The 72,089-nt window shown below is 31.8% G+C and overlaps 4 protein-coding genes across 6 annotated transcripts; 2 read left to right on the top strand and 2 right to left on the bottom strand.

The window, feature by feature from the left end:
* Positions 1–31,288: 31,288 nt before the first annotated feature.
* Positions 31,289–33,004, bottom strand: LOC126729004 (transcription factor MYB24-like). The gene is made up of 3 exons (XM_050434771.1): positions 32,872–33,004; positions 32,587–32,716; positions 31,289–32,073 (listed from the first exon to the last, which is right to left on the bottom strand). Exons 1-3 carry the CDS (start codon positions 33,002–33,004, stop codon positions 31,317–31,319), a joined length of 1,020 nt encoding a protein of 339 aa, XP_050290728.1. The 3' UTR covers positions 31,289–31,316.
* A 7,012-nt stretch (positions 33,005–40,016) lies between these two features.
* On the top strand, positions 40,017–42,166 carry LOC126725080 (uncharacterized). Of its 3 annotated transcripts, none has more exons than XM_050429584.1 (2): positions 40,017–40,360; positions 41,163–41,362. In XM_050429584.1, the coding sequence occupies exons 1-2, from the start codon at positions 40,084–40,086 to the stop codon at positions 41,222–41,224; spliced, it is 339 nt and encodes a 112-aa protein (XP_050285541.1). In that variant the 5' UTR covers positions 40,017–40,083; the 3' UTR covers positions 41,225–41,362. The 3 variants fall into 3 exon arrangements, with proteins under 3 accessions (XP_050285541.1, XP_050285542.1, XP_050285543.1); XM_050429585.1 differs by lacking the exon at positions 41,163–41,362 and adding an exon at positions 40,851–41,076 and having other exon boundaries at positions 40,019–40,360; XM_050429586.1 differs by lacking the exon at positions 41,163–41,362 and adding an exon at positions 42,012–42,166 and having other exon boundaries at positions 40,020–40,360.
* A 13,697-nt stretch (positions 42,167–55,863) lies between these two features.
* LOC126727760 (transcription factor MYB26-like) lies at positions 55,864–57,773 on the bottom strand. Its single transcript, XM_050433679.1, has 4 exons — positions 57,629–57,773; positions 57,459–57,492; positions 56,546–56,641; positions 55,864–56,263 (listed from the first exon to the last, which is right to left on the bottom strand). Exons 1-4 carry the CDS (start codon positions 57,759–57,761, stop codon positions 55,864–55,866), a joined length of 663 nt encoding a protein of 220 aa, XP_050289636.1. The 5' UTR covers positions 57,762–57,773.
* Positions 57,774–66,319: 8,546 nt separating this feature from the next.
* On the top strand, positions 66,320–67,321 carry LOC126727759 (uncharacterized). Its single transcript, XM_050433678.1, has one exon. The coding sequence runs from the start codon at positions 66,320–66,322 to the stop codon at positions 67,319–67,321; it is 1,002 nt and encodes a 333-aa protein (XP_050289635.1).
* The last annotated feature ends 4,768 nt before the right edge of the window (positions 67,322–72,089 follow it).

Below are 72,089 nucleotides of genomic sequence, written 5' to 3'. Positions count from 1 at the left end.
TATTTCTTGGGTGGTAGGGTTTTAGTATCTGTTAAAATATTCAAGATTATAAAAAATAAAAAAAAATAAAAAATCTGTTAAAATATTTAAATAGGATGTTTTATAATGGCCTAAATTAATACGTGTTGGTCTTAAAATGTTGAAGATGATTACTTTTCTTTTATGGAAGTATTAGATATACTTTGCTTCATATCTTTTTCAATATTATTATTAGCTTCTTTGGTTGCGGATTTGTGTCTCATTTGGAACAACAGGTTGCAATAATTATGTTTGAACTAAAATTAATTTTAGTCTTTTACTGTTGCTTGTAGGTTATATAAGATAAACCTTGAATAGTTGATCTTATCTCGAAGTGATTATTTGACTTTGTGGATTAGGATTTAGGGTTCAAAAACACCTAATTTAATAGGACTTTTGAAATATGCATAAGTTAACAACTAAGAATTAAAAATCCTAAGTGAATAAATTGACCTTCTTGACTAAGATACAATGCTTACTTGAGATTCACTAAATCAACATAAAGAATTTCTAAGTAAACTATCGTGATATTAGCCATCTCGATATAAAGCATATTTGAACAATTAATTTTAGGGCTGTGCAAAAAAACCACATGACTAGCCCGACCTGACTTGCACTGACGAAACCCGACCCATGCAGGTTAATTAAGTGAGGCGTGTCAGGTTGGGTGGGTTAGATAGATAATTTAGAGGGTCAGGTTGAATGACGAGTTGATATATGTTTAACCTGCCACAAAACAACCCACCCGCCTACATATATATATATATATATATATATATATATATACTTTGTCATGCTACAAAAATCTACCTCACATATACTCCCACTTTGTTTCTCTCATTGCTTTCTCTTTCTTTTCATTTTTCAATTTTCACATCTCTCTTCCCTAATAAACTCTAGCCACCCTCTCTAAGATTTTGTTATTATTCTTCTCTATATTCATGAAAATTTTCATATTCTGAGATATTTTTCTTTTCAGTCATTCTCACAAAAAATAATATATTATTTGCAATTTTTTTTTAATAAAAATTACAAATTTTCTTTCCTTTTTTTATTTGAGGGAGCAACTAATTATCCAATTTAATTGACCAAATATCATTTAGTATCTCTAATTTTTTTTAAAAAAAATCAATTGAATTTGCCAACCTGCCCAACCTACTCAACTAGCCGAATTGAAACCGTTAAGATTTTTAACCTATTCGCTAGTTTTCCCAACTCACCATTGGCAAGTTGGTTAAAAATATTATCCTCCACTTACCCAACTTGGCCTGTGCACACCCCTATTTTATCTCATTTAAAGCTAATTCACTAGAAATTAAGGGATCCAAGCATACTGAATTGCACACCCCTATATGATTGAAGTCACAAGTACTAGCTAGGAAGATCTTCATAAATATAAGTTTATATACATGATTACACTTAAAAATAAGTTTATACACTAGGAAATATAAACTTACAAGTATAAGACAATGAAGATCTTCGTACAAGTCTAAGGAATTAATTGAGCTTACGTTACAAACTACTTCCTAAAAATTTAACTAATTATCTCTGAAAGTTTTTTGTTTGTGCTCTAAATAAATTTTTAAGTGTGTTTGATCGTTGTTAATAGCATTAAAAAAATTGGTCAACGGAAAACTTTAACAGAAATAAGGCTTAGTTTCTATAGGTTGTTTTCCCAAAAAAAAAAAAAAAAAAATTGGAAAACAATCTCTCTCTTGCGTGATGCATAACTCTTATAGTTCTCTCACTTCTTCTCTTCCCTTTACTTTTTCTCTCCTCTCATACCCTCATTGTCACTCCCTCTGGTCTCTTCTCTTCCCACATATTTCTCCCTATTTGTCTCTCTTCTCTCTTTTCTCTCGGTTAGGGCCAGCCCCTCCACTAGGCAAATTAGGCAATTGCCTAAGGCCCCCAAGTGGAAGGGAGGCCCCAAAATTTTAGAAAAGAAGGGGTAGTAGGAAAAAGAAAAAATATTTGGTTTCAGATGAATCTAAAAAAATCCGGCACATCCTTTTGACCAAAAAACAGCATTTCTGTTATACCCAGTAAAACATTGGTAGCATAAAAAAAAAAATTTGGTCCAAATAAATCAATTGTCCCAAAAATAACATCATTATCCTCTAGACAAACCAAAATTCAACAAGATAAACTACAAATCCGGTCTAAGAAATTAACCACAAAACAATCATTAATCAAAACAAATAAAAAACCTCAAATCCCTAAAATTTTTACCTTCTCTTTCTCATTTTTGCTCTACTCTCTTGCTCTCCGCCTCGCTCATTCTTTCTCTTCACTGTTGCTGGGTCTAACAGCCCGGCTCAAGCTTCCTTTCCTCCAATCTAATCTAAATTATTCGACTGCCCTTTTTTTTTTTTTTCGGCTGTTGCCGTCAGTGCCGTGTTGCGTTTTGATTCTGGCTGGATAATGGTTTTTGATTTTTGAGTTTCAGGTATAACTAATAAGGCTTGCTTCCTATTCTACTTTAGAATTGTTAAGAGGGCTAGGTCATGTTTTATGTTTTTTGTGGGTTAGTGGGTACTGGGTGGGTCTTGGAAGGTTTTTTATTTTGTTAAGCCTATGTTTTGTTTTGTTTTTTTTTTTTTTTTGGGTGTAAATGTAATAGGATTTGTTTTATGTTTTTTGTGGGTGGGTCTTGGCAAGTTCTTGGCTGGGCTAGGCTTGTTTTTTACTTTTTGTTATGGCTGTGATTAATTTTTATTTTTTATTTTAATCTTGTGTTTTTTATATATATATATTTTAGTTATTGGTATTATAATGAATAAATATTTATTTATGTAGGTTGAAATTGCTAAAAACTTGTTATTATTTGGTGAAACTACAACAAGACTTTTTATATAAATCAAGTTCTATTTCTCATTTGCTTTACACTTGAAAGTTATTTTTTATTTTAGCCTTTATAAATATATTTTTTTGATTAGAAATGTCTACTAGAAAATATGCATCAGGATATGAAAAACTTAAAAAAAAGAAACAAATAAGAAAAATTAATTAAGTCTCAAAAAGGATATTCAATGGATAAATTAGTTATTAGTAATAAACAAAATATAACACAAAATTTAGATGAAAGTATCACAAATGAACAAGAATTTGAATAAAAAAAGTATCGATTGAAAAGGAGATGTTAGAAGAACTTGAATAAAAAAATTTAATTAGTCAATTTAGCATCTCAAAAGGCAAGAAAAATAGATTTTAGATAAAATATATTATAATATAAAAATATTAAATAAATATTAATTTAATTAATACATAAGTATAAAAAATGCCCCATTTTAGTTCTCACCCTAGGCCCCGAAATGTCTAAGGCCAGCCCTGCTCCCGATTTCTCTTCCCCTCTATAACACAATTCTCTGAATTTTGAGCTATATTTTCTTTATTCTCTAAACAATTTTTTGCTTGATGGATTCCCATATGGACAATTTCAAAAGTTCATTCTTTTTCACACATAAAAGCACAACAAAAAAGAAAAGAAAAATCAAATAGAAAGAATGAACGAAGTAAAAAACGAAAATTTGCCCAACATAGTGCTATATGGCTAATTGCTTTTACATAGGGCAATCCATACAATAAATTAATAATATTGTTACAAATAATAGTATAATAAATGATAATATTTTTAGGGGAATTGCATTTTGTTGCTTATCGTATTAATATTATAGAGTGGATTGCAATGTTTTCCTCAAACTTCAACGCTAAGCCATTGATATCTTTAAACTATTGTATCAATTATGACTTGTACCCTAGTCCTGTGTATGGGCTAGCATTGTAGATATATTATGCGGAATTGTTTTTGATTTATTTCTTTTTTTTGTTTTTAGTCCTACAAAGTGATCAATATATATTTCTTATGTACGTTATTGCCCATATATATATATATATATATAGACACATACACATACAAGCAAGATGAATGGTAAAGATCATGAAAATTGACACTTAGTTTTAATTATATCTAATTTTGATGGTATTTGTTGTCAAAATTTTAGTTTGAAAACCAAATTCATTCTTGGTTTTTTCTTATTTATATTGATTACATTAGTTGGGTTTACAACAAATCACTTGTTATACATGTTTTAAATTATAACAAAAATGTTATAAATTTTTGTGCATAACAAACACTAAAAAATGTTTTCGAGCTCATTTTCAAAATTGTTACCAAACACACCAAAAAAAAAAAAAAAAAAGGAAAAAGAAGAAGAAGAAGAATATAGTTTTCTAGAAAATTATGTTAATGCTAAAACAACAGAGTATAAAACTCTATTTCTTTCAACATTAACATTTTCTTATTGGAGTCTTTCAGCATTAATGTATTACTAGTCGCTAACCCATGCGATGCACAAGAAAGCTATTGAAAATAATATTTTAAAAAGAATAATTTTGTAAATTTTGTTTATATTGCATATTTATTTATGATAATTTAAAATATTATTTCAAATCCTATAACATTAGATCTTTCACAAACTATAAACAAAAATGTAATAAAAAGAAATTAAGATACCATCACTTATATGTGAAGAAATATTTAAAAATATGTTTTCTTCTGGTTAAATGATGAGAAATGAAACTCAGCTTCAACTGTTATTCTTTTATGACTACCAAGCCTTATATAAATGTTCCTTCTAAATTATTCCAAAGATTAATATAATAGTTTCCCCTTAGTTAGATACCCTACCCATATGCTTAGCTTAAATTTAGAAATACCCTATATCTTATATTAAAATAACTATCTTGAAACGCAGTTGTCATATATAGTAAGAATTTTCATTTCATTGCATTATTTGAACATGTTAGGAGAGAGTTAACTATTCTAATATGTTTTCATATTTGTAACATGGTAGTACCCAGTAGTTGATCTTTTGTCTCAATGAGTATTATGTAAAGGTCTGAATTTTGAAGAAAGGACACCAAACAATTCAGCATGATCCAAAACCTATTAATTAAAAGGGCCATTGATGATATAAACTAAACAATATTTTTTGAGTCAATCAAAGCAATGAACATACATGTATCAAACTCATAACACAGATAGGAACATAAAAATCCAATGCATCCAATAATCTACATCTAACCGCATCAATTTGTGAATTCATGATCAATTTATAATTCACCCATGATCCAATTCTACGCATCAATATGAAAATAATAATAATAACAAAGTAATGCAAATCCAGAACCAATAACCAAAAACAAAAGAAAAATATGGAAGAATCTTCAACCTCTAAAGGAAGAAGCCCAAGTCTAGAAACCACGTTAAAGTATTCAACTTTTACTACAATAAGACACATAAACAATAAAAATATATTAGTACATATCTGAAAAATTGACAATTGCAATCAAATTCAAAAATCAAAGGGAAGAACATGTTAGTCTCACTATTCATTGGACTGCTTCTATAAAGAAAAATAGAGAGGAAATAAAAAAAAAAAAAAAAAAATCTTTCAAAAAATCACAATCATATTTAACTACATAATAATCTAGATAAAAAATAAAAAATAAAAAAATACTGCCACAACTACAGGGAAAGCACTCAAGTGCTTTTAGTCATCAACTATTCTTGCTTTATAGATTCACACAAAAGACATAAGCAAAGGGAAGCAAAAGTAGGTAGTAGAGAAAACATAAGAATGAAAGTGCTCGACTTGTCCTTGAAAAAAATTGCATACGCTTGGATAAAAATTACAGATAACAGGGTGAACCACAAGATGGAGGGAGACCAATTGAAGTGGAGAGAGAGAGAGAGCAATATATAGAAAATAATAACAAGTAGATAGGTTTTCAATTGAAAGCGAATCAGAATACTTACCTCGGGTTTGGAATTTGCTTTTCAAAGAAAGCTGGCCTCAGTTGCAGATTCTTTGATTTTGATGGTGGGATTCAGATTTTGCTCTACTCGGAGACTGGCTTCAGCTGCAGACTGTTTGTATTTGTCAATGGAGAGCATGGGAAACAGAAGACAGAGATCTAGTGAATTGGTAAGATTAGAGAGTGGAGACGGAGTCAAAGAGAAGAGAATGAGTTGCATAATAAGTCTAGACTGTAGGGTATGAATTCTTCCTTTTAAGTGTCAGTCGAATATATATATATATATATTGAGAATCTGTGTCAATTGAATATAAAATTGAAAGAATAAAAAATACTAATGTGGCAGAATATAAAATCAGAATTTTTGTATTTTTTTTTTAATAATACTTACGTGGAAAATTGTAGTGCTAGCAAAGGTTTCGGTTTTATATAGATATATAGATTATTGGAGTGTTTTTCTTATGATATAGTGTTTTGGGTTTTACTTAAGTTTAGGCCAATCTTTACAATTTAAGAATTTATTTTCTATTGGCCCAACAAACTCCTCTTTCTCTTTCACCACAGATTGTTGAGACAAACATTCAAAAGATTGGATCTCTACTGCACTTCCTGGAGAACAATAAAGCTTCCTCAAACCAGCATGATTTAGTTTACATTTGAAGTTCTAATATATATAATTTTCATGTGTTTGCAATTATGATATTCTACAAGAATTGTTTTTTAAGTACAAAAATTGCGGAGTTGCTTGTAGTTGTAATGGATAGGTTCTTTGGTCTAATTTCCATAGTTCTCAGAACCGAACCGGACCGGACCGAACCGGGAGGTCGGACCGTGAAAACCGAGAATCGAGATGAAAACTGGTTTTGTAAGCATAAAGAACCGGGCATATGTGGCAATTCCGTAAACGCCTAAAACCGAGGTTGGACCGCACAAACCAGTGGCAAGAACCGTGTGGTCCAACCCCTTATAATTTTTTTTTTTTATATAAAAACAACTTAACACAATTTTATTCTACTTAATTAAATTATCCATCTCTTACAAGAAATAAAAGAAATTATAATTAAAATTCTTCAAAGATATTCAACTTTACTTCAAAAATTAATCATAAATTTTAATGTTTTCATGGTTATTATTTTATTTTATTAACTTTCTTATTTAATTATTAAATATATGCTTGAAAATCATTAAATTTCCCTCACATATATAGATATATTAGTCAATTTTGCTAGTTTTATAAATTTAATATATATATTTAGGCTTTAATTAATTATTAAATTAATTATGACGTCATCACAGTTTGACCCCGGTTCGACCTCAAAAACCTTGAACCTCTCCATTTTAAAGTTCAATGAATGGTTCGGGTTTGAAAAACTTGCTAATTTCTACTGGGTCCAGTTAACGGGTGCCCATGGGGTATTTATTAATGGGTCATTTTAAGAATGTTATGATCTTACTATTATGAAAAATATAAAAATTTGTTTGAAAAATCAGTCAATTTTTTATTTCTCCTTAAAAGGTTTTTGAAAATATTTTCTAAACCAATGTCCTTATTGCGTTCCTTAACTTTTCCCATTTATAATTAATCACATATGGATTTTTTCAAAGTGATTTATCCAAAAAAAAAAGGAGCATTTTTAGTGTGTTTGTGTTTTCCTATTCACCAATTTCATTACTTTGTTGGTTTATTAAAACTAGCAATGACATTAAATGAACGAAAGCATCCAGTGTTCTAATTGAATAAAAATTATATCTCAAATGTTTCACTTTATACTTCATTAATTATAATTTGTTATTTCTTTTTTTCTTCTTTAAAAAGTAACTTAGGTTTAAAATGAACCAAAAAAAAAAAAAAAAAAAAAAAAAAGAAAAGAAAGAAGAAGAAGAAGAGCAAAGACATGATATACATGAATGTTGTAGATGGAGTAGGAAGTGTTACACAAGAGTGTGGCGTGATTTTTGTTCGAATTTAGAATTCGAGTGACTGGTGAAAGTCTTGAGTTTGGACTGACGAATAGAACTTGAACAAATGGGGGGTAGAATGTAATTGGATATGAACTTTGCTAAAACATGTAAAGTTTATGGTAATTTTCTATTGTTGGCGGTGTTGTAGGACAGTAATTCAAGCTTTACATGCAAGGTAGACCCAATCAGCCAAGAGTTCAGTACTTGGTGACATTTCATTTGTATTAATTTGTTGTCGCATTAGCCCAATGACAATAGATATGTGGCCCAAAACATAGAGTCTCTCATCTCGTCTTCCTGAACCCTCTATATCAAACATCAAGAACGTATTTGCAAATTGTAGAGCAAGACATGCTATTTGAATCAAGAGCCCGTTATCATTTGCTCCAGTCCACGCATGGAAAGCTGGAAAGGGCTTATTTGCTTCTTTTTTTAGGATGTATTATTTTGTGTAATGGTTATATGCAATATCCATCTTACACGAAAGTGGATCAAGCAAATGTGTGCTCCACCTCATATATGAGAGATGTTATATATAACTGTTACACAAAATACCATCACGTCTTTCAAATGGTACTACTCTTCACAAACAAGCTTGGTTTTTTGTTTCAGCAGTTTTTTTTTTTTTTTTTTTTCCTATTATTATTTAGATATAATATAAAACTGAAGTGTTTGAATATTTGTTAACCTTATAATATCTTGACACATAAACTTTGTAACTCTCATAATTTTTCACATCATCATTATTTTTTTATTTTGATCTATCCTATTTTAAAAGGAAGTATAACCTAAGAGAAGTCCAACTCTAACCTAAGGGAAAGAACGGAGAATTATGAAACAGGGGTTGGAGGACTTTTTTTTTTTTTTTCCTCTTATTTTCTTTTTATTGGTGTTGATTTATGCTTTGTTTTTTCTCTTGCGCTTCATGGATAGGAGATTCTAGCCTATGCATATATCTCCATTGGTGTTGAATTTGGAGTATCCATAGTCACCAACGAAGACCTTCTCATTAAGGTACACATTTGGGACATTGTAAGTCCTAATAAAGATACCTATTATATATGTCCTTGCATGATTTATATCTATTTTATAGAATTATGTATAGCTATGAATCATTAGGATTAATTTTCTCATGCTCATCCTGCAAAATATTTATTAAGAAAAAAAAATTATTAATTTCTCTCCAACATAAAGAATTATATGCTACAAACTTGACCATTAAAATTGCTTTCATTTTTTTCCTAGTATGGAATCAAATGACTTTTACTTTTGGTATTATATATTTTTCAAATGGACATGGTCAAACTCCCCCTTGGAGAAAAATATATGTTTTTAATATCAAGAAGTTATATGATTGAATCTCATATAATTATTTTTTACTGCCAGTGATACAAATTTATTTTAAATACAAATTTTTACGTCAGCTTTTTTTTTTCTTTTTTCTTTCTTTAAAATAATGGGAAAAAAACCCCAACCCTAAGTAAGTGACTATCTCTCCAAAGCTATCCACAAACCCTAATGTAGCAAGGCTTCTATTCTAACACTACTCCCATTCAACTTTCAAGCCCCTCTTCCTTCACTCTCTTCCCCCACGATAATGTTTACCTAGATTCTCTCCCCATTTGTACGCCACTTCACTTTCCCTTCAAAATTTGATCATGAATAGTGATATATGATTTAAAACACCCACCTCTATTTGGTCCACTTCAGTCCTATTTGGTCCACTTTGGTTTTATTTTGTCCACTTTGGTCTTGTTTGATCTACTTTCATCCTATCAGGTCCATTCAATCCTATTTGGTCCACTTCTATCCATTCTTTCCACTTTAGTCTTTTTTGGTCAACTTTGATTGTATTAGGTTCATTCAATCCCATTCGATGCACTTTGGTCTTATTCGGTCCTGTTTGGTCCTATTTAGTCCACATTGCTCCTACTAGGTCCACTTTGTTCCTATTTAGTCCACTCCAGTCCTAGTCAGTCCATTCTGTCCACTTAGGTTCTATTTGTTCCTATTCGGTCTACCTTGGTCCTGTTTAGTCCATTCAGTCCTATTCGGTCCACATTGGTCCTTTCTGTCCACCTTGGTCCATTCGGTCATATTCAGTCAACTTTATTCCTATTTAGTCCACTTCGGTCCTATTCGGTAAACTTTGTTCCTATTTAGTTCACTTCGGTCCTATTCAGTCCACTTTAGTCATATTTGGTCCTATTTGCTTCATTCGATCATATTCTATCCACTTCGGTCCTTTTTTCTGCACTTACATAATGGGAAAATATAGGTTTGGGTTGAGAGCACATATTCTAAATCCAAATTAATTATATATATATATAAGATCTTAAACTCGTAATATCTAAAATTTTAAGCGTAACATTTATTATTGCTATGCTTCTATTGAGCCACATTAACATAGCATTTAGAACTATTTTGGTCCAGTTAAATTCAAGTGAAGTCTTTCTAAACAAGAAGGTTGTGAATAAACAAATGTTATCTTTAGGGTGGTTTCTTATTCGTTTTAACATCATTGAAATTGAAATTGAAATATTAAAATTTTAAAGAAATTTAAATGAAATGCCATTATTTATTTTTAAATTAATTCAATCATTTACTATAATTTCTATTGTGAAAGTTTAATTCAGAAAGTCTAAAAAACTACTTCAATTTAAAATTATTATCAAAATTTTATTGTTGATTCAAGATTATTCTAATAATTTACTATAATTTTTTTTTTTTTTTTTTTTTTTTTTTTTTTTTTTTTTTTTGTTGAGAAAAAGTACTTTCCTCTCTATATTTAGGATAATTCACAATTTCCCATTCTATCTATGAAATATTGGTATAACCAACTATTGCTGCCTCTCCAGAAACAAGTTTTTTAACTGATTATTTCTACCTCCATAGTTAGAGTACTTCTTTTGGTAATTGCAAATGTGTATCAACAAATCTGCCAAGGAATTCGAATCAAGTACATGCATTGTAGGGCCATCCTAAAAAGATGTAAAGTCTTAGTCAAAAATAGTTATGTTGGAGAAGGTAATAAGTAATAACTTTTCCATTTAAGTACTTTCATTTTAACTTAAGTAATTAATAATTACTTTTGGTAATGCTCATCCACTGCTGCTTGATTTTGTAATTCGATTGATAGATGTGATTGGCAAAAATCAGCAGCAGTGAATGAGTACGTTGACACATGTGAAATGGTGGATTAATATTTTTTTAAGTTTTTAGGATAATTCTATATTATAGAGTTTCTTAAAACCTTATTAATCCACTGTGGAATGAATTATTTTAGAGAAGTGTTAAGTGTTTACAATATTTTTATAACAATTTTATAATAAACTTTATGTGATAAGTTATTATTGGTTTTAATTTGAACCTCGTTAAAATTATTTTTTTGCTCACTAGTAATAGGTAAACACTAGTAACAACTTGCCACTAAGAAAATGTTATAACCATATATAACATTTCTCACTATTTTATGACATGGTTAATAATTTAAATTGGCATCCAAATTATTACTGGTCAATGTTTATTTAAATGATGTTGAGGTCACAAAATTGAATCCTTCGATTTCACGATTATGGTTTTAACAGTTATATAATATAAATATTACTTTTAAAACTTTAGAGGGTTATTATCTTGAAAATGATGATCATTACTCTTAAAATTTTAAAGGATTATTATATTGTGTATAATGATATTATTCTTAAAATATGATGATCATTACTTTCTAAATTTTACAGGATCACTATCTTGTATATGATGATAATGAATGTCCATGATTAGATGATGATCAATCACTATAGTCATATATTTGAGTTCCATAACTAAAGATTTAAAAATACAAGTGTACCAAAGAAGGAAAATTAAGGTTAGAGTTCTTGCTAAATTAATATGCAAACTTAGATTTAGATCGATGAAGAACAACAAAGGTGAAATTAATAATGAACTCTTTTCTTAATCATGATAACTTGCTTGATGTAAATGATAATAAATGTATGTATATGGACAAAATTGGCTTTTGTCCTTTTTAAAAAAACAATCCAGCATTTTACCCCATTTCCTAAACTAATTAGGAAAATGCCCTTCTTTTGAAACTCGACTTTCTCAAAATCGAGTTAAAAAAAAAAAAAAAAAATTCTGGTGGCCTATAGTTGCGTTTTAAGAAGCCTATGATGACGTTTTAAGGACCTGTAGTGGCATTTTGTAACTTGATCTTCATGAACTTGAGTTCAATGCAAGTTATTCCTTTTTTATACCTATAACTCGAGTTCATGGAGCTCGAGTTATAAAATGCCACTATAGGCTCATTAAAACGTCACTATAGGCTCCTTAAAATGCCACTGTAGGGCTTAACTCAATTTTGAGAAAGTCGAGTTTCAAAAAAGGGGCATTTCCCTAATTAGTTTGGGAAAGGGAAAAAACGTTGGATTGTTTTTTTAAAAAGGGGCAAAGACCAATTTTTTCCATATGTATATGCTTTCCAAGTTTCCCTAGTGCTACACTCTTGTTGAGGGTGACAGAATTGTATGACAACAAAAACCAAGAATCGATGATAATGATGATTGTAATGAAAGATTCTATATATACATATACTACATATCAGTGATCACATAAATGTGATGATAGAATTAATGGAACAACGTAGCACTTCTACCAAACATTTAAGGTCTATTATTTTGCTACCCTATAACTGGTTGACTTAGAAGTATTACAAGTACATTAGGCATGTAATCATTATATGGAGAATGATAATTGAAGATGAAAGTGATATTGATGATGATGGCGATATATGGTAGACTTTGATATGAGATGATAGAAGCTTAATTTGCATTTTTTTTTTCCCTAGAATTTTTTTTGATACCATTAAAAAGGAAGATATACACAAAAGTTATACAAGTGCTGGGTTGTACTAGCAATAGTCCAAAAGCACCTGAGTTGCTATCTTTGCTACAGACCAGACATGTTTGACTATAATGTGGGGCTCAAAAGGCATGTTACAAAAGAGCCCAGATTGAGTAAAGGTATTAAGATCAGCTAATCTAGTATTGTCTAACCAATCAGTTGATCTTTTCTTCCTAAAGGCTTGGACAACCCTCCTATCATCACCCGAAAACAAAATATACTGAAATCCATGGTGCTTTGCTCTGATGGCAGCATCCACCATTACTTCAAATATTGCCCCACCTTTTGATCTGGCTGCACTACAAGCAACTCTGAAAAACACTCTAACTCCCTGTATATTTACTGCTTCATAGGCAAAAGAGGATCTTTTAAGTCCAACTCAAAGTGTGCGCAAACCAAAAAAAAAAAAAAAACAAAAGTGCTCATTCAACCCAATTTTTTAGGTTGAAATAAAGAACAACAAAATTATCGTCCAAAATTGTGGACTCTTTTTTTTTCTCAATGGTTGAAGAAAAAGGGTGGAATTTTTTTGTTATTAGTCAGTTCTAAGAGCGATCCTGGAAATGGTTCCTATAAAAGAAGGTCTCAATTTTATTCTTTTTCAGAATATAAGGTCCTAATATATTATTCAAATGTGGTAAATTTTTCCTCTCAAAAAACTATATATATATGTGTGTGTGTGTGAAGGGGGGGGGGGGGGGTATAAGAATCCAGAAACTATCTCACTCTCACAAAAGTATGTAAAAAAGTTCTTATTCAAATGATTTTTCTCTGTTACAATTCTCACTTTATGTTTCACTCCCTCCTTTCATTTGTCTTCTTTTTCTTTTTGTACTCTTCCTCCTCCTCCTCCTTCTGCATCCTCATCTTGTGCCTGATTCTCCTTATTTTCTTCTCTAGCATGGGTCATAGTAGGTGCTCTCTTGGTTTGGTTAGGTAGCCTTCTGTCCCATCAAGCTCTTCTTTTCTTGAGGTCATGATGAACAAAGAATTTTAGGGCTGCTTGTGTTATTCTAATAAGTTATCTGTTGCATTAAATGATATTGTGTTAGGTGGATCATTGTGGATTTTACAGGAAGATCTAAAGGGCTTCCTCAGACGCTATGTGTACCACAATGGATTTATTAGGGTAATTCGGAGAGCTTCCTCGATTGATATACGTACCTTGGTGGGATGCATTTGATAGTTCAGGCGTCCTCGGATAATGTGCATACATCAGTGGGATGCATTTGGTATTTTGTCTAGGGGTATTTATCTCAGATGGTTCAAGTGGTCCATTCATGTTTGGATCGAGGGTGGTGGGCCTTGTTTGGTCAATTCTCGAGGTTCGGGATCTTAAGGGTGCTTTTCATAATCGCTTTTTTTTTTAATCTTTTACCCTTGTTCCAAGGTATGTTTTTCCGTAGTTGGGCTCCATTTCTCAAAAAGGCACATTCTGGGTTGGTTTTGGTCTAAGTCCTAATGCTTACTAGAGTTTTAAGTGCCACATCCCTATGTAAATAATTTTTAAGGTCTAAATCCTAATGCTTACTAGAGTTTTAAGTGCCACATCCCTACGTAAATAATTTTTAAAAATTTAAGAAATAATAATATTTTATTAAAATAAAATTTAGAATAGATATTAGATAATTATATATGAGTGTTTCGAAAAGTGATTAAAAAAAAAATAGACAATTTTTTTGCAAGAATTAATGTAAATGCTCAAGGGACATTGTAAACATGTTTCACAAAGCGTTACTGACAAAGCACTTCACTAAAGGTGATGAACGGGTGTCATTGTCACAAGGGAGAGAAAATATTATAAAGAGCAAACTTTATGTGGAACGGGAGGGTGCATATTATTTGAAAAGCAACATTGAAAAAAGTACCTTCACCTTCTCTTGAATGTTCAGCTAGCTATGGTAATAGTTCTCAACAAAAAAATAAATAAATAAATAAAAGTTAGCTATGGTAATAAAACAAAATGGGTAATACATTTGTGTAAAACTACGTTGTGTAAAAAATAAGCTATGTAAAACTTCACGTAACCATCTATGTGAAATCAACACAACCCAAATAAAATAATTGTTCTTGTCTACTCTTGCTTGGCTGCTCTTGATAAGTGAATATATGCTTCTAATTAAAGTTACTCATTTTCAATGATGTGATGTGCTAAAGGGAAAGCTCTATGCTTAGCCTTGTCTAACTATAGTTGAAGTTGATTTAAATTGACATCATCAAGATCACTTTATAAGACAATTATTACATGGATTTGTGCTAGGGTTTTGTCAAACTTCCAAGATGCTAAAACAAAATATTTGTCAACATCTTCAAGTTGGTTTCTGACGTAAAATATGAACATATTGAACATAGCCTACTTGGAAATAGTTAAGGGATACTGCAAAAATCCACCCAAATACTACAGAGTAGAATTAGCAAACTAGTGATACAAATTACCAAATACATTCATATGCCTTGAAAAATAATTGGGATATGGCTTCCAAAGCCCTCTTATGTACTATAAAGTTGATCCTTTTTTTTTTTTTTTTTTTGAGGTTAAAATATGAAATGTTGATCAGGTTTTACTCGGGTGTTTTTGCCGGGGTTAGATCTATCGTTGTCAATAATTGAACTGGTGACTTGAAGATTTTTTTGCGAAAAAAAAAATTTAATATTAAAAAAAATAAATAATTTTGATAAGTAATTCTATGGTGATATAATCTAGACTCACATTTATTGAGAATTGAAAACACCTACTTATCAAAAAGAAAAAGAAAGAGAATTGAAAACACACCAAATTAAAATATTTTCAGAATGCTTCTGGTAGGTTAGTGTATCAATGTGTTCTTCGGTCATGTCAGATGACTAATGAAGATGATATAAGAAGTATCATGTTGAACAATGTTGAGAGCCTTATATGATAAGATGGCCAATATTGGTTCTTGGGAAAGATGAGGCTATACTAGTTAAGTGAAAATCTTAGTGCTATCAACACTTATACTCTGGAAATTGGCATCCTCTGAGATAGTTTATCTTAGTGCTGTCTACATTTTTTTGTAGAACCATCACTACTCTTGGTGCATGTGAAGCATGCTTATCTACTACTATTTTCTGTCGCTATTCTTTGTTGCTTTGCTACTTACCGTAAAATATAGGGATAATCCTATTATACACAGTCAGTGACGGAGCTAGGATTTCGAGTGAGGGGGGCAAGATAAACTCAAACTGCTTAAAAAATTTGTTATAGCCTAAACCTTCATATCGTAGTTCTAGATTAACCCAAAGACAACCATGTATTTTTAACAAAACTTCTTTGGGGAACTTCATCAAACACTTAAGCTGCAATTACCCTATGCTAATGCTTTAAGATAAATTCCATAAATCATTTAGAACCCAGATAGAGAAACTCACAAAAAGAATCAAAATTTAAAGAAAATTTGAATAAAAAAAAAACTGTATTTTTTGTGAAAGTAGGGAAGTATTGAACAAAAATGAAGGATGAAAATTCAAAACTACGCTTTATATATTTTATATTTTTCTTTTTCTCATTGGGCTAGGGGGGGCAAGTATTGAAAAAAAAAAATGAAGGATGAAAATTCAAAACTACGCTTTATATATTTTATATTTTTCTACCCCCCCCCCCCCCAACCCAGTCTAGCATAGCTACATCCTTGGTTAAAACTTAAAAAGATCAACAAACTTAAAGTGTGATAATTGCGATAACATTTTTGTCACTACTAGACTAGAGTTCTTTAAATATTGTGTCTTAATATAGGGACTTATGTTGCTCCCATATGTAAAATTTTGAGGGAAAACTTTAATTTATTGGAGTCAAAGTATCACATGCTGCTGAACTTGCGTGACGCATAATTCTTATAGCCCTCTCACTTCTTCTCTTCTTTTTACTTTTTCTCTCCTCTCATACACTCACTGTCACTCCCTTTGGTCTCTTCTCTTCCCACATATTTCTCCCTATTTGTCTCTCTTCTCTCTTTTCTTCCAGTTTCTCTTCCACTCTTTAACATAGCTCTCTTAATTTTGAGCTATATTTTCTTTTTTCTCTAAACAATTTTTGGCTTGATGGATTCCCATATGGACAACTGCAAAAGTTCGATTTTTTTTTTTCACACATAAAAGTGCAACAAGAAAGAAAAGAAAAAAAATAGAAAGAATGAACGAAGTAAAAAACAAAAATTTGCCAATGTAGTGCTATATGGCTAATTGCTTTTACATAGGGCAATCCATACAATAAATTAATAATGTTACAAATAACAGTATAATAAATGACAATATTTTTAGGGGAATTTCATTTTGTCATTTATCATATTAATATCATGAAGTGGATTTCAATGTCTTCCTCAGACTTCAAAGCTAAGCCATTGATTTCTTTAAACTATTGTATCAATTATGACCTATACCCTAGTCTTGTGTATGGGCTAGCATTGTAGATATATTTTGCAGAAATTTTTTTGAGTAATTTGCATTTGTTTTTAGTCTTACAAAGTGATCAATATATATTTCTTATGTACGTTATTGCCCATATATATATAAACATACACATACAAGCAAGATGAATGGTAGAGATCATGAAAATTGACACCTAGTTTTAATTGTATCTAATTTTGATTATATCCATTGTCAAATTTTAGTTTGAAGACCAAATTCATTCTTGGTTTTTTATTTATTTATTGATATTGACTACATTAGTTGGGTTTACACAAATCACTTGTTATACATGTTTTAAATTATACAAAAAATATTATAAAAATTTTGTACATACCAAACACTAGTAAATGTTTTCAAGTTTATTTTCAAAGTTGTTACCAAACACCGAAAAAAGAGATAATTTTCTAGAAAATAACGTTAATGCTAAAACAAACAAAGTGTGAAGCTCTATTTCTTTCGGCATTAATGTTTTCTTATTAGAGTGTTTCAACATTAATGTATTATTGGAGTGTTTTTCTTATGATATAGTGTTTTGGGCTTTACTTAAGTTTGGGCCTTACTTAAGTTTGGACCAATCTTTACAATTTAAGAATTTATTTTCTATTGGCCCAACAAACTCCTCTTTCTGTTTCACCACAACCACATATTGTTGAGACGGACATTCAAAAGATTGGTTCTCTGCTGCACTTCCTGGACAGCAATAAAGCTTCCTCAATCCAGCATGATTTAGTTTACATTTGGAGTTCTGATATATATATATATATATATATATATAATTTTCATGTGCGTGCAGTTATGATATTCTAAAAAATTGTTTTTTAAGTACAAAAATTGTGAAGTTGCTTGTAGTTGTAATGGATAGGTTCTTTGGTCTGATTTCTACTTTGTCCAGTTAACGGGTGCCCAAAGGGCATTTGTAAATGGATCCTTTTAAGAATGTTATGATATTACTTTTATGAAAAATATAAAAATTTGTTTAAAAAATCAGTCACTTTTTTATTTTTCCTTAAAAGGTTTCTAAAAATATTTTCTAAACCAATGCCCTTATTGCATTCCTTAACTTTTTCCATTTCTTATTAATCACATATTGAATTTTTCCAAAGTGATTTATCCAAAAAAAGCATTTTTAATGTGATTGTGTTTTCCTATTCACCAATTTCATTACTTCCTAGGTTTAATAAAACTAGCAGTGACATTAAATGAAGGGAAGCATCCCATGTTCTAATTGAATAAAAATCATATCTCAAATGTTTCACTTTATACTTCATCAATTATAATTTGTTATATCTTTTTTTTTTCTTTTTAAAAAGTAACTTAGGTTTAAAATTAAAGAAAAAAAAAAAAAAAAAAAAGGCATGATATACATTAATTTTGTAGATGGGGGAGTAGGAAGTGTTACCCTAAGAGAGTGGCGTGATTTTAATTCGAATTTAGAATTCGAGTGACCTTGTGACTGGTGTAGGTCTTGAGTTTGGACTGAAGAATAGAACTTGAACAATTTTTTTTTGGGGGGGGGTGGTGTAGAATGTGATTGGATATGAACTTTTCTAAAACATGTAACATTTATGGTAATTTACTATTGTTGGCGGTGCAGTAGGACAATAATTCAAGCTTTACATGCAAGTAGACCCAATCAGCCAAGAGTTCAATACTTGGCTGGTGACATTTCATTTGTATTAATTTGTTGTCACATTATTAGCCCAATGACAGTAGATATGTGGCCCAAAACATAAAGTCTCTCTTCTCGTCTTCCTCAACCCTCTATGTCATTTGCTCCAGTCCACGCATGGAAAGCAGGAAAGAGCTTATTTGCTTCTTTTTCAGGATTTATTATTTTGTGTAATGGTTATATGTAGTATCTATCTTACACGAAAGTGGATCATACAAATGTGTGCTCCACCTCATATACGAGGGATGTTATATACAACTTGTTAGGACATATGTGAATCATGTTAGGAACATATGTCAATATAGAATTAGTTAATCTTTTGACAAAACGCATTTTACTTATAATTGAGTATATCTAGGAAGTGCTAGATTTTAAAACTCGACAGATAGCATCTATCAAGGTTTAAAAGGTAGCTTTTGCCCGATGCTCGATAGTTGCTCGAGAGATACCCTATCTATTGAGATTTATGAAAATTAGATTTTCAGTTTTGATTTTCATTCAATCCATGTATACATGTTTGGGCTTTCTTTTCTCACAATCCTAAACATATATAAGGATTATTTTAAGGGCTGTCACAGTGGATGCAAGTGAGTACAACTTGATGCATAGGTTTTATACAAGCATATTGTGACCAGAGACATATGCCCTAGTTTATCTTCCTCTTCAAGAAGTTGTTACGTTTGTGCGCCGTAGGGTTTTGTAACCAAGGAGCTTCATGATCTTCATCGTGTTGATGAACTAAAGAACATTGCAGCCAACATCCGTGAGTACAACTTGATGCAAAGGTTTTACACAAGCATATTGTGACCAGAGACATATGCCGTAGTTTATCTTCCTCTTCAAGAAGTTGTTGCGTTTGTGCGCCGTAGGGTTTTGTAACCAAGGAGCTTCATGATCTTCATCGTGTTGATGAACTAAAGAACTTTGTAGCCAACATCCTTCACAAGTTGGTGGTTAGTCATGTACTTGGATCCATGCATAAATTGGTTAGTCACGTACTGGGAGCCGTGCATTGAAAGGAAAGATTGTCACTACAAAACAAGTCCAATTGGATATTGGGGTAAGGGTTCAACTGTATGTTGGTATAAGGTACTGGAATTCTTTTACTTGTAACCACTTGTTGTGATAATAGTGGATTCTCGGGAGTGGTGACCTTAAAATCACTAGGTGAGGTTTTTGCCTTGGAGGTTTTCCTCATTCATAAACAAATCACCATTGAATTTTATTTTCCACTGAAGACCTTCTCATTAAGGTACACATTTAGGACATTGTAAGTCCTAATAAAGATAGCTATTATATATGTCCTTGCATGATTTATATCTATTTTATAGAATTATGTATAGCTATGAATCATTAGTGTTAGGTTCTAAGATTTTAGGAACTAATGTATTAGAATTTCAATATGTAATATGTTGGCAAACCATGATCAAAATATAGAATCTAGGTTTAGGCTTGCTCAAAGTGTGATTTAATGTAAAATTGAAATCAAGTGATTGTAGGATTTATTGAACAAAATCTACAAAGCTCGATATATCAAAAATTAGACTCGATTGATTGAAACACGTGCAAATTTATTTTCTGCAGAAATTCCAATTCAGCCTAAGCCTGTTTGATGTGTAGGGTTTTGTGTTTTACTTCAAGTATAAAAGAAAAAACCCTAGCTACATTTGAGAAGTCTTTGGAGAGTTGTGTATTAAATCTTTTGTGAGATCTAGAGGTGTTTATCTTTATACACATATATAGAGTTGTCAAGATTAAGACTTGTATCAAGAACTTGATGATCTCTTCAGTTGTTGCTTAAAGAAATTTAAAGAAGATCTGAAACCTTTGAGTGGAGTCTCAAAGTTACAAGCAGGAGAACTTGTGGTTGTAGTAGATCAAGGAAAGAAGTAGTCTATGGACTCAAAGCTATCACAAGGTCGTAGTAGTAAGTTTTCTACTCAAAGTAGCAATAGGATGTTAGTGGTCTAAGTTCTATTGTAAAATTTTCAATTCTTTCATAGTAGATCTGTTTTACCTTAAGGATAACTAGATTAAATCCTCCCTAGATTTTTTACTAGTTAGATTTTCCTGGATTATCATATGGTTATGTTCTTTATATTTTCGCATTATTTACATGATATGATTTTATTGTGTTAACCTAGAATTGAATAATTTATCTAAGTAATCACTTGGCTAAATAACTAACTTAAACAACTTGCGTTAAGGGGTCTAAAAACGTACAAGTGGTATCAGAGCAGGTTAGCTCTTGTGTTTTTAGATCTTTTGATCTAAGAGTTGATCATTGACCCTTGTTGTCATGGAATACGGTCACTCTCTTGTGATCCCACCTCACTTTGATGGGAACAACTATGCCTACTAGAAAGTAAGGATGAAAACATTCCTAAAATCTATTGATGAAAGAGTTTGCAATTCCGTTGAATACGGATGGGAGAAATCGACTGCTCCAGTAAGCGAATGGTCAACTTCTCAAAAAGAGGCAGCCGCTTTTAATAACAAAGTCATGAATGTTATTTTTAATGCTATTTTCTATGGAGGAATTCAAGAGAATCTCAAATGTTGAGGTTGCTCATACTGCTTGGAATGTTCTTCAAACTGTGCGTGAAGGCACAAAGGCAATTAAGATTAATAAGTTGCAGCAGTTAACTATTAGATTTGAAAGCATTAGAATGTCTGATGAGGAATGTTTTGATGAATTCTATGCTAAGTTTAATGATATTGTTAATTTTGCTTATAATTTGGGTGGCATTTATGATCAACCTAAGATTGTTAGGAAGATTCTTAGATCTTTGATTAAGGACTTTAGACCCAAGGTGACTGTCATTACTGAAAGTAAGGATGTAGACTTCATCCTGTTGATGAGCTTGTAGGATCTCTCCAGTCCTATGAGCTAGACCTACCTAAGACAAACAAATTCAAATCAGTGGCTCTTAAGTTAGTTGATAATGTTGATGGGAATGAATTTGATGATAAACTTTCTTCTACAAATATTTTTTATCTTGCTAAGAACTTTAGAAACTTTCTTAGGAACAACAACAGAAGGGCAAGAGGTAAAAACAATGCTGAAGCTAGGAATTTTAAGAGGAATGAACCAACTAAAGTGAACAATACTGATAAAATTTAAAGAAAAAGTTGGTCAAACCTCTAGTAATTCTCTAGGTCAACAATGTTTTGGCTGTCAAGGGTATGGTCATGTGAAATTTGAATGTCCTACATTCTTGAGGTTAAAGGGTAAACCTATCAAGTTTTTGATCATGAGTCTGGTAGTGATGAAGATGGAAACTTCATTTTTTTTCATAGCTACTGTTGTAGTTGATGAAAGTGGTGTGGTTGAAGAGAACCTTTCTGATGGGGAACTCTTTGAGTATGCTAATTTGCAAGAAGCTTTTAATAAGCTATGTAAAGTTGCTACAAAGGATGCAATGAGTGTTGACTTAGGTTTGAAGAAGATTGCCTCCCTTGAACTTGATAAGAAAAACTTGTTGCTAAAATTGCTTGATGCTAATAATTTGATTGATAAGGTGAAGACTGAAAACATGATGTTGCTTGATAAGATTAAGAACTTAGAACTAGAATTATCTGTTATTAGAGAACAAACAAATAGGTCTACTAATTCTAAACTTGATCACATGTTGAGTATTCAGAAGTCTCCCTTAAACAAAACCGATCTAGGTTTTGTAGATAGCCTCTCTGTGTCTAAAACTCATTCCACAAACTTTGTTACTTCTTTTGAGCCCCCCAAGAGTGAGAGTGTCAAACCAGTAGAAGTTACACCAGCTCCTAGGATTAGGGTTGATCTTAAAGAGTCTAAGCCTAAGAATTCTAACCCCCCTAAGGATAAGAAGCATGATAGACCTCTGTGGTTTTGTCATTTTTATGGAAAGGCTAGGCATACTCGCCCAAATTGTTTCAAGTTGCAAGCTACGAGCAAATAAACCAAGAGTACATGTGACTCAAGCACAAGATTCTATGGTACTCATTGGTGAATTGGCAAATGCTTAAAACCTTTATACCAATCCTGGAGTTGCATATCATTCTAATATGAATAATAACTCCAATGCTATAGTTGTGTCTAAGAAGTTTTGGATGCAAAAGGCTCAATCTAATTGAGTCTTTCTGACATGGTCCTTGTGCTTTATCTCAATACTCTTTGTGACCATTCTTCTTTTGATGTTTTGTTTTCTTTTTACTTTTAGGATTTGCATTGTATTACATTCATGCATTTCATGATAGGTTTTTCTTTTTGTTATTTTTTTTTAAAATAAAAAAATAAAAAAAATAAATAAAAAATGAGGAAAGAGGGATGTGTTTTGTATTATAGATCTTGGATTTGTAATCAAGGTTAGCCTATTATCTTTACATAACATGCTTGTGTACCTTGTTTAGCTTGGATGAGCTTTTTTTTTTTTTTTTTTTTGCACTTTGCTAGTTTTAGCTATGTAGTGCATGCTGTGTGGGAGTTGTTTATAGTTTTTGATCACATGATCTTGATTTTGAAGTCATATACTTTTGATTGTTAAGACTAGAACCTAAAGAAAAAGGCACTAATAACTATCTCACCACTGTTTACTAGCCAATCATGAACACCTTAGTGCATATCATAAGATTTTGTACTTTAGAAAGTATAGCACATGCATAAAAAGAACATAAGGTATAGCCTCGAATTAATAATAAAATTGGAGTGTACATTATTGGGCTATAATAAAGATGACACAAAGAAATAAAATTGGTGTGTACATTATCTGACTTAAATAACAATTTCACAATGACATAAAAATGGTGTGTACATTATAAGGCAAAATAAAAAAAATAAATAAAAAAAGTTACATGATTGGAAGCTTGTTTTCTAGGATATGTGAGAATTATATGATGTAACTCTTTAGGTGATAGTCACTTTCAAATTTATGTGATGAATAATGTAGAAATTGTGATTGATAACTATCTACATATCACCTCACATGTATCTCATGTTGTTACTCGTTGCACACACCACACAAGTTATTATTTGTCAAACTTAGTACATGAAATTTTGTGTGAAGTTGATTTGGTTATCCAAGATTGTACGCTCCTTGATTTTGATACAAAATATGTTTATTGTTTGCGTTTTGGTGACAAAAAGTGTGAAAATCTTGTTTTTGGAAGATCTGAGTTGAATTCAATTGGTTTTGAAAAACTTTTAAACCCATACTCATGCATTTCATTCATGAAATATGTTGGTTTGAGTGGTTTTTGCAAAAAACTTTCTCTATTTTTCAAAAATTTCAAAATTCCAAAATTTCGATCGATCGAATGTGTTTCTCGACCGATCGAAATTGCGTTAAAAAGAACATAAGGTATAGCCTCGAATTAATAATAAAATTGGAGTGTACATTATTGGGCTATAATAAAGATGACACAAAGAAATAAAATTGGTGTGTACATTATCTGACTTAAATAACAATTTCACAATGACATAAAAATGGTGTGTACATTATAAGGCAAAATAAAAAAAATAAATAAAAAAAGTTACATGATTGGAAGCTTGTTTTCTAGGATATGTGAGAATTATATGATGTAACTCTTTAGGTGATAGTCACTTTCAAATTTATGTGATGAATAATGTAGAAATTGTGATTGATAACTATCTACATATCACCTCACATGTATCTCATGTTGTTACTCGTTGCACACACCACACAAGTTATTATTTGTCAAACTTAGTACATGAAATTTTGTGTGAAGTTGATTTGGTTATCCAAGATTGTACGCTCCTTGATTTTGATACAAAATATGTTTATTGTTTGCGTTTTGGTGACAAAAAGTGTGAAAATCTTGTTTTTGGAAGATCTGAGTTGAATTCAATTGGTTTTGAAAAACTTTTAAACCCATACTCATGCATTTCATTCATGAAATATGTTTGTTTGAGTGGTTTTTGCAAAAAACTTTCTCTATTTTTCAAAAATTTCAAAATTCCAAAATTTCGATCGATCGAATGTGTTTCTCGACCGATCGAAATTGCGTTAAAAAGAACATAAGGTATAGCCTCGAATTAATAATAAAATTGGAGTGTACATTATTGGGCTATAATAAAGATGACACAAAGAAATAAAATTGGTGTGTACATTATCTGACTTAAATAACAATTTCACAATGACATAAAAATGGTGTGTACATTATAAGGCAAAATAAAAAAAATAAATAAATAAAGTTACATGATTGGAAGCTTGTTTTCTAGGATATGTGAGAATTATATGATGTAACTCTTTAGGTGATAGTCACTTTCAAATTTATGTGATGAATAATGTAGAAATTGTGATTGATAACTATCTACATATCACCTCACATGTATCTCATGTTGTTACTCGTTGCACACACCACACAAGTTATTATTTGTCAAACTTAGTACATGAAATTTTGTGTGAAGTTGATTTGGTTATCCAAGATTGTACGCTCCTTGATTTTGATACAAAATATGTTTATTGTTTGCGTTTTGGTGACAAAAAGTGTGAAAATCTTGTTTTTGGAAGATCTGAGTTGAATTCAATTGGTTTTGAAAAACTTTTAAACCCATACTCATGCATTTCATTCATGAAATATGTTGGTTTGAGTGGTTTTTGCAAAAAACTTTCTCTATTTTTCAAAAATTTCAAAATTCCAAAATTTCGATCGATCGAATGTGTTTCTCGACCGATCGAAATTGCGTTAAAAAATTTGGTTTGAATCTGCCTGGCTCGATTGGTGCTCGATCGATCGAAACCCAATTTTGACCGATCGAAATTTGAAAGCTGAGTTTTTAAAAAAGGTTCTCCTTACGTGTTCTTGATTATTTCAAAGCTTTTCAAAACCTTTTCTCACTTTCTCTCTTCGACCGATCCAATCTAAGGATTTTTTTGTCGTTTTCTTCCACAAATTTCTCCAAGGTTTTTGTCCTCAAGCATTGATAAGTCTTTTATACCATTTCTTTTTCAAGTTAATTACACGTTTCATGCATTTTCTTGAAAATTTTGAACATAGGAATTTAGGGATTTTTGTTCATTTCTAATCATTTTTGTTCAATGGGTTTTTGTTCTTAGATGCTATTAACATGATTCCCATGCATTAATTTGATTAATTTGTTGGTTTAAGAACAATTGAAAATTCTAGGGTTTGGAATTTTTGTGAAATTGGGATTTTGTTCAATTGAGATTAATTTGATGAAATTGACATGTGATATTGATAAATTAAGTCATTATATGATGTTTCCTAACTAGTATAATGGTTAATTGATAAATTTGGTTAAATTTTTGAAATTGGGTTTTTCAAATTTAGGGTTTTTGGACCAAAACTCTATGTTCAAGTCCATTGATGGTTTATAAAGTAAAATTGAACAAATTTCAATGCATTAGAGCATGCATCATATGTGCATTCACTTCATGCATCATATAAATTGTTATTTATTGATATTTTTTTGCTCTAACCCTCTCTAATGCAGTCTGCCCTTGGTATTTTCTTTGTTTTTTGTTTTCTTTTTCTTTAAACCCTTAGCATCATGGATAGGAAGACTAGAGCCAAGAAAACCACCACCCCTTCTACTCCTGAGTTCCAAAGTGATAGGTTTAGAATCATAAAAAACCAAGAAACCTATGAGAAGCTTAATATTTTTAGATCGGTTTAGGCTGAGCATAAGGTCATTTTAGATGAGCTTGATCCTAAGATACGTAGAAATTTTGAGCGTAGGGGTTGGTTACCATTCTTAGAGGTAGAGCATCCTCCTCCAGTTGCATTGATTAAAGAGTTCTACTCGAACTTCTCTATCCACTCCACTTCCTCCAACATTCAATTTGTGAAGAGTTAGATAAGGGGAGAAGAGTATGTCATTACTCCTGATGTAGTGACCTTTGCTCTTGGTGTACCTTTGGTATAGCAGCCCATGTACTCTTACACTGAGACCCCTCACCTCGATGACATTATGTCACTCATCATCGGTACTTCTATTAGTTGGGGTACTAATCCTCGTGTCACTTCTCATGAGCTTACTGAGCTCAACTATTTGTTTTTCTGAATTTATTGTCATTGTATTTGGCCTATCTCTCATCTTCATACTATTCCCATTGAGAGATGTGCGTTCTTGTACGCTCTCGTCACTGATGCTCCTATGAGTTTTCCATCTCTTTTCATTAGTTCACTTGTTGAGGTTCATAGGTGTAGTGCCAAATCTCATGATTTATTCTTTCCAATCTTTATTCATAGGATTCTTTTGGACTTAGGTTTAGAGGACTTTCCCACATCTGAGCCTATATATATCATAGCTCCTATAGGTGCTACCTTTCTTAGGCAAAGAGCAACTCAGTTAAAAGCTAGCTTTAAGCGCCCTAAAGTCAAGTCTTCTACAGGTGATGCATCTAGGCCTCCTTCATCTAGTGAACCTTCTTCTGAGACATATGTAGACCCTATAGCTACCGTGGATCCTCCACCATCTACGTCGGGTGACTCTTCCTTGCGGAGCATGCTAGATATAGTTATGATCGTTCAGGCGGCGCATAGACAGCTTCTGTTAGATGTGCTCAATGAGCTTCATGCTTTATGATCAGATTTGGCGGATGATAGGGGAGACATTATGTTATGTTTTACGTTTAGTGTTTAGTTTTTTATTGTTTCTTGATTCACATATGGTACATTTGATTTTTGATTTATATTTATGAGGTTATTCATGATATATGTCTTTTATTTTATATTTTGTGAAATCAAGAAGTTTAATTTTGTTTTATTTGTATTTTCCACACATGCGTTTATGTGTTTGTTGCGTGTTTTAGGAATTTATAAGTTAATTTATTTGTGGCTGCTGTCTACTTTTGCAACTGATAGATAGCGGTTAGATTGAATTGTATTTAGGTTTTTTTTTTTTTTTTTTTTTTTTTTTTTTTTTTTTTAATTTGAATGGGCTTTTTTTTTTTTTTTTTTTACTTTGAGAATTTTATTTTTGTAATGTTTTTTGTTACGGATTGTCAAATGGGGAGTTTGTTAGGTTCTAAGACTTTAGGAACTAATGTATTAGAACTTCAATTTGTAATATGTTGGCAAACAATGATCAAAACATAGAGTCCAGGTTTAGGCTTGCTCAAAGTGTGATTTAATGTAAAATTGGAATCAAGTGATTGTAGGATTTATTGGACAAAATCTGCAAGGCTCGATCGATCGAAACACGTGCAAATTTATTTTTCTGCAGAAATTCCAATTCAGTTCAAGCCCATTTGATGTGTAGGGTTTTGTGTTTTAATCCAAGTATAAAAGGAAAAACCCTAGCTACGTTTGAGAAGTCTTTGGAGAGTTGATTAATTGAATCTTTTGTGAGATCTAGAGGTGTTTACCTTCATACACACATATAGAGTTGTTAAGATCAAGATTCGTGTCATGAACTCGATGATCTCTTCAGTTGCTGCTTAAAGACTTTAAAGAAGATCTGAAACCTTTGAGTGGAGTCTCAAAGTCAAAAGTAGGACAACTTGTGGTTGTAGCGGATCAAGGAATGAAGTAGTCCATGGACTCGGAGCTATCATGTGGTCGTGGTAGTAAGTTTTCTACTCGATATAGCAATAGGATGTTAGTGGTCTAAGTTCTATTGTAAAAACTTGAATTCTTTCATAGTGGATTTGTTTTACCTTGAGAATAACTAGGTTAAATCCTCCTCAGGTTTTTTACTGGTTAGATTTTCCTGGGTTATCATATCATTGTGTTCTATATATTTCTGCATTATTTACATGATATGATTTTATTGTGTTAACCTAGAGCTGAATAATTTATCTAAGTAATCACTTGCCTAAATAACTAGGTTAAATAACTTGTGTTAAGGGGTCTAAAAATGTACAATTAGGATTAATTTTCTCATGCTCATCCTATAAAATATTTATTAAGAAAAAAAAATTATTGATTTCTCTCCAACATAAAGAATTGTATGCTACAAACTTCATTAACCATTAAAATTGCTTTCACTTTTTTTCTACTATGGAATCAAATGACTTTTACCGTTGGTATTATATATTTTTCAAATGGACATGGTCAAACTCCCCCTTGAAGAAAAATATATGTTTTAAATACGAAGAAGTTATATGATTGAATCTCATATAATTATTTTTTATTGCTAGTGATACAAATTTATGTTAAATACAAATTTTTACATCAGCTTTTTTTTCTTTTTCTTTTTATAAAATAATGGGAAAAAAAACCCCAACCCTAAGCAAGTGACTGTCTTTTCAAAGCTATCCGCAAACCCTAATGTAGCAAGGCTTCTCGTCTAACACTACTCCCATTCAACTTTCAAGCCTCCCTTCCTTCACTATCTTCCTCCACGATAGTGTTAACCAAGATTCTCTCCCCATTTGTACGACATTTCACTTTCCCTTCAAAATCTGATCATGAATCATAATATATGATTTAAAACACCCATCTCTATCCACTTTAGTCCTATTTGGTCCATTTTGGTTTTATTTGGTCCACTTTGGTCTTGTTCAATCCACTTTCGTTCTATCAGGTCCATTCAATCCTATTTGGTCCACATTGGTCCTCTTCGGTCCACTTCTATCGATTCTGTCCACTTTGATTATATTAGGTTCATTCAATTCCATTCGGTTCACTTTGGTCCATTCTATCCACTTTAGTCCTCTTTGGTCCTATTTGGTCCCCTTTGGTCCTATTTAGTCCACATTGCTCCTATTAGGTCCACTTAGTTTCCATTTAGTCCAATCTGGTTCTATTCAGTCCATTCTGTCCACTAAGGTTCTATTTGTTCCTATTTGGTCTACCTTGGTCTTGTTTGGTCCATTCGGTCCTATTCAGTCTACATTGGTCCTTTCTATCCACTTTGGTCCCTTTGGTCATATTCGGTCAACTTTGTTCCTATTTGGTCCACATCAGTCCTATTCGGTCAACTTATTTCCTATTTTGTTCACTTCAATCCTATTCGGTCCTCTTTAGTGATATTCGGTCCTATTTGTTTCATTCGATCATATTCTATCTACTTCGGTCCATTTTGGTCCACTTCATTGTATTTGGTCCATTTTTGTGCACTTACATAATGGGAAAATATAGGTTTGGGTTGAGAGCGCATATTCTAAATCCAAATTTATATATATATATATATATATATATTAATTATTGCTACGCTTCTATTGAGCCACATTAATGTAGCATTTGAGACTATTTTGGCCTGGTTAAATTTAAGTGAAGTCTTTCTAAACAAGAAGGTTGTGAATATACAGATGTTTTCTTTAGGGTAGTTTCTCATTCATTTTAACATCATTACTTTTAAGTAATCACATGAGGTTGATTATAACTTTGGACTAAATAAATTTTATATATATATATATAGAGAGAGAGAGAGAGAGAGAGAGAGAGAGAGAGAGAGAGAGAGAGAGAGAGAGAGAGAGAGAGAGAGAGAGAGAGAGAGAGAGAGAGAGAGTGGCAGTTGCAATTAATTTAGTAAATATGTGTTAAGGGCTTAGACAAGTAAAAGACCTAAAAAAGGGTAGAGACAATGGACAAAGTAGACAACTGAACTAATCTAATCCTCTTTCACAATTGCATCATCGAGAACACCAAGGATATGTCTGTTAATTATAACTTTTCAATCTTGTTCACTCTTACACTTCACGCTTTTTATTAAAAATTTTGGATCCCTTAATCTTAGAATGAGGTTCTTATTTGTTGGGATGGAGCTCCCTCCTTCATCATCTACCTGTAAGGCGTAGGATTAAAGGGGGAGATACTTGTCCTATCTCTTTCTTCTCTTCTTTTGAGGCACGGATGAATGGGAAAATGGGTGTAGAGCACTGTTCTGATGAGTCATTTCGTAATAAATATGGCCTGCCTAGTTGGTAAAGTGCATTAAATGAGGAGATGATTGTTGCTTAGCTTGCATGTTTCCATTCTTGGTATCTTGATGAACTTCTACTTTTAGATGAGATGCTTCCCCATCTTCCTCAACCTTTGGAGAGGGTCCATAGTGTTCTGTTGATTAGGATGGGGCTATCCTCAATTTAGTATTCTCAGGGAGTGTACAAATATAAAATTTCTAGGACCACACATGTGTTCACAACTTGAACACATGACAAGTGGTGATTAAATTACTTTTCACTAAATGCCAATGATGTACTTGTGTGTAAATGATGTGATCCAATCACATATTAACAAATGTACAAATTGTGTCCATATATAGAAGAACTGATACAAATATAGAGTAGTAATTTAAACTTTGTTAGGCACCAAGGAGTAGGAACTCATACAATATATTAATTAAGTTGACAATAAATTTTTTTTTTTTTTTTTTTTTTTTTTTTTTTTTTTTTTTTTTTTTTTTCGGTGAGAAGGAAAGTTGACAAACTTGAATAACATACCTACACATATTTTTTGAACTTCAACCAGCGATACTCACTTTAACTAGAAACAGTAAGATTTCCCAAAGAAGTTTCACTTATGTCTTGTGCATGCACATAACAAGAAATAAATGCATTGTATCAATTATAGGCCTGCCAATTAATAAATAGAACCTAACTCCAAAAGAGTACCCTGTCTAAGTCTCCCAGCTTGAAGGAAGATTAGGGTTTGTGGCAAATTGGCCGCTTGATAATGCTGACAATGTTGATGCTGATGATAACGATGATGACATGATGGCATCCATGTACTCCATATGATTGTTGGGCACGTGTGGATCATAAGGATAATTACAACCAACTGGAAAATATGGGAGTCTAGCAAGTGGGTCAAGTTCTAGTGAAGCACATGAGTAAGACATGCCACAAAAATTACCATTAATAATCTCACAAGGATTTGGAATCATGGGCACTGTTAATGGATCCTCATCATAATTTGGTGTTGCCATACTTGGGCCAATATAATGTTGTGTTGCTCCACTACTGCTGAAATTTTGATGTTCTTGATTAGGATCAAAATTTTTATGAGGCTGATGTCCTAATGACCAGAGTGGATCATAGGAGGAAGAAGATGGTGGTGCCATTGGGGGTGGAAATTGAACCAAATTGGCACCATAATTGGTTTGCTCTAATTTAAGATCACCATGATCAAAGCCTTGCAAATTTGGGGTTGGAGTGGGAAGGTATAATTGGTCTTGCTGAGAGTTTAGGATCCAATTAGGGTTTGCATTTAGAGAGAAAAGACCTTCCTCAGAGTTACCATTAAATTGCACATCAGGAAAGGTGGCTATTGCAGGAACATCATAAGAAATTACCTTCTTCCTTATGCTTGAATTCCAAAAATTCTTGACCTCATTATCTGTTCTTCCTGGTAGTTGCTTGGCTATCTGAGCCCACCTGTCCAAATAAGAAAAAAGTTCCCTCTTGCATGAAAAAAATAAATGATATTCATGATGCATGAGGGTGATGATAAGAATAATAATGATTAAAAAAAAAAAAAAAGGTTCTTATTAAATTTACTAGATAGATTTACGAGCTGAAGTATTAAATATTAAATAAAATATAAAAAATTTACAATAATTTATTTGTTAGGTTGTTGACGTATCCTTAATGATATTTATTATCATGTCAGTTTGTAAAGTTTATAAATATATATAAAATAAGGGTAATGCTAATGAGTGCCCTTAAGGTACTCGTTAATAATCCATTTGAAAAAAAATTTTATGGGAAATGAAAAAAAAAAAAGTAATTAATATTTTGACAGCTTTTTTTATTTCCCATAAAAGTGGTATCAAAACTTTCCTAAAATGGATTATTAATAAGTGGTCTAAGGGCACTCGTTAGCATGACCCAATAAAATAAAATTGGTAATAGTTTAAATATTTTTGGAAAAGAAAAATAAGATGGTACTTGTTTCCTAGAATGCCCTGAAGTTCAGTGATGAGGGCCGCTTCTTCTGGAGAGAAGCACCCACGTTTTAAGTCAGGTCTGAGATAATTTATCCATCTTAGTCTACAGCTCTTTCCACATCTCTGCAGGCCTGCTTCATAGAAGCCATACAACGAAACCGGAAAAAAAAAAAAAACAAACAAACAAACAATAAGAAAGAAAATTTGAGAAACAATACTAGGAATCCATGAAAGCTATAAAGCTATAGGGCAATTATGAGAGACGACGGAGCAGTGATAATATTACCAGCAAATTTTGGGACAGAGCTCCAGCAACCATGGCCATAGTTTGAAATGTAGTTGATGAGTGTCTCATCTTCCTCCGCTGACCACAGTCCTCTCTTCACCTTCTTCTTGTCACAGCACGAGTGATGTCCCATCTTTCAATCTAAAAGCAGTATAATGCTCTAAAAGCAGTGTTAGTGCAGCCAGTGATAGATGATAAATAAGAATTGGGGAATAAGTTTAAATAGATGAAAAAAAATGAGAGAGAGAGAGAGAGGAAATAATAAAGAAAGGCACCACTAGCTAGATTAAGCCCTAGCTAGGAGAGGTTACACTTACTTTACACCCAAGAAAGCAAAAAAAAAACAGTGAAAGAAAGAAATGGGTAATTTGGAAGTGTGAGTACCACTGAGTAAACTGAGGTTAAGAATTTAATGTACCATGGTGGCCCAGTTAGGGTTTGAAGCAAAGGGCTTAAACTTGCAGTATCATACTTTAAGAGCTGTATTGCTTAGAATGTATCCTTTTTTTTTTTGGTTCTGTATTGCATGGGACTATGGGAGTGGTAATATAGTCTAAATCATGAAAACATGATTGGATATTGAATCAGAAAATTTTCCAAAACTTTGGCCCAATCAATGCTAGCAATTAGGTACTAGGGAATTAAGTAGATCTCCCTTCATATATAGAGAAGTACAATAATTTTATGTTGTTGGTTATTGTTATATCATTTCATATATTATTCTTTATAATCAAAATTGTGGCTATGGGGATCCTTTCTTCTCGTGTCATATATACAATCATTTTGTAGCTTTATTTTACACATCTATAACCGATTTTTTTTTTTTTATCACATGTCTCAATATTTAATTTTTACAAGTTAGCTTACTCTAAGTGAATTCTTAAAAAATAAAAAAATAAAAAGGTTATGAAAGAATTAAGATACTTCAATCAAATTTTTTTATTAAAATTTTTAAGAATTTGAGAAAAAAAAAATTCATCATTTATTTAAGTTATTTTATTCACTCAATGTATTTTCTATTACAAAAGTTTCAAAAAGTTTGAAATACTCTTTTAAAAGTTTCATAAATTTAAGAAACTTCAATAAAAAATTGAAATTGAAATATTAAAATTTTAAAGAAATTTAAATGAAATGTCATTATTTATTTTTAAATTAATTCAATCATTTACTATAATTTCTATTGTGAAAGTTTAATTCAAAAAGTCTCAATAACTACTTCAATTTAAAATTATTATCAAAATGTTTAAAAATTTTATTATTGATTCAAGATTATTCTAATAATTTACTAAAAATTTTTTTTTTGTTTGGTTGAGAAAAAGTACTTTCCTCTCTATATTTAGGATAATTCACAATTTCCCATTCTATCTATGAAATATTGGTTTAACCAACTATTGCTGCCTCTCCAGAAACAAGTTATTTAACTGATTATTGCTACCTCCATAGTTAGAGTACTTCTTTTGGTAATTGCTAATTTGTATCAACAAATCTGCCAAGGAATTCGAATCAAGTACATGTATTGTAGGGCCATCCTAAAAAGATGTAAAGTCTTAGTCAAAAATAGTTATGTTGGAGAAGGTAATAAGTAATAACTTTTCCATTTAAGTACTTTCATTTTAACTTAAGTAATTAATAATTACTTTTAGTAATGCTCATCCACGGCTGCTTAATTTTGTAATTCGATTGATAGATGTGATAGCAAATATCAGCAGCAGTGAATGAGAACGTTGACGCATGTGAAATGGTGGATTAATATTTTTTAAAATTTTTAGGATAATTCTATATTGTAGAGTTTCTTAAAACCTTATTAAACCACTGTGGAATGAATTATTTTAGAGAAGTGTTATGTGTTTACAATATTCTTACAACAATTTTATAATAAACTTTATGTGATAAATTATTATTAGTTTTAATTTGAACCTCGTTAAAATTATTTTTTTGCTCACCGGTAATAAATAAACACTAATAATAACTTGCCACTAAGAAAATGTTATAACCATATGTAGCATTTCTCACTATTTTATGACATGGTTAATAATTTAAATTGGTATCCAAATTATTACTTGTCAATGTTTATTTAAATGTTGTTGAGGTCACAAAATTGAATCCTTCAATTTCACGATTATGGTTTTAACAATTATATAATATAAATATTACTTTTAAAACTTTAGAGGGTTATTATCTTGAAAATGATGATCATTACTCTTAAAATTTTAAAGGATTATTATATTGTATATAATGATATTACTCTTAAAATATGATGATCATTAATTTTAAAATTTTAAAGGATCATTATCTTGTACATGATGATGATGAATGTCCATGATTAGATGATGATTAATCACCATAAGCATATACTTGAGTTCCATAACTAAAGATTTAAAAATACAATGTACCAAAGAAGGAAAATTAGGGTCGGTGTTCCTGCTAAATTAATACACAATCTTAGATTTACATCGATGAAGAACAACAAAGGTGAAATTAATGATGAACTCTTTTCTTATTCACGATAACTTGCTTGATGTAAATGATAATATATGTATGTATATGCTTTCTAAGTTTCCCCAGTGCTACACTCTTGTTGAGGGTGACAGAATTGTACGACAACAAAAACCAAGAATCAATGATAATGATGATTGTAATGAAAGATTCTATATATACATATACTACATATCAATGATCACATAAATGTGATGATAGAATTAATGGAATAACGTAGCACTTCTACCAAACATTTTAAGGTCTATTATTTTGCTACTCTAGAACTAGTTGACTTAGAAGTATTACAAGTACATTAGGCATGTGATAATTGAAGATGAAAGTGATATTGATGATGATGGCAGTATATGGTAGACTTTGATATGAGATGATAGAAGCTTAATTTTAATTTTTTTTTTCCCTAGAATTAAGTCCAACTCAAAGTGTGCAAGAAAAAAAAAAAAAAAAAGTGCTCATTCAACACAATTTTTTAGGTTGAAATAAAGAACAAAAAAATTATCGTCCAAAATTGTGAACTCTTTTTTTTCTTTGTGGCTGAAGGAAAATGGTGGAATTTTTTGTTATTAGCCAATGAACTTCTAAGAACGATCATGGAAATGGTTCCTATAAAATAAGGTCCCAATTTTATTCTTTTTCGGAATATAAGGTCTTAATAGATTATTCAAATATGGTAAATTTTACCTATCAAAAAACTATATGTGTATATGTGTGTTTTGGGGGGGGGGGGGGGTGTATAAGAATCCAAAAACTATCTCACTCTCACCAAAGTACGTAAAAAAGTTCTTATTCATATGATTTTTCTTTGTTACAATTCTCACTCTATGTATCACTCCCTCCTTTCATTTGTTTTCCTTTTCTTTTTATACTCTTCCTCCTCCTCATTCTTCATCCTCATCCTTTGCCTGATTCTTCTTATTTTCTTCTCTAGCATGTGTCATAGTAGGTGCTATCCTGGTTTGGTTGGGCAGCCTTCTATCCTATCAAGCTCTTCTTTTCTTGAGGTCATGATGAACAAAGACTTTTAGGGCTTCTTTTTTTATTCTGATAAATTATATATTGCATTAAATGATATGGTGTTAGGTGGATCATTGTGGATTTATTAGGAAGATTTGATGGGCTTCCTCGGACACTATGTGTACCATAGTGAGTTTATTAGGGTAATTTGGAGAGAGCTTCCTCAAACGATATACATACCTTGGTGGGATGCATTTGATAGTTCAGGCGTCCTCAGATAATGTGCGTACCTCAGTGAGATGCCTTTGGTATTTTGTCTACGGGTATTTACCTTGAATGGTTCAAGTGGTCCATTCATGTTTGGTCAATTCTTGGGGTTCGGGATCTTGGGGTTACTTTTCATAATCGCTTATTTTATCTTTTACTCTTGTTTTGAGGTATATTTTTCCATAGTTGGGCTCTATTTCTCGAAAAGGCACATTTTGGGCTTGTTCTAGTCTAAGGCCTAATGCTTACTTGAGTTTTAAGTGCCACATCCCTACATAAATAATTTTAAAAAATTAATATTTTATTAAAATAAAATTTAGAATAGATATTAGATAATTTGATATAAGTGTTTTGAAAAGTTGTTAAAAAAAAATACTAAAATAGACATAATTTTTTTTTGCAAGAATTAATGTAAATGCTCAAGGGACATTGTAGACATGTTTCACAAAGCGTTATCCACAAAGCACTTCACTAAGGTTGTGTTTGGATACCACTTATTTGCTGAAAATTGAAAACTTATTGCTGAAAACACTGTAGCAAAATAATTTTTAAATATGTGAATAGTGCCGTGGAACCCAAAAATTTTTTGGAATGTGCATTTTTGTGTTTTTAGCTAGGTCTTGAACAGTACCGTGGGACCTAGCTAAAAACGTAAATGTTGGAAACGCACACTGGCCATTAGCAAACGCACGCTACAGGTGATAAAGGGGTGTCATTGCCATAAGGGAGAGAAAATATTATAAAGAGCAAACTTTATGTGGAGGGGGAGGGTGCATATTATTTGAAAATCAACACTGAAAAAAGTGTCTTCACGTTCTCTTGAATGTTTAGCTAGCTATGTTAATAGTTTCTCAACAAAAAAATAAATAAATGTATAAATAAAAGCTAGCTATGGTAATAAAACAAAATGGGTAATACATTTGTGTAAAACTAAGTTGTTTTAAACTTCACGTGACTATCTGTGTGAAATCAGAATATATACTACTAATTAAAAGTTACTCATTATCAACAATGTGAGGTGCTAAAGGGGAAAGCCCCTTGTCTTTGCCTTGTCTAACTATAGTTGAAGTTGATTTAAATTGACATTATCAAGATCACTTTATAAGACAATTATTATATGGATTTGTGCTAGGGTTTTGTCAAATTTCCAAGATGTTGAAAGAAAATATTTGCTGGCATCATCAAGGTGGTTTTTGATGTAAAATATGACCATATCGAATATAGACACAATTTTTGATATGAGTGTTTTGAAAAGTGGTTAAAAAAAATACTAAAATATACACAATTTTTTTTGCAAGAATTAATGTAAACGTTCAAGGGACATTGTAAACATGTTTCATAGAGCGTTAATGACAAAGCACTTCACTAAAGGTGAAAAGGGCTGTCATTGACACGATGGAGAGAAAATATTATAAAGAGCAAATTTTATGTGGAGCAGGAGGGTGCATATTATTTGAAAAACAACATTGAAAAAAGTGCCTTCACGTTCTCTTGAATGTTCAGCTAGCTATGGTAATAGTTTCTCAACAAAAAAATAAATAAATAAAAATAAATAAATAAAAATAAATAAATAAAAATAAATAAATAAAAGCTAGCTATGGTAATAAAACAAAATAGGTAATACATTTGTGTAAACTAAGCTGTGTAAAACTTTACATAACCATTTGTGTGAAATCAACACAACCCAGATAAAATAACTGTTCTTGTCTCCTCTTGCTTGGCTGCTCTTGATAAGTGAATATATACTTCTAATTAAAAGTTACTCATTTTCAACGATGTGAGGTGCTAAAGGGAAAGCCCTTTGTCTTTGCCTTGTCTAACTATAGTTGAAGTTGATTTAAATTGACATTATCAAGAGCACTTTATAAGACAATTATTATATGGATTTGTGCTAGGGTTTTGTCAAACTTCCAAGATGCTGAAACAAAATATTTGCCAACATCATCAAGGTGGTTTCTGACGTAAAATATGACCATATCAAACATAGCCTACTTAATTAATTGGAAACAGTTAAGGGATACTGCAAAAATCCACCCAAGTACTACAGAGTAGAATTATCAAACTAGTGATACAAATACATTCATATGCCTTGAAAAATATTTGGGATATGGCTTCGAAAGCCCTCTTATGTAATATAAAGTTTATCAATTTTTTTTTTTTTGAGGTTAAAATATGAAATGTTGATCAGGTTTTACTTGGATGTTGTTGTCGAGGCTTGATCCATCATTGTCAATATAATTGAACTGGTGACTTGAGGATTTTTTTGGTGAAAAAAAATTTATATAAAAAAAAAAAACTAATAATGTTGATAAGTAATTCTATGGTGATATAATCTAGACTCACATTTATTGAGAATTGAAAACACCAATACTTGTCAAAAAGAAAAGGAAAGAGAATTGAAAACCCACCAAATTAAAGTATTTTTAGGATGCTTCTAGTACATTAGTGTATTAAAGTGTTCTGGGTCATATCAGATGACTTGGTGACTAATTAAGATGATATAAGAAGTATCATTTTGAACAATGTTGAGAGCCTTATATGATAAGATGGCCAATATTGGTTCTTGGGAAAGATGAGGCTATACTAGTTTTGTGAAAATCTTAGTACCATCCACACTTATACTCTGGAAATTGGCATCCTCTGGGATAGTTTATCTTAGTGCTATCTACATTTTTTTTGTAGAACCATCACTGCTCTTGGTGCATGTGAGGCATGCTTATCTACTACTATTTTCTGCTGCTATTCTTTGTTGCTTGGCTGCTTACCATAAAGTATAGGGATAATCATTTTATACACAGCATGTGTAAAACAAACACAAACCTAAAATATAACTTGGTGTCTCTGCTTGTCAGAATGTATGCCAACTTTGTCAAAAAGATCAACAAACTTAAAGTGTGATAACTGCAATCACAATTTTTGTCACTATTAGACTAGAGTTCTATAATTATTGTGCTTTAGTGTAGGGATCTATGTTGCTCCCATAGGTAAAATTTGGAGGGAAAACTTTAATTCATTGGAGTTGAAGTATCACATGCTGAATTCTATGTCAAATGTGCTACAATTTGGCTAGTGGTGACACTTTCTTTTTTCCCCTTTTCCTTCCAGTTAAAGCAATTGCTTACAATTAGTGTGTTGCTTCCACATGGGTCAAAATTTTGAGGAAAATTTTTAATTCATTGTGATAGGCTAAGAATGTATTGACTCCTTAGATAAATTAATTAATTAATTAATTAAATCAATTAATAGGCAATATGTGTGATAGTACAAATAAATCACCAAATAACTAAATGCTCGTGAGCATGTGCTCAGAAGCTAGTACTGTATAGCCTATAGATTAATTGACACCTAACTGAAGTTTGATAATTAAAAAGCCCACCCCATGTGGCCCCCATCCCTTTCTCTCACTCTCACTCACTGTTTGTAGGGGTTTTAGCAGAACCAACCCAATTGACCATTTTCTCTTGTACAAAATCACTCACACATAGAAACACAACAATGGCGTCAAAAACCCTATCCCGAACCGGAGCGTCGCCGGTGAACCGGTTTTTGTCAAACCCGTTTCTCCGGCAGATTCGGAACCCGAATCCGAATCAGCGGATCGTATCTCAGGGCCTCGATGTCACTCCGAAGCTATTCCCATCGCTCTCCAAGTTCGAAAACTCACTCCACTTGCCTCAGTACCAAAACGACGCCGAATCGATCCGAAAGGTCGCCTCCGAAGGCTTCGTATACCCCTCTGGCCTCCCTTCTCTCAGCTTCTACTTGCCAGAAGGTACTCTCTCTCTCTCTCTGTATATATATGGGTGTGTGTGAAAATCATCTGTTTGGTTGCTGGGAAAATGAGGTAAGGAGGTAAGTGTGTGTAGAGGTCATCTGTTTGGTTGCTGGGAAATTGAGGTGAGGAGGTAAGAAATTAGAAATCTTTAGGCTTTTAAATTATGCATTTTCTATGAAATTGGTAAGAGTGTGTGTGAGTGTGTACTCCTTTTGGTTTCTGGGAAAGTGAGATAAGGAGATAAGAAATTAGAAATCTTTAGGCTTTTAAATTATTTATTTTCTATAAAAATGGTGTGTATATATGTCAAGGGCCTTTGGTTGCTGGGAAAATGAGGTGAGGAGATGAAAGATTAGAAATCTTTGGACATTTAAATTCTGCATTTTTTATGAAATTGGTAACTGCATGTGTGTGTGCGGTTGACTTTTACATTATGCATTTTCTATGAAATTGGTAAGAGTGTGTGTAAAATTGTAACTGTACTCAGGTTGCTGGGAAAGGGAGGTGAAGGAGATAAGAAATTAGAAATATTTGGACTTTTGAATTATGGATTTTCTATGTATGTATGAATGAAAATTCTGTTTGGTATATGAGGAAATGTATGGATGGATGGGCTAGCTGTTTGTTAATGGTCTGTTTGGTTTATGGTAAAAGTGGTAAGAGATGCTAATAAATTAGGAATTTGGGGTTTATAAATTATGCACTTTTTAATCTATACTCTGTTTGGTTTCTAAGGAAATGGAAGGATAGACTAGATGTTTTTGTTAATGGTTTGTCTGTTTGCTGGGAGAATGTGCAGGGGAGAGAGAGAGAGAGATAATGATGATGATGAAGAAGAATTATAGATTTTTTATTATTTAAATGATGCATCTTTAGGTTGCGGTGAACATCAAAAGGGTGTTTCTTGTTAACTTTGATAAACCGAATATCTAGTTCCTTATTGATAACTTGAATGTGATCTCAATATCTAGTTCCTTAAGATATAAGATATTAAGATAATATTAAGAAGATGATCTTAATGGAATTGTTGTGTAAAACCAGTTCAAATCAGCAAGGATTCTAACTGATTTGTTGGTCTCTCTGTCTCTTCAAAAGTGGGGCTATTATGTTCCCTTGTGAGCATATATGTGATTGATGGACATATGAATTTCTACACGAGATAGCAATAGGATGTTAGTAGTCTAAGTCTTATTGGTTAAATCCTCCCTAGGTTTTTTACCAGTTAGGTTTTCCTACGTTGTCATATTGTCGTGTTCTTTATATTTCCGCATTATTTACATGATATGATTTTATTGTGTTAACCTAAATCTGAATAATTTATTTAAGTAATCACTTGGCTAAATAACTAGGTTAAACAACTTGTGTTAAGGGGTCTAAAAACGTACAATTTAAATTGTTATTCCCAATCCATTTCAAGCAAGTGCTTAATTGTTAGATGTTTTGTTAGAGGTGTCTTCAAGTAACCCTGGTTCCTAGCACAAACCCCTAATTTAGTATATCAGCTGAGCTATAGAGCTGTCTGAAAAAAAAAAAAAAAACTGTGGCTTTTTACATAAGTCCTTGCTTTCACAATATTTATTTCTCCTACACTCATCCTTTATACTTTCCCTCTTACATGTGTGAAAAATGAAAATGTTTTGCTTGACAGGGTTTCATGAAGGTGGAAGCCACAAGAGATAAAATATGTCTATTTCAAGAAAATAATTTCAAATTCACAAGGCGATAGAATTTGGAATTTACCAGAAAAGAGAGACAAATGTCTGTATTTTTATTAATATGAAAAGTGCAGTGTTTTGGAGGCTACACTGAATTTAAATAGTAAAAAAAAAAAAAATCCAAAAAATCTTAATTCGTGTTAAGCAAAATATTAGGTGGCAAAATAGTAAATTTTACCAAAATAGACAAAATTAAGATAATTGTAAATCTAAATACTATTGTTTTTACTCTAAAAGACGTCCCAAAAAAACAAAACCTTATTCTAACAAATTTTGAATAAAAAGTTGAAAAGGAAATAAATATTAATAAAAATGGCAAAAGTAAACATTTCGAGATCTAAACGATGGAATTTTCCCAAAGAGACAGATGAGGATCTGGATTTCAGAGCACTTGAAAGTTGATACATAATAATATCCTGTTTGGTTAGAATAAAACAAAGTATGCCTTATATGTATACATTTTTAGTTTTCAATGGGACTCATCACAAAAACATGATATGTTTGCAAAATTGTACCTAGTTTTCATTTTTAACATCCTAAAAAGTGAGTTTGAATATAGAAAACAAAAAGGTCTTTTGCCCATTATCATTTTTGTGAAAATAAAAACAGTGGCATTTTGTAAAAAAACCAAATTTGTGCGTCCCATTAATAGTGACATGTCTCATTAAAACTAACTCTCTCTCTCTCTCTGATGTTGGGATTTAATGAAATTTGTTTGAATTTATGGGTTTTTCAATGGAGATTTGGGTTGATTTTTTCAATTTTTTTTTTTTTTAATGGATTAGGCTTGTGACGTAGAGATTTGAGCTAGGTATTGGCTTGCGAAGGTGGTTCCTGTGTGTTTTTATGGAGATGTGGAGTTGTGGTTGGGTTTGATGAAGGAGATGAATGGTTTCTAAGTGATAGGTGACCGTTGGTTTTATAAGAAAATAGAAGGATTTAAGCAAAACAAAAACTAGATGAAAATTGGTGCCAAACAGAAATTGAGTTGGATACAAAAAATGAATGTAGGATTTGAGAAGAGAAAATAAGAATAGAAAATGAAAATTGAAAATGACAAATCTTTAAGAAATGAACAAAGTTTCTCTCCAAACTAATTTGGAGAGAAACTCTTCAAATTTCTCATATCTCTTTTTTTTTTTTTTTTGTGAATTTTGGAAATTTAACCGTAGAATTTCATATTCTTTATATTCTTAACGTGCATGTCATATTTCGTTCAAATCGAATGTTATTTATTATTCAATCAATAAACTTATTTTTTATACATAACTTTAAATTACAAAAATAGAAAATTTTAACATTTGTTTGATAACAAAGCAATTGATCTTTTTGAAATATTACAACCATGAATAAATGATATAATAAGAACATACAATCCAACAATTAGATTGTGGGTGGCAGTGGTGATGGTTTTGGGTTTGCTAGTGTTGGTGGTGGCTAACGGTGACTATGAGTTTGGTGGGTTTGTTTATTGTTCTTGCTAGGGAGGAGAGAGAGAGACGGAGAGGAAGAGAGAGAGAGAGACATGGGGAAGAAATTATATATATATATATATATATATTAAAATGAAGCGATAAAAAAATAAAACTATTAATATTTGGTGTATTGTAAAATGATGTATTAAAATAAATAAAATAATTTTTTAAGTTATTAAAAATTAAATTTTTTAAAACCATCATTATGAATAATCTTAACTACTTACCATAAAATATTTCTTGGTGTCCCTGCTTGTCAGAATGGTGCTTTGTTGGATAGATCAACAAAATAATTGTGATCACATTCTTGTCATCACTAGAGTTGTATAGTTATTGTGCTTTAGTGTAGGGGCCTGTGTTGGTGTTTGCTCCCATGAATGGGTCAAAATTTTGAGGGAAAAATTTAATTCATTGTAGTCCAAATATCACATTGCCTACCTCAAATGTCTCCCCAACACCCGCGGGTAGCTTTATTTCCAACAAGCAAGCTTTTGTTTCATTTGACACTCCATTAATTCCCCATTTTCACGCTTGGAGTGTAATGAAAAGTCAGTTTAATTGTGATATAATGGCATTTGGAGGCATCCTTTTCCAAACAGTCCAATTTCTTTTTCTCTTACCTACTCAAGATCACCCTTCAAAGACATGACTGTCACTCCACCATCATTCTCGTACATATTCACTAACTTATAATACTCCCACATGTATTAATTCTTTGTTCACTGTTACCATGAGTGCCAAAGTTGAAGTTAGCATAATTCTCTATTAAATAGTAGGGGAAAAAAAAAATCTTTTATCATAAAACATTTAAAAAAAAAAATTTGACAAAAGCATGCAAATTATAGTTGCATACATGTGGGGCCCCTCCATGTATATATTTTGGTCCCTAGAAGGCTCAAATGTCAATTTTGATTTTTGTTGTCATTAGGGGTCTGTTTGGATAGAACTTATTTCGCTGAAACTGAAAACTAAAAACTGAAAACACTGTAGCAAAATAATTTTTAAATATGTAAATAGTGCCGTAGGACTCATTTTTAATGAAAAAGTTGATAAAAAATAAAATTTGTGGGTTCATAAACAGTGCATTCGTGCACTGTTCACGAAAGACTAGTCAAAAGTTGCGGCTACTGTTTATGTACAGTGCATGAACAGTAGCTGCTTGTTGGGGAAAACGCTTGAAAAAAAAAAAAAAAAGCAGGAAACGCAACTTGTATCCAAACTCCACCTAGGTGTGCCTGTAGAATTAGCATGCTTTTGTCTTTCATGTTAATTGAAATAATATCCTAACTGTTAAATATTTCTTGGGTGGTAGGGTTTTAGTATCTGTTCAAATATTTAAGATTATAAAATAAATGTGTTAAAATATTTAAATAGGATGTTTTATAATGGCCTAAATTAATACATGTTGGTCTTAACATGTTGAAGATGGTTACTTTTCTTTTATGGAAGTATTAGATACTTTGCTTCTTATCTATTTCAATATTAGTATTAACTTCTTTGGTTGCTGATTTGTGTCTCATTTGGAACAACAGGTTGCAATAACTATGTTTGAACTAAAATTAATTTTAGTCATTTACTATTGCTTGTCGGTTATATAAGATAAACCTTGAACAATTGATCCTATCTCGAAGTGATTATTTGACTTTGTGGATTAAGATTTGGGGTTCAAAAACACCTAACTTAATAGGACATTTGAAATATGCATAAGTTAACAACCGAGAATTAATAATCCTAAGTGAATAAATTGACCTTCTTGACTAAGATACAATGCTTACTTGAGATTCACTAAATCAACATAAAGCATCTCTATGTAAACGTAAACTATCGCGATATTAGCCATCTTGATATAAAGCATATTTGAACAATTAATCTTTGGGCTGTGCAAAAAAACTGCATGACCAGCTTGACCTGACTTGCACCGACCAAACTCGACCCATGCAGGTCTATTAAGTGAGGCGGGTCAGGTTGGGTAGATTAGATAGATAATTTAGTGAGTCAGACTGAATAACGAGTTGATATATGTTTAACCTGCCGCAAACTGACCCGCCTGCTTATATATATATATATATATATATATATATGTATATTTTTTGTCATGTTACAAAAATCTACCTCACGTATACTCCCACTTTATTTCTCTGACCATCTCTTTCTCTTTCTTTTTATTTTTCAATTTTCACATTTCTCTTCCCTAATAAGCTCTTGCCTCTCTCTCTAAGATTTTGTTATTATTCTTCTCCATGTACATGACAAATTTCATATTCTGAAATATTTATCTTTTCCGTGTAATAAAATTTCAGTCATTCTCAAAAAAAAAAAATATATATATATATATATATATTTGCAATTATTTTTAATTAAAATTACAATTTTTTCTTTCCTTTTTTATTTTTTATTTGAGGGAGCAAATAATTATCCAATTTAATTGAAATAATTTCATTTAGTCTCTCTAAATTTTTTTTTTTAAATCAATTGAAATTGCCAACCTGGTCAACTCGCTGAGTTGAAACTGTTAAGATTTTCAACCAATCCGCTAGATTAATAGATTAGTGGGTCAGCAGTGTTTTCCCAACTTGCCATTGGTGGGTTGGTTAAAAATATTGTCCTCCACTCACCCAACTTGGCCTATGCACACCCCCATTTTATCTCATTTAAAGCTAATTCATAGGAAATTAAGGGATTCAAGCATTATGGATTGTACTGACTCCAAATTACTTAGAATTGAACAGTAAATCAAATAAAACTTAGATTAACAACAACAAATTGCATTAAACTTAAATACATGATTGAAGTCACAAGTGCTAGCTAGGAAGATCTTCATAAATATAAGTTTATATACATGATTTCACTCAAAAATAAGTTTATGCACTAGTAAATATAAACTTACAAGCATAAGACAACGAAGATCTTCATACAAGTCTAAGGAATTAATTGAGTGCATGTTACAAACTACTTCCTAAAAATTTAATTAATTATCTTTGAAAGTGCTCTGTTTATGCTCTAAATAAAATTTTATGTGTTTTTGATTGTTGTTGGAGTGTTTTTCCCGTAACATCAGGTTTTCTATTTTTACTTACGCTCTGTTTGTTTCATTGGAAAACCTTTTATAAAAAAAGATTACCACATTTTCCTGTGTTTGGTAACATAAAAAAAATTGTTCAACGGAAAATTATTTTTAGTCAACGGAAAATTCTAACAAAAATAAGCCTTATTTTCTATAGGTTTTTTCCAAAAAAAAAAAATTGGAAAACAATCTCTCTTTTGCACGATGCATAACTCTTATAGCTCTCTTACTTCTTCTCTTCCCTTTACTTTTTCTCTCTTCTCACACCCTTATTGTCACTCCTTTTGGTCTTTTCTCTTCCCACAGATTTCTCCCTATTTGTCTCTCTTCTCTTTTTTCTCCCGGTTTCTCTTCCCCTCTGTAACACAATTCTCTAAATTTTGAGCTATATTTTCTTTTTTCTCTAAACTATTTTTGGCTTGATGGATTCCTATATGGACAATTGTAGAAATTCATTCTTTTCACACATAAAAGTGCAACAAAAAAGAAAAGGTAAAAAAAAAAAAAAAAAAAAAAAAAACCTAGAAAGAATGAACGAAGAAAAAAAATAAAATTTGCCAACATAGTGCTATATGTCTTTGAATCTCCCTCCTCCTTCATCCTCATCCTGTGCCTGATTCTTCTTATTTTCTTCCCCAACATGTGTCATAGTAGGTGCTATCTTGGTTTGGTTGGGCAGCCTCCTGTCCCATCAAGCTCTTCTTTTCTTGAGGTCATGATGAATAAAGACTTTTGGAGCTTCTTGTTTTATTATGATAAGTTATATGTTGCATTAAATGATATGGTGTTAGGTGGATCATTGTGGATTTATCAGGAAGATCTGAAGGGCTTCCTCGGACGCTTTGTGTTCCACAGTGGATTTATTAGGGTAATACGGAGAGCTTCCTCGGACAATATACGTACCTTGGTGGGATGCATTTGATAGTTCAGGCATCCTTGGATAATGTGCATACCTCAGTGGGATGCCTTAGGTATTTCGTCTATAGGTATTTACATCGGATGGTTCAAGTGGTCCATTCATGTTTGAATTGAGGGTGGTGGACCCTGTTTGGTCAATTCTCGGGGTTCAGGATCTTAGGGGTACTTTTCATAATTGCTAATTTTATCTTTTACCCTTGTTCTAAGGTATGTTTTTCCATAGTTGGGCTCCATTTCTCGGAAAGGCACATTCTAGGCTGGTTCTGGTCTAAGGCCTAATGCTTACTTGAGTTTTAAGTGCCACATTCCTACGTAAATAATTTTTAAAAATTAAGAAAAAATAATATTTTATTAAAATAAAACTTAGAATAGATATTAGATAATTTGATATGAGTGTTTTGAAAAGTGATTAAAAAAAATTAAAATAGACACAATTTTTTTGTAAGAATTAATGTAAATGCTCAAGGGACATTGTAAACATGTTTCACACAGCGTTAACGACAAAGCAATTCACTAAAGGTGATAAAGGGATGTCATTGTCACGAGGGAGAGAAAATATTATAAAGAGCAAACTTTATGTGAAGCAGGAGGGTGCATATTATTTGAAAAGCAACATTGAAAAAAATGCCTTCATGTTCTCTTGAATGTTCAGCTAGCTATGGTATTAAAACAAAATGGGTAATACATTTGTGTAAAACTAAGCTGAGTAAAAAATAAGTTGTGTAGAACTTCATGTAACCATCTGTATGAAATCAACACAGCCCAAATAAAATAACTGTTCTTGTCTCCTCTTGCTTGGCTACTCTTAATAAGTGAATATATACTTCTAATTAAAAGTTACTCATTTTCAACGATGTGAGGTGCTAAAGGGAAAGCCCTTTGTCTTTGCCTTGTCTAACTATAGTTGAAGTTGATTTAATTTGACATCATCAAGATCACTTTATAAGACAATTATTATATGGATTTGTGCTAGGGTTTTGTCAAACTTCCAAGATGCTAGAACAAAATATTTGCCAACATCATCAAGGTGGTTTCTGACGTAAAATATGACCATATCGAACATAGCCTACTTGGAAACAGTTAAGGGATATTGCAAAAATCCGCCCAAGTACTACAGAGTAGAATTAGCAAACTAGTGATACAAATTACCAAATACATTCATATGCCTCGAAAAATATTTGGGATATCGCTTCAAAAGCCCTCTTATGTACTATAAAGTTGATCTTTTTTCTTTTTCTTCTTTTTTTTTTTTTTTTTTTTTTTTTTTTTTTTTTTTTTTTTTTTGATGAGGTTAAAATTTGAAATTTTGATTAGGTTTTACTCAGGTGTTGTTGCCGGGACTAGATCCATCATTGTCAATATAATTGAACGGGTGACTTGAAGATTTTTTTATGAAAAAAAAAATTAATATTAAAAAGAAAAACTAATAATGTTGATAAGTAATTCTATGGTGATATAATCTAGACTAACATTTATTGAGAATTGAAAACACCTACTTATCAAAAAGAAAAAGAAAGAGAATTGAAAACCCACCAAATTAAAATATTTTCAAAATGCTTCTGGTACGTTAGTGTGTCAAAGTGTTCTTTGGTCATATCAAATGACTAATTAAGATGATACAAGAAGTATCATGTTGAACAATGTTGAGAGCCTTATATGATAAGATGGCCAATGTTGGCTCTTGGGAAAGATGAGGCTATACTAGTTAAGTGAAAATCTTAGTGCTATCAACACTTATACTCTAGAAATTGGCATCCTTTGAGATAGTTTATCTTATTGCTATCTACATTTTTTTTGTAGAACCATCACTACTCTTGGTGTATGTGAAGCATGCTTATCTACTACTATTTTATGTCGCTATTCTTTGTTTCTTTGCTGCTTACCATAAAATATAGGGATAATCATATTATACACAGTGTGTAAAACAAACACAGCCCTAAAATATAATTTGGTGTCTCTGGTTGTCAGAATGTATGCCAACTTTGTTAAAAACAAGGACGGAGCTAGGATTTCGAGTGAGGGGGGCGAGATACACTCCGACCGCTTAAAAAATTTGTTATAGTCTAAACTGGCATATCGTAGTTCTAGATTAACCCAAAGACAACCATTTATTTTTAACAAAGCTTCTTTGGGGAACTTTATCAAATACTTAAGCTATAATTATCCTATGCTAATGCTTTAAGATAAATTCCATAAATCATTTAGAACCCTGACGAAAACTCACAAAAAGAATCAAAATTTAATGAAAATTTGAATTAAAAAAAAAATTGTATTTTTTGTGAAAGCAGGGAATTATTGAACAAAAATGAAGGATGAAAATTTGAATCCACACTTTATATATTTTATATTTTTCATTTTCTCATTGGGCCAGGGGGGGCCATTGCCCCCCCGCGCGCGGTCCAACATAGCTACGTCTCTAGTTAAAACTTGAAAAGGACAACAAACTTAAAGTGTGATAATTGTGATCACATTTTTGTCACTACTAGACTAGAGTTCTATAATTATTGTGCTTTAGTGTATGGACCTATGTTGCTCCCATATGTAAAATTTTGAGGGAAAACTTTAATTCATTGGAGTCAAAGTATCACATGCTGAACTTGTGCAACGCATAACTCTTATAGTTCTCTCACTTCTTCTCTTCCCTTTACTTTTTCTATCCTCTCATATACTCATCATTGTCACTCCCTTTGGTCTCTTCTCTTCCCACATATTTCTCCCTATTTGTCTCTCTTCTCTCTTTTCTCCTGGTTTCTCTTCCCCTCTGTAACATAGTTCTCTGAATTTTGAGCTATATTTTATTTTTTCTCTAAACAATTTTTGGCATGATGGATTCCCATATGGACAACCGTAGAAGTTCAATCTTTTTCACACATAAAAGTGCAACAAAAAAGAAAAGAAAAAAATAGAAAGAATGAACGAAGTACAAAACGAAAATTTGCCAACATAGTGCTATATGGCTAATTGCTTTTACATAGGGCAATCCATACAATAAATTAATAATGTTATTACAAATAATAGTATAATAAATGATAATATTTTTAGGGGAATTGTATTTTGTCGCTTATCATATTAATATTATGAAGTGGATTGCAATGTTTTCCTCAAACTTCAAAGTTAAGCCATTGATTTCTTTAAACTATTGTATCAATTATGACCTATACCCTAGTCCTGTGTATGGGCTAGCATTGTAGATATATTATGCAGAAATTTTTTTAAGTGATTTGTATTTGTTTTTAGTCTTACAAAGTGATCAATATATATTTCTTATTTACGTTGTTGCCCTTATATATACACACACACACATACAAGCAAAATGAATGGCAGAGATCATGAAAATTGACACCTAGTTATAATTGTATCAAATTTTGATTATATCTGTTGTCAAAATTTTAGTTTGAAAACCAAATTCATTCTTGGGTTTTTATTTATTTATTGATATTGACTAAATTAGTTGGGTTTACACAAATCACTTGTTAGACATGTTTTAAATTATACAAAAAATATTATAAAAATTTTGTACATACCAAACACTAGAAAATGTTTTTAAGTTCATTTTCAAAGTTATTACCAAACACCGGAAAAAGAGATAATTTTCTAGAAAATGACGTTAATGCTAAAACAAACAAAGTGCAAAGCTCTATTTCTTTCAGCATTAACATTTTCTTATTAGAGTGTTTCAGCATTAATGTATTATTGGAGTGTTTTTCTTATGATATAGTGTAAGTTTGGCCAATATTTACAATTTAAGAATTATTTTCTATTGGCCCAACAAACTCCTCTTTCTGTTTCACCACATATTGTTGAGACGGACGTTCAAAAGATTGGATGTCTGCTGCACTTCCTGGAGAGCAATAAAGCTTCCTCAATCCAGCATGATTTAGTTTACATTTGGAGTTCTGATATAAATATATATATTTATATATATATTGTGGAGTTGCTTGTAGCTGTAACGGATAGATTCTTTGGTCTAATTTCTATTGGATATAATTAATGGGTGCCCATAGGACATTTGTTAATGGATCATTTTAAGAATGTTATGATATTACTGTTATGAAAAATATAAAATTTTGTTTAAAAAATCAGTTACTTTTTTATTTTTTCTTAAAAGGTTTCTAAAAATATTTTCTAAACTATGCCCTTATTGCATTCCTTAACTTTTTCGGTTTATAATTAATCACATATTGAATTTTTCCAAAGTGATTTATCCAAAAAAAGCATTTTTAGTGTGACTGTGTTTTACTATTCACCAATTTCATTACTTCCTGGGTTTATTAAAACTAGCAGTGACATTAAATGAAGGGAAGCATCCATTGTTCTAATTGAATAAAAATCATATCTCAAATGTTTCACTTTATACTTCATCAATTATAATTTGTTATATATATATATATATATATATATTTATATTTTGAAGTAACTTAGGCTTAAAATGAAAAAAAACAAAAAACAAAAAAAAAAACAAAGACATGATATACATGAATGTTGTAGATGGTGGGGGTAGGAAGTGTTACACTAAGAGTGGCGTGATTTTTATTCGAATTTAGAATTCGAGGGACCTTGTGACTGGTGTAAGTGTTGAGTTTGGACTGAAGAATAGAACTTGAACAAATGGGGGGTAGAATGTGATTGGATATGAACTTTGCTAAAACATGTAACATTTATGGTAATTTACTATTGTTGGCGGTGCAGTGTAGGACAATAATTCAAGCTTTACATGCAAGTAGACCCAATCAGACAAGAGTTCAATACTTGCTTGGTGACATTTCATTTGTATTAATTTGTTGTCACATTAGCCCAATGACAATAGATATGTGGCCCAAAACATAAAGTCTCTCATCTCATCTTCCTAAACCCTCTATATCAAGCATCAAGAACGTATTTGCAAATTGTAGAGAAAGGCATGCTATTTGCATCAAGAGTCCGTCATCATTTGCACCAGTCCACGCATGGAAAGCAGGAAAGAGCTTATTTGCTTCTCTTTCAGGATTTATTATTTTGGGTAATGGTTATATGTAATATCCATTTTACACGAAAGTGGATCATACAAACATGTGCTCCACCTCATATATGAGGAGGGATGTTATATACAATTGTTACACAAAATACCACCACGTCTTTCAAATAGTACTATTCTTCACAAACAAGCTTGGTTTTTTGTTTCAACGGTTTTTTTTTTCCTATTATTATTTATATATATAATATAAAACTGAAGTATTTGACCATTTGTTAACCTTATAATATCTTGACACATAAGCTTTGTAACTCTCATAATTTTTCACATCATCATTATTTTTTTAATTTGATTTATCTTATTTTAAAAGGAAGTATAACCTAAGTAGAAGTCCAACTCTAACCTAAGGGAAAGAACGGAGAATTATGAAACAGGGGTTGGAAGCTTTTTTTTTTTTTTTTTCTTTTTTTTTTCTTTCTATTGGTGTTGATTTATGCTTTGTTTGTTCTCTTGCGCTTCATGGATAGGGGATTCTAGCCTATGCATATATCTCCATTGGTATTGAATTTGGAGTATTCATAGACATCACCGAAGGGATTCTAGCCTATGCATATATCTCCATTGGTATTGAATTTGGAGTATTCATTGTCATAACCGAAGACCTTCTCATTAAGGTGCACATTTAGGACATTGTAAGTCCTAATCAATAAAGATAGCTATTATATATGTCCTTGCATGATTTATATCTATTTTATAGAATTGTGTATAGCTATGAATCATTAGGATCAATTTTCTCATGCTCATCCTGTAAAATATTTACTAAGAAAAAAAAAATATTTATTGATTTCTCTCCAACATAAAGAATTGTATGCTACAAACTTCATTAACCATTAAAATTGCTTTCACTTTTTTCCTACTATGGAATCAAATGACTTTTACAGTTGGTATTATATATTTTTCAAATGGACATGGTCAAACTCCCCCTTGGAGAAAAATATATGTTTTAAATACGAAGAAGTTATATGATTGAATCTCATATAATTATTTTTTATTGCTAGTGATACAAATTTTTACATCAGCTTTTTTTCTTTTTCTTTTTTTAAAATAATGGAAAAAAAAAAAAAAAAAAAAAAAAAAACCCCAACCCTAAGCAAGTGACTGTCTCTTCAAAGCTATCTACAAACCCTAATGTAGCAAGGCTTCTCGTCTAACACTACTCTCATTCAACTTTCATGCCTCTCTTCCTTCACTCTCTTCCCCCATGATAGTGGTAACCTAGATTCTCCCCCATCTGTATGACACTTCACTTTCCCTTCAAAATCTGAGCATGAATTGTAATATATGATTTAAAACACCCATCTCTATCCACTTCAGTCCTATTTGATTCACTTTGGTTTTATTTGGTTCACTTCGGTCTTATTCGATCCACTTTTGTCCTATCAGGTCCATTCAATCCTATTTGGTTCACATTGGTCCTATTTGGTCCACTTCTATCCATTCTGTCCACTTTGGTTGTATTAGGTTCATTCAATCCCATTCGGTTCACTTCGGTCCATTCTGTCCACTTTAGTCCTATTCGGTCCTGTTTGGTCCCCTTCGGTCCTATTTAGTCCACATTGCTCCTATTAGGTCCACTTTGTTTCTATTTAGTCCACTCTGGTTCTATTCAGTCCATTTTGTCCACTTAGGTTCTATTTGTTCCTATTTGGTCTACCTTCGTCCTTTTTGGTCCATTCAGTCCTATTCATTCCACATTGGTCCTTTCTGTCTATTTGGTCCATTTGGTCATATTCAGTCAAACTTTGTTCCTATTTGGTCCACTTCGGTCCTATTTGGTTAACTTTGTGTCTATTTGGTTCACTTCGGTCCTATTTGGTCCCCTCTAGTCATATTCGGTCTTATTTGTTTCATTCGATCATATTCTATCCACTTCGTTCCATTTTGGTCCACTTCATTGTATTCGGTCCATTTTTGTGCACTTACATAATGGGAAAATATAGGTTTGGGTTGAGAGCATATATTCTAAAACCAAATTATATATATATATATATATATATATATATAAGATCTTAAACTCGTAATATGTAAAATTTTAAGCGTAACATTTATTATTGCTACGCTTTTGTTTCTCATTTGTTTTAACATCATTACTTTTAAGTAACCACATGAGGTTGATTATACCTTTGAACTAAATAAATAAATTATATATATATACATACATACATATATATATATATATATATATATATATATAGAATGGCAGTCGCAAGTAATTTAGTAAATATGGGCTAAGGGCTTAGACAAGTAAAAGATCTAAAAAAGGGTAGAGACAGTGGACAAAGTTGACAACTGAACTGATCTAATCCTCTTTCATAATTGCATAATTGGGAACGCCAAGGATATGTTTTTTAAGTATAACTTTTCAATCTTGTTCACTCTTACACTTCACACTTTTTATTAAAAAATTTTGGATCCCATAATCTTAGAATGAGGTTCTTATTTGTTGAGATGGAGCTCCCTCCTTCATCATCCACCTGTAGGGCGTAGAATTAGAGGGGGAGATACTTGTCCCATCTCTTTCTTCTCTTCTTTTGAGGCATGGATGAGTGGGGAAACGGGTGTAGAGCACTGTTCTAATGAGTCATTCTGTAATAAATATGGCCTGCCTAGTTGGTAGAGTGCATTAAATGAGGAGATGATTGTTGCTTAGCTTGCACGTTTCCATTCTTGATATCTCGATGAACTTCTGCTTTTAGATGAGATGCTTCCCCATCTTCCTCAACCTTTGGAGAGGGTCTTTAGTGTTCAGTTGATTAGGATGGGGCTATCCTCAATTTAGTATTCTCAAGGAGTGTACAAATATAAAAATTCTAGGACCACACGTGTTCACAACTTGAACACATGACAAGTGGTGATTAGATTACTTTTCACTAAGTACCAATAATGTACTTGTGTGTAAATGATGTGATCCAATCACATGTTAACAAATGTACAAATTGTGTGTCCATATAGAAGAACTGATACAAATATAGAGTAGTAATTTAAACTTTGTTAGGCACCAATGAGTAGGAACTCATACAATATATTAATTAAGTTGACAATCTTTTTCATTTTTTTCTTCTTTCTTTTTTTATTATTTTTTTTATTTTTTATTTTTTTGAGAAGGAAAGTTGACAAAATTGAATAACATACCTACACATATTTTTTGAACTTCAACCAGCGTTACTCACTTTAACTAGAAACATTAAGATTTCCCAAAGAAGTTTCACTTATGTCTTGTGCATGCACATAACAAGAAATAAATGCATTGTATCAATTATAGGCCCGTCAATTAATAAATAGAACCTAACTCCGAAAGAGTACCGTGTCTAAGTCTCTCAGCTTGAAGGAAGATTAGGATTTGTGGCAAATTGGCCGCTTGATAATGCTGACAATGTTGATGCTGATGATAACGATGATGACATGATGGCATCCATGTACTCCATATGATTGTTGGGCACGTGTGGATCATAAGGATAATTACAGCCTACTGGAAAATATGGGAGTCTAGCAAGTGGGTCAAGTTCTAGTTGGTCTTGCTGTGAGCTTAGGATCCAATTAGGGTTTGCATTTAGGGAGAAAAGACCTTCCTCAGAGTTACCATTAAAGTGCACATCAGGAAAGGTGGCTATTGCAGGAACATCATAAGAAATTAGCTTCTTCCTTATGCTTGTATTCCAAAAATTCTTGACCTCATTATCTGTTCTTCCTGGTAGTTGCTTGGCTATCCGAGCCCACCTGTCCAAATAAGAAAAAAGTACCCTCTTGCATGAAAAAAATAAATGATATTCGTGATGCATGAGGGTGATGATAAGAATAATAATGACAAAAAAAGATTAAATAAAATATTATATATTAAATAAAATATAAGAAATTTACAATAATTTATTTGTTAGGTTGTTGACGTGTCGTGTCATTAAGGATATGTATTATCAGGTTGGTTTGTAAAGTTTATAAATATATATAAAATAAATTTGGTAATAGTTTAAATATTTTCAGAGAAGAAAAATAAAATGGTACTTGTTTCCTAGAATGCCATGAAGTTCAGTGATGAGGGCCACTTCTTCTGGAGAGAAGTGCCCATGTTTTAAGTCAGGTCTGAGATAATTTATCCATCTTAGGCTGTGTTTCTTTTGGGTGAAAATCATTTCCGAAAATGCTTTTCCGTAAATGCGGATGTTTGGTTGGTCCGGAAAATAGAATTTTCCGGAAATCAATTTCAGTTGACCGAAAAAAATAAGCCTTGACCACGAAAATTCATTTCCGTTCCTATTTTCACTTCAAATGATTTCCGGAGAGAGAGAGAGAGAGAGAGAGAGAGAGAGAGAGAGAGAGAGAGAGAGAGAGAGAGAGAGAGAGAGAGAGAAGAGGGCAAACCCCGAGCTCCAGTCCAGTTCGACAATTGTCGACGAACCCCGAGCTCCAGTCCGATGATCACACACACCAGTCGCACCGGTCTCGTTGATCGTAGCACCGCACCGATCGCACCGCGCCGCTCGATCTCGCGAGCTCCAGTCCGACGATTGCACGCACCATATCGCACCGTGTTGATCGCACCGATCGTGCTGATCGCACCGCGCCGCTCGATCTCGCCTTCGATCTCACCTCCGCACGATCGCCTTCGACCCACCGATCTCTCTCTCTCTATGTGATTTTGATTTCTGTGTGATTTTGATTTTTATTGTTGTTGTGGTGGTGGTGTTTTGGTGGTTGTGGCTTTTGATTGCCGGAGTTTGCTGCCGTGGGTTGAATTGCCGTGTGAAAAATTTGTAGGAAAATATCATTTTCAGAATAGAACCAAACACATAAAAATATTTTCTACAACAATTTTCATAATGCAACCAAACAATTGAAAATATTTTCCCTTCTGGAAAATAGCATTTCCAGAAAATATTTATTTTTCGGAAAATATTTTACAGGAACCAAACACAGCCTTAGTCTACAGCTCTTTCCACATCTCTCCAGGCCTGCTTCGTAGAAGCCATACAACGAAACCGGAAAAAAAAAATAATAAGAAAAAAATTTAAGAAACAATACTAGGAATCCATGAAAGCTATAAAGCTAGTGCAATTATGAGAGACGAGCGAGCAGTTATAATGTTACCAGCAAATTTTGGGACAGAGCTCCAGCAACCATGGCCATAGTTTGAAATGTAGTTGATGAGTGTCTCATCTTCCTCCGCTGACCACAGTCCTCTCTTCACCTTCTTCTTGTCACAGCACGAGTGATGTCCCATCTTTCTCTATAAAAGCAGTACTATTCTCTAAAAGCAGTGTTAGTGTAGCCAAGATAGATGATAAATAAGTACTGGGAAATAAGTTTAAATAGATGGAAAAAATCACAGAGAGAGAGAGATAAGAAATAATAAAGAAAGGCAGCACTAGCTAGGTTAAAAAAAAAAAAAAAAGTGAAAGAAAGAAATGGGTAATTTGGAAGTGTGAGTACCACTGAGTAAACTGAGGCTATGAATTTAATGTAAGAGCTGTACCATGGTGGCCCAGTTAGGGTTTGCAGCACAGGGCTTAAACTTGCAGCATGATCCTTTAAGAGCTGTATTGCTTAGAATGTATCCTTTTTTTAGTTCTGTATTGCATGGGACTATGGGACTGGCAATATAGTCTAAATCATGAAAACATGATTGGATATTGAATCAGAAAAACTTCCAAAACTTTGGCTCAATCAATGCTAGCAACTAGGTACTAGGGAATTAAGTAGATCTCCCTTCATATATAGAGAAGTACAATAATTTTATGTTGTTGGGTATCGTTATATCATGTCATATATTATTCTATATAATCAAAATTGTGGCTATGGGGATGCTTTCTTCTCGTGTCATATATACAATCATTTTGTAGCTTTATTTTACACGTCCATAACCAAATTTTTTTTTTTTTAATCACGTGTCTCAATATTTAATTTTTATAAGTTAGTTTACTCTAAGTGAATTCTTAAAAAAAAGTTATGAAAGAATTAAGATACTTCAATCAAATTTTTTTATTAAAATTTTTAAGAATTTGAAAAAAAAGTTTCATCATTTATTTAAGTTATTTTATTCATTTAATGTATTTTCTATTACAAAAGTTTCAAAAAGTTTGAAATACTCTTTTCAAAGTTTCATAAATTTAAGAAACTTCAATAAAAAATTGAAATTGAAATATTAAAATTTGAAAGAAATTTAAATGAAATGTCATTATTTATTTTTAAATTAACTCAATCATTTACTATAATTTCTATTGTGAAAGTTTAATTCAAAAAGTCTAAAAAACTACTTCAATTTAAAATTATTATCAAAATGTTTAAAAATTTAATTATTGATTCAAGATTATTCTAATAATTTACTATAAATTTTTTTTGAGGAAAAAGTAACTTCCTCTCTATTTTTAGGATAATTCACAATTTCCCATTCTATCTTTGAAATATTGGTTTAACCAACTATTGTTGCCTCTCCAGAAACACGTTATTTACTATTGCTACCTCTGTAGTTAGAGTACTTCGTTTTGTAATTGCCAATGTGTATCAACAAATCTGCGAAGGAATTCGAATCAGGTACATGTATTGTAGGGCCATCCTAAAAACATGTAAAGTCTTAGTCAAAAATAGTTATGTTGGAGAAGGTAATAAGTAATAACTTTTCCATTTAGGTATCTGTTTGGTTGTTTTTGTCAATTTATTTTACTATTTAATTTATTTTTGCTATTATTTATGGATCTTGTTGTACTTTTTGATATTATTCATAAGTCTCACTATACTATTTTAGTTAACATAATAAATAGATACCAAATACACTCTAAGTACTTTCATTTAACTTAAGTAATTAATACTTATTTTGGTAATGCTCATCCACTGCTGCTTGATTCTGGAATTCGATTGGTAGATGTAATTGGCAAAAATCAGCAGCAGTGAATGAGAATGTTGACACGTGAAATGGTGGATTAATATTCTTTAAAGTTTGTAGGATAATTCAATATTGTAGAGTTTCTTAAAACCTTATTAATCTACCGTGGAATGAATTATTTTAGAGAAGTTTTATGTGTTTATAATATTCTTATAACAATTTTATAATAAATTTTATGTGATAAGTTATTATTGATTTTAAATTAAACCTTATTGAAATTATTTTTTTCTCACTAATAATAAGTAAATACTAATAACAACTTATTATTAGAAAAATGTTGTAACCATATATAGCATTTCTCACTATTTTATGAGGTGGTTAATAATTTAAATAAGTATTTAAATTATTGTTGGTCAATATTTATTTAAATGTTGTTGACGTGGCAAAATTGAATCCTTCAATTTCACAATAGATGATTATGATTTTAATAATTATATAATATAAATATTACTTTTAAAACTTTAGAGGGTTATTATCTTGAAAATGATGATCATTACTCTTAAAATTTTAAAGGATTATTATATTGTATATAATGATATTACTCTTTAAAATATGATGATCATTACTTTCTAAATTTTAAAGAATCATTATCTTGAATATGATGATGATGAATGTCCATGATTAGATGATGATCAATCACCATAGTCATATATTTGAGTTTCATAACTAAAGATTTAAAAGTACAATGTACCAAAGAAGGAAAATTAGGATCGGTGTTCTTGCTAAATTAATACGCATACTTAGATTTACATCGATGAAAAACATCAAAAGGTGAAATTAATGATGAACTCTTTTCTTAATCATGATAACTTGCTTGATGTAAATGATAATATATGTATGTATATGCTTTCTAAGTTTCCCCAATGCTACACTCTTGTTGAGGGTGATAGAATTGTACGACAACAAAAATCAAGAATTGATGATAATGATGATTGTAATGAAAGATTCTATATATACATATACTATATATCAATGATCACATAAATGTACGATGATAGAATTAATGGAATAATGTAGCACTTCTACCAAACATTTAAGGTCTATTATTTTGCTACTCTAGAACGGGTTGACTTAGAAGTATTACAAGTACATTAGGCATGTAATCATTATATGAAGAATGATAAATATTGTTAAATTGGCACTTTTGTTTGAAATTGAGGGAATGATTCATGATTCCCATCGATCTCTTTATTATTGCCAGATTTTTGCCTTAGGCCATAGGGTAGAGAAGGGTCTGATTCCCTCTTGTAATTATTATTATTATTATTATTATTATTACTATTATTATTATTATTTATTGTTTTGAGATAGTTTCAACATATGGCGTCCGCTCCTGATGATAGCTTTTTATCGTCAGACCGAGACATTAATCAGTTTATGGTGTAGGCAGAGATTGAACCTCAAATATTTTATTTAACTATCAGAGACTTTATCAATTAAGCTAACTGGAACTCACTATTATTATTTTTTGATTTCTCACCAGTACCTCCATACCACCAATTCCACCATCATTTTTCCAGCAAGATCACTGAAAAATCCTTAAGAACCTATAAGCACCTTTACATCTTTTTGAGGCAAAAATCTCTAATTTTTTTTGGTGGGTTTTATACTTTTGCTTGAGGTTATTTTTATCTAAACTTTAATAATGATACCTATGTGATTTATGAGCATTGGAAGTAATATTTATGTGTTTATATGTATGAGTTTTGTATTGGTGGAATTATTTGATAAGTGAGTTTATGGTTTGTGCTAATGATGACTATCTAAGGTTTATTTATGGTGGAAATTTAGGGGTTTTGAGTTATAACATGTAATGGTTGGTAAATCTAATTTTTCCATTGCTATTGAGTTTATTTAGAGTTAGTTGAAGTTCTAAATTTTTGTCTTGGTGGATATTTTGATTTTGCTTACATGGGTCTCTTGATGATGTTGTGTAAATCTTATGAAAGCTAGTCAAAATGTTGGAGATGATATTGAATGGGTTAACTTTATAAATTGGAGTCTATGCCTTGTAAATTAATTTGTTGAGAAACTTTGGAAATAGAATATGTTATTGATGAGGTTAAATAGTAGGCTTGCCTAATTAAGTGCTTATTTGGCAATTCCTAAATTGTAGCTAGATACAATTTCAAGTTTTATGCTTATTGTGTTAGGTTTGCTTGATATTGTTTAGATTTTAGCTAATCTCCTTTGGAACTTGGAGAATTAGGTTTTTTGCAGGTTGCAAGATAAGTAGTTTTTAATGAGATTTTTGAAAAATAACCATGTTGCATAAATGTTGTTTTGGGTTAGACACACTTTTAAAAACTACCTATGGAAACTTTATTTTCCTAAAAACTATCACATCGTAACCTTAATATATATATATATATATATATATATGATTATATATGAAAATGCATTATATTTGGTATTGCATTTGGGGAAGTGCATGAATTGTTGATATGAAAAAATGAGCATATTTTATTTAATCTTTGATAAGGAAATCATGGATTTTATGGTATATTAGAAAATTTAAAGATGCTTATCTTGTCTTGTTATGTGGGAAATTGATAGAAAATTTATTGACAAGAATGAAGTTGAAAACCTTACAAACTTTGTGGAAATTAGATTATTTAAGGTTTTTCTGAAATTACCTAGATATAAACTATGTATTTGAAAGTAATGTAACCTGTGAGGTTTATGTGGTTTTAACACCATGCCATGTGTGATTTTCCGATGTTCACCCGATTTGGTTTCCATAGTCTCTGTGACAACAGAATCAGATCCAGGTTAGTGCCCTTTCACTTTGAATGACGTGTTCTTCCCTACTGGCCATGGGGAGAAGAGGTTCCTTGATTGTGTGTGGGTGAGGCTGCTACCCATGGAGCCAAAAGACCACATGCAAAAGAGGTCTTATTTGATGCGCTCTCCCTGCTGCCCATGGAGGGAGAGAAAAACCTTGAGGGTATGGGTGAGGCTGCTGTCCATGGGGCCAAGAAACTACATTCCAAAGAGGATAATATTATGCCAATTGTGAATGGGTGGATCCCCTGACCGATCTATGTGGTATTGTGGTATATTTGTGATAATTTACCTTATATTAGATATTATGGCTTTGGAAATTATATTGTTGGTGCTCATAGATTAAAGTATATAGTTTCAAGGTATTTACTTTGAGAAATTTTGTGTTCCATTATTTCATCATTCTTGTCATACTATTATTGAAATGATCTTCCAGTATTCAGTTAGAATTTCCCAAATTAAAACATGTTTTGTAAATTGTTCATCATCATGAAACTTGCATTTCCCCCATCTCCATTAATTATGCTACTTACTGGGTTTTAACTCATCCCACCCTCTAATAGTTTTTTAAATTAATTAGCTATACCTTGAGTATGGAGCTTGCTTCATTAGTGATGATTGAAGTGCTATGTTAAATTTGGAAACTTTTGCTGTAAATGGTTAGTGACTCGATCTTGCTATGTTCAACGGGACCTTAATTAATTCTATTGGAGGTTCGTCACTTGAGGTTTGTTTGCCTTAGGCATGGTAGGCCTAGAATCAATGTTAAGGTTCCTTATTCTTGGTTAGATTGTGACTTTGTGTAATCCAATTGGAATTTTGTAATATATTCATATATTATGTGGAGGCACATGATTTTTAGTTATTGTTTGTAAATGTGTTATAGAACTCTGGCTTGTAATGTGGAGATTTTAGTATAGTTATATATTCTTATCCTATGGAAAGAAAAGGAAAATAAAGATCTCCTATAGTTTGATTTTTCAAAAAGGAAAAATCTACAGGTACCTTTGGGATGTATTTCTAATGCTTTGAACCCTTTTGAGTTTGGGGCGTGACAAATATTCTTTCTTATAGAGTGTGAACCCTATAATCGGATGCAGGGGCAGAGCCAGGGGAGGGCAAGAGGGGGCAAGTGCCTCCCCTGACCTCCCTCAAATCTCCTATATATATATATATATATATATATATATATAATATACCTGTAAAGCATTTTACCCCTAACAAAATTTTTTTATCTCAACTTTGCCCCTAGCATAAATAAAAAAAACTTCTCTGCTTCTAAAAGAAAGCAATCTAATGTCTTGTATAAGTCCATAACACATTTTTGTCTTTTTCCAATGAAAACAAAGTTCAATGGCCCCACATAAGACTAAAAGTATTGTCCTTTTGACAAGTTTCCAAACTACTAACAATAAATAATAAATTTACACAAATTTTTTCACAACAAATTTCACAATTGTCAAAGCAATACTATATAGTATATACAGTATTTCTCACAATAAATTTCACAATTATTGAACATTCAATTTTCATTTTGGCCCACCACTTACACTACTTTATTGTCTACCAGTAATATAATTCCCAGTGTCAACTTGTAGAAATACCAATTCTCCTCTTGGTGGGTTCTACATAATCATTATTTTTTATTAAAAAAAAATGGCCTACTTATATTCATATATAGCACTAAAACTATAGCCTCCACTCTTTTTCTTAGTTTTTTTCCAATCTTGTTTTTGCTATAATCCAAATTTTAACTGCTTAGAAGAATAGAGAAAAAAATGTTGAATTCAACATTATTTTTTAATAATATTCAAGGCAGTGACGATACAAAATTGCTAGTACATTGTTATACTCTTAAAACTTTTACAATAATTTATTTTAAGAAATAAAATTGATTGTTTAAACTCTATTTATTTAGATTAATCTCCAAATTACATTAATATATCTATTTGTGTATTTAGTTTGCTATTAATATCAATTAATTTTTTTTTTAGATTAATTTTGCTTCCAACATTGTCCTCTAAATTGAATTTCTGACTCTGCCACTAATTGGATGGGATTTACCTGTGAAAGAGACGACGTATATGTCTAATATATAAGATATACATTCTCATGTCGAGGAGGATAAAGATTGAGGTTCATACTTGAAACTTTTAATAATGAACATAGGGATAAGAATGGAATCGATGGTTGATGGCCCATTTCCTGCCACCAAAATAAGGTATTTTAATCATTGAGGTTATAACAATGAGACTATTTTGTACCTGCTACCAACACATTAACCCTATGAAATGTAGAAGTTTTTATTTTGTTTAAAAAAAAATTTATTACAAAATAATGATTTATTTTAATGTTCCATTTTCCTATTAGATTGCCGAGTGCATTTGGGAGGGTTTATTTTCATTGGTTTATTGAATTTAAAAATTAGTTGGCTAAAGTATAAGGGAAATGTTAACCAATGCCCTAAAGGCATTGGTTTAGGATCTATTTTTAGAAACATTTTATTAGGAGAATGATAAAACAATAAATGTTGTTAATAGTTTTTTATATTCCTATGAAAATTGTGTCAAAACTTTCCTATTATGGTTTATTAACAATTGTCCTAAGCGCATTCGTTAACATGATCATTTTTATAATTATACATGATGAAAAGGTAAAGTTTAAAGAAGTTATACATAAGCTAAATAAGATGAATAAACAGCATAATTTCATCCCACCCCTTATCCAAAGGATTGCTAAGGAGATTAGAAATTAAACTGCATCAGTACAACAAAGTTGGCTTTTTTCAAGGGACAAAATCCTTGAAAAAGGTATTTACAAACCCTTGATATCCTTCAAAACTTATACTGTTGAAAAGGAAATTTTGATGGCTTTCGTGGCCCTCAAAACAAGTGTTCTATCTTTTATTGAGAAATGCAGACCCTTGAAAAAATTATAAATAACCAAGGTTTAAGAGCAATCACATCAGCTCGTGGAAAAGATTCCATCTATTTTATACAAAAAACCTACTTTTTTTTATTTTACACCATCACTTTTACAAAACACTCACATCAGTTTATCTATTTTACAAGACTTTTCAATAAAATATTCATTATTCATCAATTTTTTATTATTTTCCCTAATGGTTATACTTTTTTAATTTAAACTTATATTTTAAGTAAACTACCAACACCGGTGGCTCGACCAATGGAGCCGCTTGTGGTGGAGGTCTGATGGCCCACCGGATTAGTGTCTCCGACCATTGTACCACCATCACCGGTGGGCCGATTGTTGTAATAGTGTCTCCGACAACCGCCGCCGAATCGATGTCTCCGACCACCATATTGCTAGAATCGGTGACCGAACTGATGCTGTCGAATCCAACGGTCATAATTTTTATTGTTATATCCACCAGTCATAATTTTGAAATTCAAACGGTAAATTCAAACCTAACTTTAAACCCAATGGTAAATTCAAACATAAATGTCATATTTTTTTAACTTTAAATCCAATGGTAAATTCAAACCTAAATGTCATATTTTTTAACTTTAAACCCAATGGTAAATTCAAACCTAAAGGTCTTTTTTTTTTTACTTTAAACCCAATGGTAAATTCAAACTTAAAGGTCATTTTTTTTTTTAACTTTAAACCCAATGGTAAATTCAAACCTAAAAATCATATTTTTTTTAACTTTAAACCCAATGATAAATTCAAACCTAATGGTCATATTTTTTTTAACTTTAAACCCAATGGTAAATTCAAACCTAAAGGTCATATTTTTTAACTTTAAACCCAATGGTAAATTCAAACCTAAATGTCATTTTTTTTTTTTTTTAACTTTAAACCCAATGGTAAATTCAAACCTAAAGATCATATTTTTTTTTTTAAACTTTAAACCCAATGATAAATTCAAACCTAAAGGTCATATTTTTTTTAACTTTAAATCCAATGGTAAATTCAAACCTAAAGGTCATATTTTTTAACTTTAAACCCAATGGTAAATTCAAACCTAAAGGTCAAATTTTTGAAATTCAAACTCAGGTCACATTCTTGCTCTATAAATATGACCATTTGCTCTCTAATTTCCACCCACTTCTACAAAATTATCTATTCCAATCGGTTTTTGTTCTCTCTTAATGGATTTCCATTATGACATTGATTTTATTTTTCCAAATGATGAGCCTCCATTTGACTCATCTTCTGATGATGATGAGATGAAACTTACTCTAGCTATTGCCATAGAAGAATTAAAGAATGAAGGAGCATCAACATCGCGTCGTTGTTCGGTTCAACCTCGCAGGTTTATCTGGCGTAATCCTTTGCAAGGTCATGATAGGCTTTTCCATGATTATTTTACTGAAACACTAGTGTATCCTCCTAATGTATTTCGAAGGAGGTTTCGAATGAGTCGTTCTCTTTTTCTATGTATCCATTCAAGAGTTGAAGCTATTGAACCATATTTTGTTCAAAAAAGAAATGCGGCTAACACACTGGGGTTGTCTTCCCTTCAAAAGATGACCGCTGCAATCAGAATGCTTGCTTATGAAGTGTCGGCTGATTTCATGGATGAATACATAAGGATTGGAGAAACCACTGCAATAAAAAGCTTAAAAAAATTTGTTAAAGCAGTAGTTTCAATCTTTTCTGAAGAGTACTTGAGGTCACCAAACAACAATGACATTGCAAGGTTGTTAGCGGTTGGCCAACATCGTGGATTTCCAGGAATGCTAGGGAGCATCGATTGCATGCATTGGAAATGGAAGAATTGTCCAAGTAAGTGGAAAGGTCAATATATTGGTCATACACGTGATCCAACGATAATTTTGGAAATCATGGCGTCGTATGACCTTTGGATATGGCATGCATTTTTTGGGTTACTGGGGTCTCACAATGACATCAATGTCCTAGAGCGGTCTTCTGTATTTTCTGAGCTTGCTGAAGGGCGTGCTCCTCCGGTTAATTACTCGATAAATGGTAATAACTATTTGATGGGGTACTATCTTGCAGATGGTATATATCCATCATGGGCAACATTTGTCAAAACAATTCCAGCACCACAAGACCGTAAAAGACAACATTTTGCTTCCGCACAAGAGGCGGTCAGGAAGGATGTCGAACGTGCATTTGGAGTACTTTAAGCGCGATTTGCAATTGTGCGTGGGCCTGCACATTTTTTCCACCTTGAAACTCTTAAGGACATTATGATGGCATGTATAATATTGCATAATCTGATCATTGAAGATGAGCGACGTACTTACCTTGGAGCAAATGACTTTGATTATGATCAAATCAACGATAATGGACCCGAACCGGTGTCACATAATCCCACTTGTAACCTTATGTAGTTCATTGAACGTCATAATTCCATTAGAGATAGAGGAATTCATTCTCAACTTCAAGCAGATCTCGTTGTGCATCTATGGCAACTACAAGGCCAGTCGTAGGAATTTGTAATTCTAAATTTCTAAGCATTACTACTTTTATTTAATGTGAACCTTCGTTGGAATTTGAAATTTTCTAAGTTTAATATTACTAAGTTTCCAAAAAATTGAGACAACAAAAAGCCGTATATAAGTTGACAAACCCTTAGGTAAGTTTGTCAACTCAAGTTTAGTTGTAAACTTACACTAGATACTATCCTGATCATTGGTCATTTTTAACACAACTGTAGCTATTCAACAAAGCTTATTTGCTTAGTAAATTAGTATATGTAGCCTAAAGCAAACACCTTTTCTACCATACATTGACATTCTATACCTAATAATTCATTTGGTAAAAGTCCATTCATAATTTATAGTTATTCAATAATTTAAAACACAACAGAACAATAATGTAGAACCATGCAGAACAATAATTTTTCTTTCTTTATCTCAAACAAGGGTATTTAACCCCCTGCTAACAGTAGAAAAATAATGCAGAACTATGCAGAAAATCATGTCTGCAGAATTCAGAAAAATAACATTATGCAGAAAAATAACACTATGCAAGTACAGCCACCTGTTGAGAAAGTGCAGAAAAATAACACTGTGCAGAAAAATAATTATGTAGAAAAATAACATTATGCAGAAAAATAACACAATGCAAGTGCAGAAAAATAACACAATGCAAGTACAGCCACCTGTTGAGAAAGTGCAGAAAAATAACATCATGCAGAAAAATAATTATGCAGAAAAATAACACTATGCAAGTACAGCCACCTGTTGAGAAATTGCAAAAAAATAACATTATGCAAAAAAATAACACTATGCAGAAAAAAATTATGCAGAAAAATAACATTATGCAGAAAAATAACACAATGCAAGAACAGCCACCTGTTGAGAAAGTGCAGAAAAATAATTATGCAGAAAAATAACACTATGCAAGTACAGCCACCTGTTGAGAAAGTGCAGAAAAATAGCATATACAACTAATAAAATCAGCAACCAATAAAATAGCATATTTACATTCAAATAACATTTACAACCAATAAAATCAGCAAGTACAACCACCTTCAACAGAGACATTGCTTCACCCAAAACAGAATGACAAGAACAGAATCACAAATTAAATTGAATAATCAAGTGCTATTGTTTGTGCACAATACAAAATTTACAACATTGCATCTATTTCCTTGCACAAGTGAAGACTACAAAAATATATCTAACATGATTAGAGATTGAATAATCATGTTCCTTGCACAAGTAAATATTACAAAAGAGATGTCTAACATCAAATCATCTATGTCAACTATGTGCTAGTATCTTTGCACTATAGAAAAAATTACTTGATTAGATATTGTCAATAATAATATTCCATTATGATGTATGTTTAGACCTTAACCTCTCCAAGATTTCCAAATGACGTAGACGAATATATTCTTTTTGCTCAGGATCCATGGTTCTTGTATCTTTCATCATAAGTTCATCTTCCATTTTCCTCTTTTCTACTTCATTCTTCTCTTCCTTGATACGAATCAACTCTCTTCGTTCTTCGGATGCAATGCGCATTGCCTCTCTTCGTTCTTCTAATGCAATGCGCATACTTTCCTTTTTCTCCTCATGCATTCTTCTCTTTTCTTCCTTGATTTCGTCCAATTGGGAGGAAAGTGTTGGGACCACGTCATCACAATTCTTTCTTTTCTTTAATTTCTCCTTTTCGGCCTTCTTGCCTATGGGTCTCTCCAAGGTTTCACTGAAGTTCATCTCATCATTATCTTCATCTACATTTATTGAGCTTGCAAAGGTATGACAAGATTGTGTGGCTGGTTGTGTGGTTGGTCGTGTGGCTGGTTGTCTTGTGTGGGCCTTCAAACTATCTCTTAGAATCAACCACTTAGCTTCATTCCTCAAAATTCTCCAACAATGTTCCAATTGAAATGCATTTTTGCAATTAATTTGATACATAGTTTTTGCATCTTCAATCTACAAAAGTAAAAAATTGAAAATAATGAGAATCATAAAACTAAAAGTGTTTTGATGTACAATACATATTAGATGTTGAGTTGAAATATCTTTTCATGCTCAGTTTTACCACTTTCATTCCGGTTCTCAATTTGGGCCAAGCATCCACAAAACTTGTTGGTCTCCCTTTGAATTGTTGACCACCGACTATTTAAAGAATCCTTGGTGCGGTTAAATTTCTTGTCATTGTGGAAGGTAGACCAAATTCTCTCCCAAAATGTTGTGTGTTTTTGGTCCGTCGATGTCACGGCATCTAAGCTAACATTGAGCCACGCTGACACTAGCTTAATGTCTTCATCTATGGTGAAGTTGATTCCCCGTTGACCTCTCTTAGTAGTTGATTTTTTTGCAATGGGGGGTATAGATTGTCCCATTTCAACTTGGGGTGGAGATTGATGGACATTGACGTTTGAATGCGGAGTGGACATCAAATTACTACTGTCAAAAGACTCAAAACCTTGTTCATTGTCTTGTAAAATGTCAAGGAAGAAGGGATTTTGATTTTGTGAGTCCATCACCTAACAAACACCAAAGTAATTTAGAAGTAGCACTAATAAGCAACAAAATTGAAAACAAAAAAAGAAAAGGCATTGTTTAACATAGATTTAAGAGTATAACTCGCTGAAAACACAAAGAACACCAACCGTCCCCATTGACACATGATCCATCCATGTCTAAAACACTAATATTATCAACAAAACTCTCAACTCTCAAATAAAACTCATATGCATTTGTACTTATATTAACACAGAATCAAGGAAACTCACAGCCAATACAACAACCAAAATTCATTTAACAGCACAGAGTTAATCAAATTCCACAATCACAACCAAGCACCCTTATGGTCTAATTCATTGACCAATTCATGTACAAACACAAGAAAATCAAACCTCAAAGTAACAGAATTGAGAGCATGGAATTCAACCATAGAAATAATAAGTATTCAACCTCAAACCTCAAACCTCAAACACAAGATAAAACCCACATGGAATTCAACCTTAGAAATAATAAGTATTCAACAGAATTCAAAAATAAACCAAAATTTAAACCGATTTCCCACAAATTATTCTCAAATGAAGAACTAAAAAAAGACTGATTTTATCAAATTTAGCTTGCAAAAGAGAGACAAAAAGACAAGCAATTAGCTATACTATTTGCAACCTATAAGATTAGTCCTAGAATAAAAATAAAAAATTAAAGATTAGTCCTAGATTAAAATTGCTCCACAGGCAGAGACATACTAGGCAATTCTTTCATGGCCAACAAACAGTATATGTTTCTCAAGTATATCCCAAAGAAATTGTAAAATGAATATCAAGATTATCTTCCACTAAATGTTTCAAATAAAACAGTTTTTTTCACTAGTTGAACATCCAAATACATAAATAGCAAAACTCTAGACAGAACTGAGAGCATCTTTTACCTCTGAGTAGTGGGTGTCCAAGTCCACAGTTGCCTGTTGCTCAGGAGATTTGGCCCGTAAGAAACGGATTGTTACGGATAAAGTTTTTAGATCAAGCTGCAAGAAACAAAATAATTTGAGCATCTTTTTGAGGAATAAGTTACTTGCAAAATTAAGTAACCAAACATAATAAATTTATATCGTTGAGAATTTTACAATAATTTATCGCTACAATAATTTATATAGTTTTCTTATTAAAACATAAGAAAACTATGAACATCAAACAGAGCAAGGGGGATAATGTCCCCAGGTAAGTATCCAACCCAAAACTGAAGTTCTAGCCCAACCCGAGAGTCCACCAAATCAGCATAGGGAAAACAGCACAGGGAAAACAGTCTGAAAGCTAAGTATATAACTAAGTAGTTTATAACTAGAATTGCTAAAATAACTTCGGGTATGCTCCTGTTCAGCGTCTAGCTTTTATAAGAAAGTAGCTGGAACTAGAAGACGTGCTTCTGTTCTACGTTGCAACAATTTTTACAACTTTTAATCTCATAATTTAAGCTGAAAAGTGACGGAAAAAAATAATAGATAGGTCATAGATTGAAACTTTTTTGACCTATCAAGAACAAAGTTCATAAATTAAAACTCGTTCTCGCATTAGTGGGGTATAGGCATGGAAATATGGAATCGGGTGAATACGATGACTATCTATTCAAATCCAATCAGGTGATGCCACGCATAACACAAAAAGCTATCTTTTTATGCATTTCTTGATTTATATTTGTGGCAAGAGTTTCTCTTTTTTTTTTTCTTTTTTTTTTTTTTTTTATGTAGAACTATCCCATGGAGGTACTAAAACAGCACACCAGCTCTCAAAAATAACTTCGGGTGTGCTCCGAAGAATCCCTAAAAAAAACCCTAAACTAGAAAAAATTTGAAACAAGAAACCCCTAAAAAAATTAGTTTAGAGAAACTCCCAAGAATCTTGTTTAAAACCAAAAAACTCTAAAATCTCAATGAGAAAAACCCATACCTTTTTTAGAGAAATCAGCCCCAACGTCT

This window comes from Quercus robur, chromosome 5 (assembly GCF_932294415.1).
Source record: "Quercus robur chromosome 5, dhQueRobu3.1, whole genome shotgun sequence".
Classification (NCBI taxonomy): domain Eukaryota; kingdom Viridiplantae; phylum Streptophyta; class Magnoliopsida; order Fagales; family Fagaceae; genus Quercus; species Quercus robur.
This window is presented reverse-complemented; position numbering and strand designations above follow the sequence as displayed.

Bases quoted from the DNA above. Each gene is read 5' to 3' on its own strand.
- LOC126729004 (XM_050434771.1), bottom strand. From the start codon at position 33,004: ATGGGACATCACTCGTGCTGTGACAAGAAGAAGGTGAAGAGAGGACTG. The intron at 32,717-32,871 runs GTAATATTATCA...TCTATGAAGCAG, and splicing joins CTCTGTCCCAAAATTTGCTG to GCCTGCAGAGATGTGGAAAG. The intron at 32,074-32,586 runs GTACCATCTTAT...TTATTTGGACAG, and splicing joins CAGGGCATTCTAGGAAACAA to GTGGGCTCAGATAGCCAAGC.
- LOC126725080 (XM_050429584.1), top strand. From the start codon at position 40,084: ATGGCGTCAAAAACCCTATCCCGAACCGGAGCGTCGCCGGTGAACCGG. The intron at 40,361-41,162 runs GTACTCTCTCTC...GAGAATGTGCAG, and splicing joins CAGCTTCTACTTGCCAGAAG to GGGAGAGAGAGAGAGAGATA.
- LOC126727760 (XM_050433679.1), bottom strand. From the start codon at position 57,761: ATGGGACATCACTCGTGCTGTGACAAGAAGAAGGTGAAGAGAGGACTG. The intron at 57,493-57,628 runs GTAACATTATAA...TCTACGAAGCAG, and splicing joins CTCTGTCCCAAAATTTGCTG to GCCTGGAGAGATGTGGAAAG. The intron at 56,264-56,545 runs GTACCATTTTAT...TTATTTGGACAG, and splicing joins CATGGCATTCTAGGAAACAA to GTGGGCTCGGATAGCCAAGC.
- LOC126727759 (XM_050433678.1), top strand. From the start codon at position 66,320: ATGGATTTCCATTATGACATTGATTTTATTTTTCCAAATGATGAGCCT.